Raw genomic sequence first — 72,089 nt, forward strand, 5'->3', positions numbered from 1 at the left:
AGAGACCCATCCTTTCCTTTCCCCTGCCCTCAATGTTATTCATTCAAAAAAAAATTACTTGTAATTTTCAATACACTGACACTACTGCACGCGCACCACTTGTAAAAACTCTGATCCTACGCCGATCGCCGGTTGTATTTACTATACTCATGAATACGCAACAAAAAAGATGGCAATTTTGCTGCACATGAAGAAATTTGCAAGAGGTGTGTGTAAGCAAGTCACCATGGCAAGTCTCAATTTTTTTTCGAACGGTTGAAGCGGACACCAGTACCGAACCGAATTACCGCTACAGGTAAAAAAAAATCGAACGAGGACGGCACGGCCGGTTGACCTAGGATGCACGCAAATATGTACTGTGCCAGTGCTACCATGGGTAAATAGAAGTTGTCCCACAATGTGGTGTGCATGGGCATAGGGGCATCGCATAGCGATGGATCACCAGCAGGATGATTGAAGCAGCATTAACGCGCCAGGACGCAGCACACACACTGGGCGGAGCAGAGCAGCAGAGGCAGAGGCAGACGCAGGGGCAGGCACTCACCTTCTTCGCGTCAGCTGCGGCGGCGGCGTCCGTGCGGTCGTGGTCCGCCGAGCTTGAGGACGACGACGACGAGGAGGTGGAGGTGGTAGCCTTGTCGCGCTCGGACACCGGCGTCGTCTCCTCGGTCGTCGTCGTCACGTCCGCCTCGGACTCGGCGGCGTACTCGGACTCGCCTGAGTCGGACGAGGAGCAGCTGCTGACGAGCGGCGAAGGGAAGCCGCACGAGTCCCGGTCGTCGAAGTAGGCTGCCTCGTCGTCGTCGCCCTCGTCGCGGCGCCTCCAGAAGCCTTCCTTGATCCGGCGCGAGAAGCTCCTGGAGAGGCTGGAGATCCTGGCGAGCGCGCCGGGGCCGGAGCTGGGGACGGAGGAGAAGAGCGAGAGCGAGATCGAGGACGGCGACCGCGAGGGGCTCCGCCGGAGGAGCTGGGCCGCGGACTCGGCCCGCGGGGCCGGCTGCTGCAGCACGGCGTCGGCGTCGGGAACGAGGGGCAGGCGGCGCGGGTAGGAGCGGAAGCCGTCGCTGCTGGAGTCGCATCTGAGCTCCAGGAAGTCCCGCAGCGTCACCGGCCGCCGCGGCGCCTGCACGCCTCTCGCCACCATCGGTACGGGCACGGCCGTCCAGGCGTCGTGGATGGCGCGTCGGCGAGCGACGACTGGACGGACGCTGGTGCTTTATATGCTGCTGCCTATGGATGCCAAGGCGAGGAGGAAGTGGCCGGCGGCATGTGGGGGCTGTGTGCTGGCGCGCGCGGCAGGCCAGTGAGGGCTCTCTGGACGTGGGCGCGCGTTTAAATGAGGAGGGAGAGTGGAGTGGCGAGTGGGGGGTGGGGGGTGGGGGTGCTCGGGCAGCTATGGACCCTGGGGCCTTGCCTGCCGCGTTGGGGTCGCTCGGCCTCGAGTCGGTTTAAGTAGACGGTCGGAGTGGATGCGAGGTCGTTTTTCGTCTGCCAAAGTGCCAACGCATCGGGTCGTGACCACTCATGTGCATACATGTACTATGTGGAATGTAGTAGTTCAATCAGTAGTAGGCACCGGTCGAGGAGCAGCAGTCAGTTCAGGGTGAACCAGAACCAACCAACTGAACCAGGGTGGAGCATGCATGCCGCATTGAAGGATGATCCGGCTCCCTGTTCGCTTGAAGTTAGCCTGAGATATTATTTTTCTCTCATAACAAATTAGCTTCAGTCGACTTATCAGCTGTATTTTCCAACCAGACACACCTCCCGTCCGTTTTGCAGCAGTGCAGTACCAGTTCGGTAGTCTAGTCCACCACTCGCCTGCTCGATCACCAACATTGCTCAGTCAGAGTCATCCAGTGTTTAATTAGGTGAATAACAGCGAGCTCGAGCCCTGCAAGATACGTGCACACGTTGCGATCGAATGATTCGGTCACCTGTAACCTGTTATTAAAGTAGTGATTAAATAAAATTAATAAATATGCTAATTAAGTAAGGAATTAGTGCTGATGCCCCCCTCTTATTTTCCATCAAGCCGCGCCACCGTAGTAGCTAGCAGGCTCGTCGTCGTAGTCGAGCGTACATTACGGATCGGAGCGTACGTACGTATACGCTATAATCCTACCTACCATGTGTCTGGTGGCTGGGGTGCTCGTCGATCGGAGTCGGATGCGCTGCTTGCTGATGGCGATGGCCGAGGTGCTAGCTAATACTGTACAGTAGAGTACTCCGGCGATGTGCACTGTGCACTCGTAGCAATGGCGATGGCCGAGACAGCCATGGCCTCCATTCGCTCGGCTAAAATTGACTTAAAAAAATAAGTTAAAATTAATTTATTGTGAGAGAAAAATAATATTTTATTAAAAAAAACTTAAATAAGTTGCTTTTAAGGTAAGCGGACAGGACCAATTGACCTCGCAGTGAAGAAGCGAACCTTCGGCGCGGTTTCCGATCCGGGGACTCACGCACGCATGCGTTCATCTCGTCGCCGCGTGAGCGTGAGGGCCAGTTTAGTTCCTCAAAATTTTGCCAAATTTTTCAAGATTCTCTGTCACATCGAATCTTTGAACGCATGCATGAAGCATTAAATATAAATAAAAAATAAAATTAATTACACAGTTTAGACGAAATCCACGAGACGAATCTTTTAAGCCTAATTAAACTATAATTGGACACTAATTATCAAATAACAACGAAAATCGCTACAGTGTATTTTGCCAAATTTTTTAGCATCTAAACAAGGTCTGAGATTCGAAAGTTTTCGAATGCAAGCGCCCAGGTGTCGGAATCGCTGTCAATTACTATGAACTACGGGTACGGATGCACACGTGTACGGGGTTTTGAATATGCTGCTCTCTGCATGCACGGAGGACTGCTAGTGCGTCGAAGCACGCGCTCCGTCCAGCTGTGCCATTAATCGTTAAGATACCCCTTGCCTCCTGTCTGCGTCTGCTTGCAGGCTGCAGCGCGCATCGCTCGTCTGGATCGTCTTGTCAGCCGTCGTCGTCGCCTCCTGACGTGGTATACTAGTATGGGCCTTTTTTTAGATGCTATCCAAATTCCAAGTTTTTTCACTCTTTTTTCATCACATCAATTTTTAACCGCTTAAATAGAGTATTAAATGTAGATAAAAAAATAACTAATTACACAGTTTAGTTGAAAATCACGAGATGAATCTTTTGAGCCTAGTTGATCTACGATTGAACAATATTTGTCAAATAAGACGAAAGTGATACTATTCATCGGATTCACTTTTTTTCACAATCTAAACGAGGCCATGGTATGGAAAACACTGGATCTCGTCAGGGATTAGTTTATTTTTGCACACTACTCCTACTCAGTAGGAGTACGGTACGTACTCAGTATGAGTAGGACAGCTTGCCAGCTCGGGTTGACAACAAATTACCCGGATTCTTCTGCCTTTATTAATCCATCGTCGTCCATGGACGAATTCATTCAAGATTTCGATTTCTAGCGGATGTAATTTGATCTTGAGTTTTGAATGGGCATCACGTATGCGGCAACGTGGATTAAGATCTGCATGCAACCAACAGCACAGCAGCAGGCCGCACCCGGGAGGACAGAGCAATCAACGCCGAGCCACAGCCAACTTGCAATCCAATAGGCCGGCCCAACCTGCTGGCGGCCTGTAGTGTACGCTCCCTCCTCGCCGCCTCGCCGGCGCCACAGGCGGGCCTGCTGCCGCGTGCCGCGTGCCGCCTGCCGGGCAGGAGGTGTGACCGTACCTGCCACAGTAACCACGGCCTGTAGCAGCCAGCTGGCCGCTCCGTTACCCCGTCTGCGTGCTAGGTTCAAAAAAAAAAAGGTGCTAGTTCTAAAGAAACACTTTTTAGATATCTCAAGTGTCTGATTTTTTTCCGTCATTGTCTGACTATAGAAAAAATATGAATCATCTCTTATAAGTTACGCTTTTAATTATACTAGTTGATTAGTAAAATTATTGCCTGCAAATTCCTACAAATTCAAGCATATGAAATGTAAAACCCCCCTAAAAATAGGTCAGACACACATTTAGTACATGAACTTAACAATAAGGTAGATTTAGGCACATCACCTCTCTAGCTGCTCATCCTAGTATGGCAAAAGTGGCTGCATATATGGGTCATGAGATTGACACATGGTCGAAAGAAAAAAAAATCGCACTACCCACATTGTGTTTTCTTGCTTGTGCTCTCGCCTCGTCGACGTAGATTTTTTTAACACTTTTTAAACTAATTTTAAATCTAACACTGTTTAATAGTGTCGCCTAGTGTATTTGTTGATTGAATCGATATTGTTAGTATAGTAAGTTAGTAAAATAAATAAAGTTAGTATAATTAGTAAAGTATAGTTAGTATAGTTAGTAAAGTTAGTTAGTTTAGTTAAAATAGGCAATATATTAAGTTAGTATAGATAGTAAAGTTAGTTAGTTTAGTTAGTACAATTGTGAGTCTAGTTATATATTGTATTTAGTATAATTAGTTATTGTAGTTAGCCTTGTATAGATGTTAATATTAGATTAGTTAGTATAGTTATAGTTAGAATATGTATTAATATTACTATGGACATTATGTACGACGATTTCGACGATTTGATGAAGTTTCTTGAATTGCTTTTGTAGATGGATTGTTGTGTTAGAGTTTTTTACGGAGAAAGTGTTAGGGGAGAAGATTGTATGTTTGAGGATACGGAAGAAGAATTGGAATGGTTTGATGAACCTCCTAGCTTTTGTGTCCGTTTGAATGCAAACTTTGGTGGTGATTTCACACTGAAGGGGAGATTTGATACTAGAAAGACTAGGACACACTATGTCCTCATGCCCTTGCGCGACCCTGCTCACTGATCCCGCTACACTAGGGTGCTCCAAGGTACCAATGTGCCCATGGCTGAGGTGGTGGTGGAGAATGTGTACAGGATGCAGAGTGTCCTGGACGGGCCGTCCATTGACGGTGTTGTTGGCAATGAGCAAGAATTGGGGGTCGAAGGGGAAGTAGCTCAGGGTAACATGGATTTGGGCGGTTAGTTGACGCAGGAGTAGTTTCATTCAAGTCAAGTAGGCTATATAAGCAATGATTTCGATGTGAACGAATTCGAACTAGAAGAGGAGGAGCAGGAGGAGGAGGACATGATCGGTGATGTAGTTAGCAGTGGTTCGGACGATTCTAATGATGATCAGGGAGATAGACATGCTATGCCCACACCGGTTGATGCCATGCTAGTACCTGTTCATGGTATGCCATTACCAGTACCAACTGAGGTTTTGCATGCTATCTAGGCTTAGGGTAGACTAGTCATAGATTTACCAGCAGATGATACCCCCTATGATTCATGGGGCAGAATTAGCGAAGTACAGCAGTATGTTCCACCACCACCTTACACAGCAACTGAGCTTGAGCAACTAAGGTCGATGAACGTACCTTTCAGGGCATTCCAAACTATAGAGATATCAGCATGACGAATATGGCAGTTTATGACACCGGTCTCCAGATATGTAGGAAATCATTGTATGACCATGAGAAAGAAACCCTTAGGAAGGGGATGATATTCAATACAATGTCAGAGATGAAACTCTTCCTTCAGGACTATGCTGTGTATCACCATAGGTTGTACAACGTCACTCATTCGAACCAGGAGTTAAGGTACCACGTGATATGCAAAAATGGTTGTATGTGGAGGTTAAATGCATGAAAGAGACAGAGTGATGGCAAGTGGAGGATAAGTAAAGTTGTTGAACCCCACACTTTCCTAACAAATAGGGGGAAGAAAAATCATCAGCAGCTCACTACATGTTACCTTGCCTGTCATATATTAGAGCCCATTGATGACAATAATGACATTTTGGTGGCTTCTTTACAACGGTCCATATCTGAATTCGTTAAGTACGATGTGAAGTACAGAAATGCTTGGCGTGCTAAGCAAATTGTCCTAGCGATTCGTTGGGGTAGTTGGGAGAAAGCATACAATAGGGTGCCACGCATCTTATGTGCAATCATTACTACAACCCTGGCTTGAAATGGTTTATGGACATCGGAGGGATGTGTTTTTGGGACCCGTTAAGGCATGTCCTCTATCGTGTGTTCTGGTCGTTCTCGCAAATGGAACATGCATTCCAGTTTTATCGGCCTATCGTACTTGTTGATGGCACTTTCCTAACAGGAAAGTACAGGGGCACCTTGATGATGGCGGCTGCTGTTGATCCTGAGGACCAGATAGTACCCATAGTATTTGCTTTGGCAGAGGGAAAGAACAATGAATCGTGGTCATGGTTCATGCGGCTTCTACGTGTATATGTGCTTGGCCTATCTCGCACTATATGTTTGATCTCGGATCATCACCCAAGGCTTCTTAATGTTGCGGCTGAGCATATAGATGGGTTCCCGCCTCTAGTGCATAGATGGTGCATGAGACACTTTGCGACAAATTTCTAGCGACGTCAGAGTAAGCAGGAGGTATGTGACAGGGTAAAGGCTCTATGTTGTGTACGTAGAGAACACCAGTTTAAGGAGACAAAGAGAGAACTAGACAAGATGATAAATGAAGCGGAAAAGGCCTGGTTAGAGGCATAGATGGAACAGAAGGCTCAGTGGGTGTTAGCATATGACAAGGGGGTTTCAGGTATGGCATCATGACCACTAACTCCTCAGAGTCCTTCAACCGTGTATTCACCGGAGTTCGATCGTTGCCTGTATCTGGAATTATTGAGTTCTCCTTTCATAAGTGCAATGAATATTTTGTCAAGAGGTGAGAACTTGCGCAGAAGAATATAGCTGGGCAGGGGCGTTTTGGAAAGGCCGGAACAGAACATTTGAAGGAGGCCGAGGAATTGGCTAAGCAGCACACCGTCGAGCCGTATGGACCCCGCCGCCATATCTTTAGTGTACGGGGTAAGGGTGGCACAAACTTGGGTGGCGAATGTTATGGTGGACGAAACTACCGAGTTGATCTTGAAAAGGTAGAGTGCAGTTGCAACGTCCCTCAGATCATGCATGCCTCTTGCTCTCATATGATCATGGCCTGTAGGGTTCACGGGTACAACTATGAGGATCTACCATATATGTCATCCTTGTATCTCCGTTCGAACACCGTTAGTATTTGGGAGATGAGCTTCGAGCCATAACTTGACCCGACACAGTGGCCACCTTATAATGGTCATGACTACATGCCGCATCCGGATCTAATGAAGGTAGGGAAGGATAGGAAGAAGAAGAAGCGACTCAAGGGGGACATAGACGCTATGAGAGGGTATGGTGAAGATATGTACGGAGGGGGAGACTTCAATGAGACCCGTGATAGGAATCTTTGCTCTATTTGCAAAGACCCTGGTCATAAGGCTAGTAGGCATAGAAGACTAGGGCAGTAGGTCCATACATTGAAGTTGCTTATTTTCCTAGTGAAGTTGTTTAATATGTCTGTTAATGTTACTTTGAATATATACATGTGCTTTCATATTATGTTCGTATTACATAAAAAGTAGTTCAAATTTTGCAGTGCTACATAATGTTAATTTTAATATTGTTAATTTGAATACTATAACCCTTTGTTTATCAATTTGTAACAAGATAGCCCCTCCCACGTAGCACCAGTTGTGCCCACTTCTTGAGGTGGAGTACGACGACCCGCACCGAGCACACTTCTTGACTGACACCGACATAGAGGTGCCCTTGCCCCACACCGACGTTGGCTACACTCCCACTGTGTTGCCTACAAATCCGAAGAGACAGAGACGTCCGAGGGATCCTTACACTCCTAAGACTTAGTTGGTGATGTCGAACTTATGTCGAACGGATATTGTCATCCAAAACTTGTAGACTCATAAACCAATGAAAATGTTATGTGGCAACTTGTCAACTTGCGCACAGACTCCATTTATTTGCTATATATTCGTTTCAATACGTCACGGCAGCACTTGTAGTTGTTTACAGCACCGACAGCAGCTCCCGTTCAATTAGAATTGAGGCTGGTCGGCTGCTGTCTGCGTCCAAGTCATGTCACGCCATGGGCCTTGGCGCATCACTGCCGCGTCGTGAGCTATGGCGCGGCAGAACCTAGGCTTAGGGTTGCGTGCCAAACAAGAACATCGATCTACCAAACGTGTCACGCCGTGGGCCTTGTTATTTTACATTGATCTGATGCTAATAACATAAATTACACGATACTATTTTTAAATAGATGGGAAACATGCCAGATATATATGCCAGCCAACCGTATTCGAAATAATTTCACTCGATTTTGTTTGTTTTAGAAATTCTCAACGCATTCGCTATTATTAAAAAAACTTGGATGCATCGGCGAGCGATAAATGGATGGGTCGAAGGGTGACAAACGGATGTGATCACTTAAGATCGACCATGGGTAATCCGAGTACATAATACATGGGTATAATACATCAATAGATCAAAAAGAAAACAAGACAAAACAATGAAAGTTCTAGTACATAGCTACATTGATCATTAATAAAGCATGGAACTAACAGACGGCGCAATAAAAAACCCTCAGTCAGAAACATACTGAGTAAGCAACTCATCGTCTGAGTACCAATCCTCTACCACAACCCTGTTGCTGTGGCTAGGGTCACCTGCATTGCCCTGATCTACCTTTCGCCTGTAGTAAGCGGCCTTCGCTTCATCTGCGACCTCTGCGGTCTGAGTGAAGAACACGTCGTCATCCTCCTCCGCCTACAAGCCCATCTCTGCTAGAGCGATGAGCTCGCTCAGTCTGTTAGTGTCATCCTCAGCCTCCTTCGCCTGCAAGCCCACCTCTGCTAGAGCGATGAGCTCGCTGAGTCTGCCAGTGTCATCCTCAGCCTCCTCCGTCTATAAGCCCGCCTCTGCTATAGCGATGAGCTCGCTTAGTCTAGCAATGTCGTTCTCATCCTCGTTCCCCCTCATCAGACAACACAATCGATGATTGAACGGTGCGACCAGCTCATGTTCTGTGCTCATCTAACTTCTTTTCCTCATTCCTTGCATGAGCCACCTCCCCATCATAGTCCTCGCTGTATCCAATCCCTTCATGTATAAAATTCAATCAGTTAGCAACGCGATTATATTACATTTAAAATTAGGCAACGAAAAAATGGCTTTCAAGCACTCACTGGCATATAATGCAACAATATGCTCGTTCAAGACCTGCATCTGTACTCTTGTCTCCTCCCTTGCCTCCTTGCTTACTCTCTCCTCCTCCAACACCCTCTATCTCTCCAATCCCCATTTGTCAAGCCCAACATCGATCGGGTTATGAATACCACGCTGTCTAGCAAACTCACACATCTTGTCTTTGTGATGTTTAACAAATAGGTTGACTTAGTCAGGTCCATATCCCCTCTTTCGTGCAATTACTTGCCCCCCCTTCAGTTCATCCAAGAACTTAGCTTGACCATCATAACATTTCCACCTGCATTTCCTAGTGCTCTGTTTAAACAAAAAATTATATCATATATGTCTTAGCAAAAGAAAATAAAATACGATTTCATGTTTACCACAAAAATAACCAACCTCATCATAGTCAACCATATGACCGCAATAATGGCCTATTCCAAGTTCTAAAGGGACTAGGCCATAGTTGAATTTAACACCACATTCGCACATAACAAGAGGTGTTTTATAAATTACCCTTTCTTTCTTCTTTTCCTTAACCTTTGGCGGTTCTTCCAGCCATTGGTTCTTAGGACCATACAACCACTCTTTGAAACGACACTTCGCCATTGAAAACACCTAAATAAGGTGACATTAGTACATGAACACATATAGCTCAACATTTCAATACATACACTTTGCACTTACTTCATGGTTGTTTGGACACACAAACTCTAACTTATTCTCAGGGTTTATCACAGCTCAATCTCCGCAATCGCACAGAGAAGGTTCTTCGAGTCGTCTAACTGCGGCTAAGTGCTTCTCCTTAGCCGTCATTGGAGGGGGTAAGGGGGAGGTGGAACCCACCGCTCAAAGTGCTCTCGTGGATGTCGCCCTCTCCACCAATCGTCGAAAAGAAGGCACTTGGGGTCAAACTTGTCTGCATCGTCGATCCATTGAAAGAAAAGACACCTCTCATGAGCCTACACAACAAAATTCCAACAAAATATTAGTAACCTAGTAATACAAATGAAGAAAAAACATACAGAAATAATTACTTACATTAAAATGACTGCATGTGTAGAAGCAACGACCCGCTGTATCCGGATGTCTCGATTGAAACACGTCGGCCGGACGACCACAGTCACAGTTAAGGACAGGGAGGTCAGGAGGGACGGAGACATCTTTGCTAGCCTCGTCGGGGTACAATTCTCTAGGACGACCCTATTTTCACCACAACTGCTCCCGAAATATGTCTTCCATCTAATAAAACGGTTCAAATTAAACATCAATCAAAACAACGTAAATTAATATAAAATATAATCATCTGCATTGCAACTCAAATAATATAACCAACACTTATAGCAACAAAAATATTCATGGTAAACATACTTCTAACTAAATAATTAACCTTAACATCGACAAAATCAAACTAATATCTTCCTTCAAACCATAGCCCATAGTTCCCAAACATAATTTTCCTCCTAACCTTAACTCTCATTCATAATATTTCAATCCACCATTCAAACGAAAAAAGTGTGTCATTACCTTAAACGAGGTCGAGGAGGGAGGGAGACGACCAGGGAATGGAAGGGAAGGGGGGAAGGGAGGCGGCAACAGAGGGCCAAGCGCCGACAACACTTGGGAGTGGTGGGCAGGCAGGCGGGGCGGCGGGCAGGCACGGTGGGCGCGAAGGTGCAGCGGACAGGCGGCCAGGCGTGGCAGGCAGGCGGGACTGGGCCGTGGGCCTTTATCTGGCTATGCCGTGCCACCAATCAGGACGAGTCACTGCCGCACCAAGATCGGTGGCACGGCAGACCCTGCCACGTCACCGGTTAGCGTCCCGGTCGTCGCCACGTCAACCCTCTCGCCGCGCCACCATGCATGACATGGCATAAGCGTTTCGCCGCGCCAGAGAAATAGGCGCGGCCAAAAGTGTTAGTTTTGAAAAAAAATTAAACAATGTTAGATTTAAAATTAGTTTACAAAAGGTGTTCAAAATAAAAAAAATCTCGACGCAAGAGCGACTATGGTTTTAACACGCTCCACAATAGCCATCTTGTGCAAGATCTATACGGGTCATTGGTAATCCTCTCTTTCAAACTTGTTCCAGGTTAAGCAACTTCTCCTCCTACCATTAGCATTTAGCCCTAGGTAGATTTACATTTGCTAGATCAAAACGAATTTGTAAGTACCAATATAATTTGGTACTAACTGAAGACTGTCTTAATTTACTAATTTCTTTATTTGTTAGGCCACTAGTGAATTAGTAACAATCTTGCCAACTACTAAAGATTGTTAATCTTGACATAACTCAAGACACACTAAGCTAAAGCTTGTATTGTAATTGATTGTTTAAAAATTGAACTTGACAGAGAGACACAAGAGACTAAGCTATAATTTGCACCATAATAATTGTTTTCTCCACCAGCTCATCGTCATCGTCCAAGTGCAAGAATATGGCTTGGTGGTGCTGTGTAGCTGTCATCATCGCTCGTGCCCCCGAGCCAAAATCCTCTAACTTGTTTTGGGGATTAAATAAATAGAAAGAAATGAATACCCAATCTTCTAAATTCGTATTCGCTAAACAGATGCCGCGACGAGGGTCGCCGCCGGTCAAGCCGTTGCGTCCGCGTGAGCTCAGCAGCCTGGCAGCCGTGTTATCCGCGCGAGCACGTACAAACGGTCTGAATCAAGACACGGCCGCCGCGACAACTCATCCGCGACTAATGGACGCCCCAGGTGGCCTATCGGCCTTCTGTTGGCCGATAGGATCTCTCGGCTCCCGGAGAGCCGACATGACCATACAGCTGTCGGCTATCCAGTTGCCGATCGAGTTCTGCTGGCCTCTCACTTCACGATAGGTCTACTCGTGCGTCGGCGTGTGGCAGCACGAACGTGTCGAGATCATCGCCAACGAGCAGAGCAACAGGCGTGTCTGATGGCCGAGCGCACATGTCGGCTATTGAATTGCCGATGGATACCAATTGCAATGTTCCCCTGATAAATACATCAACCGCGTCGGCGGGTGTGTGTGTGTGTAGGGTGGGGGAGACTGGGAGCTTAGTCCTACAATTTCTGCACCCGTCATATGTGTACACAAATTTATGTATTTTGTAAAAAAATATTTTCTCTCTAAAGTAGTAAATCAGATCGCATGGGGCTCATCCCATGGATATTTTTATACAGTGCTGCACATAGCTGGCAAAGCCGTTACTCCGTCTGCATGCTAGGTTAAAAAAAAGTGCTAGTTCTGAGAAAACACTTCTGGCATATCTCAAATGTCTGAATTTTTTTTTTTTTTGCTGTTGTTCAAGCAGCATATAATTTTTTTAGCGTTTCAAAAAAATATGAATGGTCTCTTATAAGTTACCCTTTTAATTATACTAGTTGATTTGTAAGATTATTGCCTGAAAATTCCTACAAATTCAAGCACATGAAATATAAAAACTCCCTAAAATAGGTCAGATGCACAATTACTACATGAACTTGATGGTAAGGTACATTTAGGCACATCATCTCTCTAGTTGCTAATCCCAGTATGGCAAGTGGGTGCATATACGGGTCATGAGGATGACACATGGTCAGAAAGGAAAAAAAAAAAACTCACACTACCCACATTGTGTTTTCTTGCTTGTGCTCAAGGGCGACTACGGTTTTAACACGCTACCATAATAGCCATCTTGTGCAGATCTATACGGGTCACTGGTCATCGCCTCTTACAAACTTGTTCCAGGTTAAGGAACTTCTCCTCCTATCGTTAGCATTTAGCCCCAGGTAGAATTACCTTTGCTAGATCAAAAAGAATTTGTAAGTACCTTGCTGATTTCTTTATTTGCATTGTTGGGCCACTAGTGAATTAACAATCTTGCCAACTACTTAACATTGTTAATATGGACATAAACTCAAGACACACTAAGCTATAGTTTGTATTGTAATTGATTGTTTAAAAATTGAACTAGATAGAAACACAAGAGACAAAGCTATAATTTGCATTATAATTATTGTTTCCTCCACCAACTCATCGCCATCGTCCAAATGCAACAATATCGCTGTGCAGTTGTCATCATCGCTCGTGCCCCCAGCCAAAATCCTCTCATTTGTTTTAGGATTAAATAAATAGAAAAAAATGAATACCCAATCATCTAAATTCAGATTCGCTAATATGGAAGGGGGGGGGGGGGGGGGGGGGGGGGGGGGGGGGCTTAGCCCTACATTTTCTGCACCCATCATATGTGTACAAAAAATTATGTAATTTGTAAAAAAAGTATTTTCTCTCTTGAGTAGTTAATCGGATCGCATGGGCTCATCCCATGGATATTTTCCTTAGCAGTCACTGTTGCGCCGTCGCGCGGAGTACGATGTGCTCCAGGCCTGCGCCAAAGTTGTATTCCTCCCCCCTTGAGCGCAACAACTTGTAGCAGCTAACTACGAGCCAAATCGAAGCACACATCTACGGAGCTCCGCTTAACGCCAGATGACATAAGTTTCTTACACGATAGGGCACGTTATGAACGACAACAAATAAATTGAATGATGGAGGAGAGAGAGGATATACCTTGTTGGTACCTCCTCCCAGACCTGCAAGGAGTTCCAAGCTAGTACCACGTATCGTTGCATAAAAAAAGTACCACGTGTCGTTAACTCGACCATCGTAGCACTAACTCGAGGGTCGTAGGAAGGTCCCTGGAGTCGTCATCCATGATGTCCACTAGAATAGTTAAACCGTAGGATCAAGTTGTAGAAATACACGCCATGAACCATCCATCAAGAATCACATAACTCAGAAACCATACATCACAATTAATTAAAATAGAAATCAAGTAGTCTCAAATCTTGTAAAAAATTATTAATGTTTATAATATTATTGTATCATTAGATCGTCATATATTTTCATAGTAAACATATAAATGGTTATAAATATGCTATTTTTTTTAAATTCAGTCAAACTTAAAAAGTAGTTGACTTCTCGATACGTGAGATGGACACTTAGTCTGGGATGGAGGGAGTACTTTTAAACGTGCTCACGTGTTACAACGAAACATATAATTTGTTGCATACACCTAGACAATTTTGTAGTTTAGAGATTTATTCAACAATCGTGATAGGTTTCAACGTTTTGGAATATAATTTCATACCTTTACTTGACATGTTTTGGAATCGGGCCTTGTGCCATTGTTGCTGTACGCGAGTTATTTTAACTCGTATGACAACAGATCGTGAGTACGCCTCACGTACAAGACATGAATGACGTGAGAGTGCGGTAGGAAGTGAAAAAACATGCAAAACAACATATATAGAGTATAGATAAGAATGTAAATTCGAAATTAAACTAGTTGTTCTGCACTCGTATTTGAGAACGTTTCGGATTCGTATTTATATATCCAACTCAAGATATGGATATCCCACCAAAAATATCTGGATTATTCCCACCCCGGGCGGTGTCAGTGTGGGTGTGCCTGCCACAGTAACGGGCCTCTGCTCCTGCTCACATTCTGACGGTGGACCGAAGCGTACCGAGCAGCGGCGGGGCTAGAAATGCGACCTGCTTTTGTGCAGCGAGTAGCGACGCGGAATCGGCAGAGCCGTCCAAAGTGGCGGAAGAAACCGGCTCCGTCCTCGCCCCGACACGTAGTTCCCGCTTGGCAGGCCTTGACACGACATCAGCAGAGAACCTAAATACGAGGGCGGGCGAGCGGTGGCCGCGCCACGCACGCTAGCACCGACGACGACTCCCGAATCGCTAGCTGTTCCCGCGTACTGCTAGAGCGCTAGCTAGTCATTGCTCATTGGTGGCGCGCCATGCATGATGGCATACGGTTGCAGGCGATAAACTAGCCGAGCCGGATGCCGTTTCAGGCATGGCAATATGGAGGCATTCCGTTCCCTACGCCTCGAGTACACCGCCACGCCCTGCTCCGGTTGAAATCTGCCTGCCGCCCACAGGCCACGGCTATCGGCCAGCAGTCACACAACGTACAGAGTACAGTCGTACACAAACGGAGTGTGGCGAGACGTGAGAGGCTTTCTGCTACACTGTACTGTACGGTTGCGTTTGGAGAGTGCCACATGAAAACACAGTGCATGCTGGCCGATGATGGCGATGAACCTTTGGTACAGATTTGAGCACGTTACATGTTGGCCGATGCGATGGGGGGCAGATCTTGCAATGCAACGTACCAGTGCACTGGTACTCCTATAGTAGTAGCGATAGGATTGAGGAGTTACTCCTATGTTAGCTGCACTGCACGGCTGTATATACATCTGGGACACGCCTCGTCCATGCTCTCTGTCCTGCCCTGCCCTGCTTGGAGCCTCTGATCTCCAGCGAAGTGTGCAGAGCCCGGGTACGGGACACGAGTGCGGACCGGTACTGGAGTTACAGATGCATGTGTTCAGCGATCTGGTGGCAGAGTATCAGCAGCATCAACTCCGCCGTAACTTGGCCACGGCTACCTAGCTGATCCTGATCCACAAGTGCATCTGTTCTGTGCATGCAGAGCAGCAAAGGACATCATCTGTACGTTGACGCTCACGTCCACGTCAGGATGCAATGCATGCATGGTTGAGTTCACGAGTGATCCCACAGGCTCACCACGCCGTCCTCCTCCGGCGACAAGATGCCGACGAGCCCCGGTGGGCTCATCATCAGCCCCTCGGCCATGCTCGCCAGCAGCCGGGGCACCTGGAACACGTCGTCCTCGTCCACGATACGCCTGCCGCCCGCTCGGTGCTCCGGCACCGGACGACGACGCGCTCTCAGCAGCAGCTACGCCCGCCTGGGGCGAGTGGGAACGGGCGATCACCGCGGCGGCAGCGGCGGCTGCCGCGCGGATGTCGTCGGGGGAGCACGACGCCGGCGCGGGCCGCGACAGGGCCGCGCCGGGGAAGTTGAGCGCCTCGGCTCCCCGCAGCGCCAATGCGGCCGCGTCGTACGCGGCGGCCGCCATCTCCGGCGCCGGGTACGTGCCCAGCCAGATCCTATTGGACTTGCGCGGCTCCCGGATCTCCGACACCCACTTGCCCCCGCGGTACCGGATGCCGCGGTACACCGGGTGCCGCGTGTCCGCGCGCACGCGCCTCCCGAGCAGTTGCTGTGCTGTGCCCGCCTCCTGCACCTGCTCCTGCTCCCGCTCCATCTGCGCCGGACACACTGTTCTTCGCCGGCGACACCAGGGCTTTCCGGCAGCAAAAAACGTGCAGGAAATGCAAGTGAGCAATGCCAGTTCCGGTTGCTACGGCTACGACCACGGCCATTGCGATGCCAGGAGCGCGAGGGTTTAAAAACGACGGAGTAGGTGGTGGAAAAACTTGGGACGACGCGTCTGATTTGCTTGCATCGCTAAGGATTAGCTGGGGAGCACAGGGAGCGACAAAAAACTATACTTTTGAAGCCTTTCCGGCAGGGGTCGAATGGGAGGCCGCCACGTTAGGTGCTCACCGGTGGTTAAGAATGTCTTAGTGCGCGGAAGCCTTTTCACTAACGTTGTTAAGAATATCCAGGTCGCGAGCATATATCCGCCGCCTGGTGTTGTTTCGGCTGACTGGCCTGATGGGTCAGAGGATCACTATTACGTTGACTCCTTCTTCCTGGGACCGAATCGTGATTCTCCACCACACGGGCGGATTACTGGGACCAAGAAATACATTATTATCCTTCAGAGGCACAAATAAAACGTGTCCAAATGGATCCGCAGTGAGATATTTATTTGCACATACGAAGATTTTGTTCAGTGACTGATATAGTGGTGTAGCATGAGGTTATGCACGCAAAGAGCTAACAGATTTTACAGGGAGCGAATCCACAGCATACCGAGAGGGATAGCTATGGAACATGTTATGCACAGGTACATCATTGCTTCTATTTTCATGTGAGAATAAACAGAAGAAACTAAGCCGCCAGCACATATAAGTAGTCTTCGATTATGGACATAGCTGATGAACGGTACCCGGAGCCAAAAGATTGTAGTGATTCAGGTAGTGGTAGAGGAGGTAGAGGTCCCTCCTCTTCTCAAACCCTGGCTGTTTCGGCATCACCTGTATTAGAGTAAGAGTAAAAGTACTGTTAATGTCTCCATCAAAATAGTGAAGAATTGAGTAATCCACCGACCACAAGGCTTGGAATTTTAGTAGGACTAGAGAAAGACAAGCACTCAGGAAGCAAAGCTGGAGGTGGTAACTCTATTTTGTGCCAGTGCTCGAAAGATATTGCCTACAAAACAAGTAAGCAATTTCCACGCCAACACGACCGCCTTATACGATGGTGTAAGACAATAACTCTGTTGTTGACACCATTCTTTACCAAAGGAACCTTCCTGCTAGAGTTTTCAGGTCTGGGACTTTATAGGCCAACAAAAGGTAACTCCACAAAACAAATCTGACCCGTAACCATTAACCTCGGACGGTGGTTTGTTAAGTATGCCTATTATCCGTTTGCACGTGCGCCCTAGTCGGTGCTCCAACCAAATCTTCAGCAAAAATCAATGGGTACCTGAAAATAGGCATTATAGAAGTCCCCACCAAATCCAGCACACCAGGACATCCCAAACTCTGCCTCGTTGTGTCCATCTGCAGTTGAAGAACCGGTAATCGTGTCTTTGTAAATTGTTTGCTTGTAACTTATGCAACACATTGTGGGAACTTCAGCAACAGAATATTTAAAATAGAATACCTTTGATGAAAATTACTTGAAAGAATCAAGTAAATTCATCCTTTTGCAACCACTACTCATGATCCTGAATTTGAATGCTAAAATCAGTCAATTTTACTTACAGTAGCAAGCAGGATCCAATATTACAGGATCCCCATTGCTATCAGAGCTTATGTTTCCGCTCCAGAGATCACCATGAAGCAAGCAGGGCTCAATAACAGCTCCATCAAAAAGTGGGCGGATATTCATGATCAATCGCTGACCTGTGCATAGGAATTTATGCAAAAAGGAATAGAAAAAAATCAGTTACTACACTATTAGCAAAACTTAGCTAAGAACAATGGCAGACCGTGAGAGAAATGATAAATACCAACTTAATCGTCTTTTTCCAACTGTACCTTTTTCGAGTATGGCGGAATCTCCGTATCGTCTCGATGCCAACTCCAACTGGTAACCCAATCTATGCTTGGAGTAAAACTCAATCCAGTCATCAGTCCAAGTGTTAATTTGTGGAGTGCTGCAATAACAAAACAGGTGGATTAGGGAGACTGACAGAGGAGTTCTCAACTTCCGATACACCTGAATTAAGACCATGTTTCATCAAACGATACTACCTTCCAATAGTATTCTCAACATGAAAACCATATCCCTTATCAGATTTAGCAGCCTTATGCATTTCGGCAAGCTTCCTTCCCAAAACTGACTGACAAAAAGAGTTATGTTAATTATAAAGGAAAGAGAGGTGAATCAAAGTTCAAAAGTATTTGGTATATAGTTACCTGATCTCCCCTTGAAGGACCAAATTCAATAAACTCCATGATAATGAAAGAACCACCGGTAGGTAATGACCCAACCTATACTAGTGACAGGCATAAAAAGGATTAAAGTTGAAGACAACAAGTGATGCAGAGAACTACTGAAACAAGTGAACTAACATCCCTACCATCAGCAGACATTGGTACTACTAGATGATTAGCAGTCTCTACATCAGTGGGACGAAAGGAAATATGTATGCTAATTAACTCGCAGCATAAATGGCCAGTACTGAAGATTTCAGTCACTATACGAGTACTCCCATCATGTATGGGCATCACAGTACCGGTCATGTAACAGTATCACAACAGCAATGTCATTGCATTCCACGTTTGCAGTTGTACATATTCCAGCATCTGCTGCCACTTCTCTCACCTTGTATGGCAAAGGAACACGGATTGACTTTGTGTCATACATTGCCTTCAAACCAAGAGCTTCCCCTTCAAACATTTCTGGACCAATGCGGCTGGAACATAAAAAGTAGTTAATTCCATCATTGTCAAAACAAAACCGAAAGCATCATTACCTATTGGTATTCACAATCTCATGGCAACAATTATAAGTTCAGAAGATAGATTTTCTTTGAGCGCACCTATTAGTCTTCACAAAGAAGGGCCCCGCGTCAGTATCATAGCGCTGAGCAGAGTTAATGCAGCCACCACCAATGGACCTGATCCCTTTTATCTGCGTGGCCTTCCCTTCTGTAAGAATCCATTCCCTGATTGGGTCATCGCCCAACGCCGCCACTGCGAGACGCACGACAAACCCAATTACAGGCAAACAATTAAGGTAATCGAAAACTGCAAACTCCATAGTACGACACATGCATTCTGAATCTAAGGTGACACGAATTGGGGCTGGAATCTGTCGTGCATAAAAGCTACGCAGCCAACGGTACTAAACGGCCAAACCCAATGTCTCTCAGCACTCGACCGCCAGCAGCAAATTCACCATTCTAGTTCAACCACAATTCTCGTTGATTCTACTAGAAGTCTAGAATCAATCGAGACAGCACAGCACAGAAACTGAATCGGCGCAGCACATCACAGCGGAGAAATTAAATCGGCGCGAATACCAGGGAGGTTAATCAGTGGTGGGCGAGTGGGGAGGCAAGCTTACTGATGGTGGCTCGGGAGCTTGCTCTTCGGCGGGAGGCCAGGCAGCGGCGACGAGGGAGGAGCGAGGAGGCGGCGGCGGAAGTGGAGGGCGAGCAGGAGGAGAGCAGCGCCAGCGCCACGTTTGCGTCCATCGCGCTCGCCGGAGTCGAGCCGAGACAGGTGTGGATGTGGCTTGTGTTGTCGGGATGCTGATGGGGCCTACTGGCCTAGCCGCATCCGTCAGGCAGCAAGCCTACTCGGGCCGAACGGGTTTTTAGGTTGGGCTCTTTTCATATTGGGCCTCAACTTTATTATAAGCTCAACTTACGAAGCTGAACGGAATTGGTCTAAACTTCACCGGCTCCGGCGTCCTTCTCTTCTTCCGCCGCCGCCGCAGCATCAGCGGCGGCGTCGGCTTCAGGATCGTCAGCGGGCGCATCAGTGGCATCTGCATCTTGATGCTCTTCCTCTTCCACTAAATCCTTGCCAGTGGGCACCCTGACGTCCTTGTAGCTGCAGACGTAGGGCGCGTCGCGGCCGTGGTACGTGCCGGTCCACGCCCCGTCGGCGATGTAGCTGGCGTACCACACGGAGGCCGGGAGGCGTACAGGTACATGGGCTTCTCCGGCCACGGCTCCCCCTCCCGCCGCTCCTCGCGGCGGACGAGCTCGCCGTCGACGCGCCACTCGATGGCGGCCGCGTCCCAGGCGATGGCGTAGTGGTGGAATCCGTCGGAGGAGTCGAAGGGGAGCGCGTGGATCTTCTCCCGCCCACCGTCTCCGCCAACGTGGTAGTTGGTCTGGACGGCGCGCTTGTCGTGGCCGAGGAACTCGGAGTCGATCTCGTCCTGATCTTTGGAGCCCTCCAGGGAGGACAGGTAGATGTTGTAGTTGAGGCCCGACGTGTCCTCCGCCGGCGCGCGGATCGTGGTGGCCACGGCGCTGCCGGGGCGGAACCGGCGTTTGGAGCGCCAGCGCGCGCCGCCGCGGGCGTCGTAGGTGACGTGGATCTCGCCCGCGTGGCGCTCCTCGAGGCACGCCTCCGGGCAGTAGTCCACGGCGATCTCCTGCAGCGGCTCAGTGCCGACGGGGTGGAGCGGGTGCGGCTCCCAGCTGTAGACCTCAGATTCCGACGCCATGGTGGTGACTAGCGAAGTAGCGAGCGCTGGGCAGAGGTGGTGACTGGCGACTGGTCACAGTGGTCTCGAGCAGGTGGGGCGGAAGCGAAGAAAACGGGAGCTCAGTTTTATTTGGGCCGGGCCCGCGACAGCTGCCGGGTTAACAGCGCGGGGCACGTGGGCCTCCAACGCTTTGCTGTCCCTGGCGTTGGTTCTTCTGTGATCCTGCGCCCTGTTCATGACCTATCGCATCACTACATGACTGCGAGCGATGGTGATTGCCTGAGCGCGTCATTTGTTAATATCTCACACATAATTGATTAGCCATCAAGCGTTCAGGATGAACGCCATGTACAAACGGCCGTATATACAAACCTAAATATAATATTCGAATAAATATAAACGGTGTTACACGACATTGTTCTTGAAACAAAAGTTTAACAAGGAATATATGACTCAAAATCACATGGAACATAAACGATCATTTTATTATTCTCTAGCCATATATGCAACACACGAGAGCATTCACCTTAATCATAATAAGTTTATGTTTCACAATACATGTTTTACAATATATTATACAATTAAGAATATAATCTCTCAATAGTTCGATCAGGAGAACGTGCTTTGCATGGACACCATGCTGCATTTGGTCACCAATCAAAGATGATCCAGAAGATTTTCAAGTCCAAGATGCGGCGTTTGACTTCTTGCAGCTGAAGCATGCATATGGCTCAAGCTGTAGTTAGAAGTATCCTGCATATTTGTTGTTGGTTAATTATTAAAGTTAAAGTACTATTGATTATCCTAAAAAAATATGTATCGACGCGTGATGCATCTGAAGTGTATTAACAACTACTAATTTGCCGGTGATAACACCTTTAGATTAAAATCAATTTCAGCAAAGAAGACTTATTGCAATCAATTTCTCATATTTTTTATCTGAAGATATTCGTCTCAGTCATGCATGTTTCTGTCTACCATAAAAATATATATATTTGCATAGCGTTACTTGCTCCTAACTGGATTTTGATAGAAAAAATGGAGGCCTCAACAAAAAAAAAATAAAAGCTAGAGAAGCAACCTGAATACTACCAGGAAGATGAGTCAATTTCAGATTGTTGGCATTCATATGTTCGGAGAGCACTGCCAACGACGACTAACAAATGATGTACCAAAGACTATGAAAACTATTAAAGTAGTCCGAAACAAACAAATTAATTCACAGATATACACGTATGGAGTGGATTGTGTAAGCTAAAGTTCTGAATAGATATGCTGACTCTAGAAGTTTGGATGGCAGATGGCTCTATTTTTTTAGAATCATGTTCGTATGGACAGAGGAGTAGTGCATTCTCGAACATATACATTGTTCATGAAGCTAAGCAATTACACAAGTACACAGGAAACTTTACCTTGTCTGTGGGCCTGGCGGTGTAGATGACTTTCTGGAGGTGGGCAGCAGCAAACTGGTTACTGGATCTGCAGGTAAAGAAAGCAAATTTGAAACGTTCCCCCTAGTGAAATTTGAAGGCAATGGATACTAATCTGAAATAAATGGATATTAATCCGAAGGCACATGACAAATAGCCTGTAATTTTTCCTTGTCTTTGAAAGCCTTTTGGTGATGATATTTTTTTTTGACGCAAAAACGGGGGGGGGGGGTTTCCCCACGGTGAAAAACTTTTATAAACAAAGAAGCAACAAAAGTTTGGAGAGATACTTACATGGGGGAGAAGACTACTGTACAAACAAAGAAACTCTACTGAAGGCAAAGAAGATTACAAGGCATCTAGCCAGTGACCAACTAAAAATCTATCTGCATCCCCTATACGGTGTGCTTGAAGGGTAGCCTCCTCGTTGAAGTTTCGAAGCCATCTGTTGAAACAAGCCATCTTGGTGATGATATATTGATATCAGCATTGCACTTTTACTATTTCAGATAAAAAAAAGGGCAATTGGTGATATTGAAACAATCACAGCATAAGCAGAAAATGCACATATCTAAAAACATGGGCGTGTGCCTCTTTGTTGTAGGATTAAGCATATTAGGTAAGGTTAGTCAATACAGAATGCTTTGCTTTCCTGAGAAGAAATTTACAGGTCCACAAAGGATTATTTGCAGCAAAGCAAAGGTAATTTAAACTACTACACAAAAAAATGACTAAATCGGGTCCAGATGGTAGAATTCATGCATGCTATGTTTGAGAAATCAAAGCTGGTTTTCATATGCCAGAACAGATAGGCTCATATGTACAACTCCAGTGTTACTGGAATCGAGCAATGAACAAACTGAATGAACTTGGTCTGTCCAAGGACACCAAATGGGGCAACCATGTTTGAAATGCAAGGAATAAAGAACCATGTTTCAAAATGTAGCCTCTCTGATGTAGCCAACCATTTATATACATAATAGATTTTTTTCCAATGGAAGCTGGGCAGTTGTATAGACTATAATTCTTAGCTTACATGGAAACTTGACACAACGATAATTTAAAGAGGTGATACTAACTCATCTGAATTGAAAAATGGATATGATACATCTCTGCTGCAAAGCAATAAACCACTATTTTGTAAACGTTGGATTTCTCTAGGATGTAATCCCCAATGACTGAATCAGTAAGATGGTTCCCAAATGCATGATAAACCTAAAATCAATTTATGTGTGCAAAACAATCTTAACTGCATTTCATCAAGCATTTTGCAAGATCAACAATTCCTCTGAGCCACCATCATAAACCCACGGTAGAAGTAATACAGTGCCCCCATGTAACCTTGCTGTAGCGAAGTACCCTATCCTCGGAGCTAATCACCCATAGGCACTTGCACAGCTTGGACGGGTCGAGCTGGGATACTGGGAGCGGGGACGATGGGGCTGGGGTGGTGGCCAGCCCAGCGATGAAAGGTCCTAGACCTTGATGATGGAGATCAGGGCGACGGTGTTTCCTTGAAGAAGAACGAGCGCGGTCGACTCGAGCGGCGGACGGCGCTTGACGCTCGGTGTCGCATGGGTACGGAATACTTTTATATGTTTTAGTTGGAGATAGAGATTTTAAATCAATAATATTTTAAAGGGAAAAGCCAACGCCCGGACGGGGGCTAGCGTCCGGACGCCCGTGCCACACGCATGCTTCACGTGGGGTCCCGCGCCGCTCCGTGTCTCATGCCCGCTCCGTGTCCCACGCCCATTCTGTCTCGAACTGCGCCTGCACGGTTCCCGCACCTGCCGCTCGACCCCCTCTACACTCACGCCCATACAAGCGGCCAAGCGGATGGGGTCCACTGCAACATGTGCAACACCAAATCCATTTTTGCAACATCTAGAGGAAACATTTGCAACATACGTCCGAAATAGTTGAAACACTTGCAATATACGTCTGAAATACGAGGGAAACACGTGTGTAGCCATTGTAAAACATATGCAACATCTAGATGAAACACTTGCAACATGTGTGAAAAAATCTAGATGAAACATTTGCAACACAAGTGTGAAACATATGCAGCACCCAAATAAAACGCATGCAACATCCGTCTGAAATAGCTGAAACATTTTGAACAGACGCTTGCAACATACGTATATAGCCATTGCAACGTCCCGATCTACTTTTGCAACATCCACATAAAACACTTGCAACATACATATGAAACACCTGAAACCCTTGAAACATAAGCTTGCAACATGCACTTGCAACATCCGAGGAAGGAAGGGAGCGCGAGGTACAGCCACTTCGGATCTGGCCACTCTGGATCTCGTGGTGTCGCAAGCTGTAGTCGAGTGTCGCGGCGGTGCTAGCGTCGACAGCGGCCACCACCTCCTGGTGGGGAATGGCGGCGTCGGCAGCATCTCGACGCGGCGTAGGACGGGGCACGACGCGCAGGGGCAGGGGGCAAGGCGCCACGAGGCAGAGTGGGTGCGGCGGGGGATGGAGCACGGCGCGGCGGCAGACGTGGCGTGACTCAATGCAGTATGGCGGCTTGGGATGGGCGGATGGCACGGTGAGCCGTGACGAGCGAAGCGAGGAGTTGGGGATTTCTGATGGCTGTCGCAGTGTAGATGGAGTAGACAGAGGAGTGAGCGTAGATGGGCTTGTTGGGTCGGTCGCTGTGCTGGAGCAAGCGCGAAGCAGAGCGTTCGGTTTTTTTAAGATTCTCAGCATTACCGTATTTTTAAATTAATGTATTATAACTTTTTCAAATCTAACTGTTTAAATCAAGCTGGATAGATTATTTTAAAATATTAATTTTAGAAAGGTAAAAATAAAAAAGCTTGTAAATCGCACATGCACGACCAAAAGAGTAAAAAAAAAGGAACTAGACTGGGAGGAGAAATATTAATTTAGAAGTGTTTTAAAAGGTTTTTAAAAAATGCAGCTTGCAGCTCGCCTGGAGCTGGGAGGAGAAATAGCAAAGCAACTGGACCTGTCTGCACGTTCTACTCCAGCCTGCCGTGCCATTGGCAACTGCAGACAGGGAACGTAGTTGCATGTGTGATCGGAATAATGCACGGTACCATTCAGATCACCAGACGTTTGCAGACAGGGAGTATCACAGGGCACCGGTTTCATGTCAGTAAATGAAAGACGGATGGCATTGATTTTCAACTATACTATAAAACGAACCCCACATGGCTCATGGCTCTGCAGGTAATGGTTAAAGTGCAGGGCTATTACAGGACTATCTGTTTACACGAGGGAAAACAAACAATGCTGCCATAGGGACTACCAATCTCCGACAGAAGAGAGACTACACATAGCCCTCCAGCAGCAAACTCCCATTCACCTCCCTGTGCTCCAAGTTTTTCAACGGGAACGATTGGCTGCCACCAAATGCCAGGTTGCTCAGCCCTTCGCTCGCGAGCCAAAAAGGCAGGACCTCCACGACGACCTTCTGCACCAGCTTGTCCTCCTGGAAGTCGTTCAGAAGCGACGCGAAGCTTTCTCCGGCCTCTCTGAAATCCACCAGCACGCTGCAGAGCCCTCGCTGTGCAAGAAGTTGGAGAACAGACTCCAAGTCTATCTGACGAAGGACTGCAACTTCAACTCCTGCTGGCTCCACGGTGACAGGACTATCAGCAAGGACTATCACCTTCGATGCATGCTCTTCGCTGAGAGATGGGATGTGTAGTCGGGAATTTTCACCCTGTGCTACGATGATATAGAGAGGTTGATTTGCACCGGCTTCGCGCGACAAAGGTAAGCTCGACATCTTGGCCAGGTCACTTGAAATTATGACTCCATCATATTCTTTCATCAACTGCGAGTAGTACCCACCTGACTGGTCAGCTCCCTTCCCAATATGGTTTGTGACAATTCCATTCATTGAGAGTGTAGCTCTGTTATTCATATAATAACAAATAAATATCATCACGAACATTGCACATGGTACGCAAATGGTCCATAGAGAACATTTTTATACGCAGACAACAACAATGAACATTACTACTCAAATAGATGAAGCAATGGGCTATCAACAGTCCTCCAGACCACAATTAGTTATAGGATCTATCGTCCAACTCACATTTCAAACTCTAGAAATGAACTGTACACTGTCTATTTAATATTTCCTTCAGAGCAAATGTGAACACTGATTTAGTAAAGTTGGAAGATTAGGAAGATACTTGGAGTTGGATATTTACCTCAAAGTTGCAAAAGCCTTCCCGGTGAGCATACGATGGATGTAAGCCTCGTTTAGTTTGCGGCATAAAGCTTCCTCCACACCCACTCTCACATTTATTCCAGCACCTTGGAGTTTTTCAATCCCTTTGGATGCGACAATAGGATTTGGGTCAGTCATCCCCATAACAACTTCCTTTACTTTTGCATTGATGAGTGCTTCAGTACAAGGAGGGGTTCTCCCATAGTGGTTGCAGGGCTCCAAGCTAACATAAGCCGTTGCATTTTCAGCTAAATTACCTGCATCTCTCAGTGCAAATACCTACACATGATTTTAACACAATACAAGGTTATGATGTTACGTAATGATACTTTGTCAATGTATAAGCTCTTAAGCCAACATAATATTAAATACTTATAGTGTAACAATGCAGGATTAAATATAGAAATGTGATGTAAACTGTTTACAGGAGAGAATCTTCAAGGAGAGTCGACTAGCAAGATTCAGCATCCACTGTCCCTCCCAAACCAAATGATTACACATTCTTCTAGAACCTTTCTCACAAAAAAAAGATGTTGTCACTATCCTCCTCGTACAGAGCTTGACATTTTTGTTCTTTAGAGGTTAATGTAGTGTTGATGGTTGTTTTTATACACCATGATGTTCACAGCTTTAACATAAAGTTTAGTGTTTTACAGCATCATAAAGAAAGGAGATGAGTGCTGGGATACAAGGTACAAGCGACACGCACAAAGTTTGACAAAGATATAAGCAGGACAAGACTAGTCGCTTCCCCTAGAACATTGATAGCTAACCAATGGATGATGGGTTGTTTTACAAGCTTTACTTGTTGCGGTAGACTAAAGTTTCCATTAATCTTCATATACTAGTATAAGCACTTTGTTCTGTGCAAACCAAAAAATAGCGTTTACTTTCCATAATTGCATAGAGTTGAGGTTTAATGAATAACGTGTTTGGTGTCGAATGTCTCGCTAGCTAAAAAGTTATAACAACTCGAATAGTACAGTTTTGCTTACAAAGGACAATGGACATACTCTTGAATGATGATGCCTAACAACATGGCCAGATTCCGTTGCACTTTATGACGATCACCAAACAACCTTTTCCCTTCCCTTTGTGAGAATAAGCATCCAAAGAAAATATTGAAAAGCGAGAATGGAAGACATGCTACCTCAGCATGAGGTTGGCCGGCTTTGGGGTGGAATCCTTCTCCGACGATGCGGCCGTCGCGGACGATGACGCAGCCCACCATAGGGTTGGGGCTGGTGTAGCCGGCCGCCTTGCGCGCCAGCTCCACGCACCGCCGCATGTAGTGGGCGTCCAAGTCCCCCGCCGCCTGCGCCTGGCAGCGCACGGCGCGCCCGCCAAGGGCCCCGGCCCCGGCCGCGAGGCGGGCGTGGGTAGGGGAGGCGAGCGTGGCGGCGCGGACCGGGCGCTGGGTGAGGTGCGGGCGCGAGACGAGCGAGGACGCCATGGGCGTGGGTGGCGAGCGGTGGCGAGGGCGGCCGCGTGTGCGCGCGGAGGGTTTGGTTGGGTTTGGGACGGTTTGGTTGGTTGTAGGTCGGAGGGCGCGCACCTTTCAACCAGCAGCGAGCCCACCCCCACGGCGCCACGCGGCCCCTCCGCCGCCGCTGCCGTCACCTCCCCATGCGAGCCGCGCCTAGCTCCCGTCACCCTCCTCGTAGGCTGCTGCCGGCTTCCGCGGCTCCACCCCTCCGTCCCCAACCGCCGCGCCGGCCTGGGCACGCCTCTCTCTCTCTCTCTCTCCCGGCCCCCGCCTTCGGCCTTCTTGTTCGACACCGTAATTGGTCTGGCTCGCCGCGTGCGCCGCCGGCCGGCCACCGTATCCTATCCCGCCGGTCCACCGTTCGCTCACCCAATGCGGCTGCCGCGTGGGCCGCTGTCGTCACGACCCTGGCCCGTATCGGCCCATTTACATTACATCACTTGTTCGATTCCGGCCCAGACAGACAGTACACGTCACTAAAGCGAGCCCGGACCCAGCAAGTGGCGCAGTGAGGGTGAGTGTCGTGAAAAAATTACAAAATGACGCTCGAAAGATTGACTCATGTGATGATACTCGGGTGGATGATAAGTTGATCTATTGACTCCTTGAATGTGATGATACTTGGGTGGATGATAAGTTAATCTATTGACTCCTTGAATGTGATGATACTCGGGTGGATGACAAGTTGATCTATTTGTGTCTATGAATATAGGTCTAGTATCAAATCTGTAAAAGACCGATGTTTCGAGTGCCATTTTTACAAATTGTCGCCTAGCGGACGTACCTGTCATCTCATCTCAATCCACACAAAATCGAGTGGCGCAGTGAAGTAGCCGAGGAACTCCAGGACTTTTGCTTGGAACGGCTCGGCTGACACCAGGTAGCGGTAGCCGTCCCTCCTCTATCCAGTATCCACCTGCCCCTTCACTTGCTTGGTCTCCCAGTTCATCTCTCTTTCATTATTTCCCCGGTTTCATCTCTCCTGCGAGAGGTAATTGCACTTTCCTGCATACGTTTTGGTTCGGTTTCAGTCATGTTGCAGAGTTTCGTTTTCGTTGGTCCAATCCAATGGAGGATAGTTAGGCTACTTCAGAAGTGATGCTACGCTAGTACTGATGCGATGGACTGATGCTTCGGATGCTTGGGTTCATGGTTGTCTGCACATTGTCGCACCTGCTCTGCTTGCTTTGGTCACCGAAACTTCACCTCATAACCGAAATAAGCGTCACGCGTTGAAGAATGAAGATTAGTGTCTTGTACATATACGATGATATGCTATCGCTATAATTTTCTGAGTTGTTGAATTTGCGCGTCCGCTTCTCGTTGAGGACAGGAAGATGAGCTCGTTAGATGCCACACGAGCTGAGCTTGGCCTCGTTGTTCTGTACCTGAACAAAGCCGAGGCTCGGGACAAGATCTGCAGGGCGATCCAGTACGGCTCCAAGTTCGTAAGCAACGGGCAGCCTGGCACCGCGCAGGATGTCGATAAATCGACCACCCTGGCTCGCAAAGTTTTCCGGCTCCTCAAGGTCAGTCAGATATGATTATCTTCTGTCCGTAACTCCGTATCAGTTCAATTGTTCTCGGTGTACCAGCACGCAGCTGATGCTTGTCTAATTGCTTGCTTGATGTTGCATGTCCAGTGGGTGAATGATCTGCATGCTCTTATCAGCCCGCCGGCTAAAGGGACTCCTCTCGCCCTCGTCCTGCTTGGCAAGGTAAGTCGTTTATTTACGCGCAGTACTGTTCATGAAGAATTCCTTCGTTTTGGAAAGGACAGTTCAAATTAACCTGCGGGTTCTTCTACAATTGCAGTCCAAAAATGCGTTGCTTTCGATGTTCTTGTTCCTGGATCAATTTGTGTGGTTAGGACGAACAGGGATAGTCAAGGTATGTTCAGATGGAAAGACTTGGTTGGTTGCCTTCATCAACTGCATAGTGTATACATTTTTCCTTTTGACAGATTTGTTCTTGCTTCCGTTGGTAGAACAAGGAGGCGACGGACCGCGTTGGCAGGATATCCCTGTACTGCTGGATGGCTTCTTCTGTCTGTGCAGGTCTAGTTGAGGTATATTATATTACCTATTTACATAGTTTCTTCGCATGCTTATGCTTCAAGTTTTCTACACCATGTGAAAGTACTGTTCGCTTGGCTGAAAAGCCATGATTGAAAGTATTGTTCGCTGATTTGTTGTGAGAGAAAAACACCGTAGAAATGGCTGATAAGCCATGTTGATAAGTTCAAGCAAACAGGGCCGTACTGATTGTGTGTCTGCAACTTTTCAGCTTGGAGAGCTTAAAAGGCTATCGAGATCAATGAGGAAGCTTGCAAGAGAGCTGAGGAACACAGATAAATATGGGGTACATATATACTTTCGTTTCTGCCACTGACTGATCATACATGAGGGCATGGAGTGTATATATGCAGTTAAATTTTCCGCCTGTTTAAGTGTTTATCATGTGGCCATTTTGCAGAATGAGCAGTACCCAAAACAAAATGAAGCAGTCAGATGAACGGCTCCTGGCCCTGGTCAAGGCGGCCATGGACGTGGTCGTGGCCATCGGCCTTCTTCAGTTGGCGCCCAAGAAGGTCACTCCAAGGGTGACAGGAGCCTTTGGGTTCATCACCTCGCTCATCTCCTGCTATCAGGTAACTTCTGCCTCTGTGTTGTCGCGGTGCATGTGTTGTTCAGGAATGGAACTGCAACGCTAATGTTTCGTGTGTTGTATCTACAGCAACTTCCTTCCCGCGCTCCTGTGGCCAAAGTCAAAGTTTGAGTAGTGTCGCCGGCCTAGAATAGTACAATAAATGAGTCAACGCTGGAAATTGGTCTCTACTTCAACAATGGATCGTACTACAATTTTATATTCGAGTATAAGAGCCTGTTTTAGTTGCACTTCATTTTACAAAATTTTTCAAGATTTCTCGTCACATCGAATCTTTGACGCATGTATGAAGCATTAAATATAAATAAAAATAAAACTAATTACACAGTTTAGACGAAATTCACGAGACGAATCTTTTAAGCCTAATTAGACTTTGATTGGACACTAATTACCAAATAACAACGAAAGTGCTACAGTACCATTTCGTCAAAAATTTCGCCAACTAAACACTTCCTAAGTCAGGCCATTTTTTTTTAAAGAAGAAGACAAAATAGAACACCACCAGTGATTGCACGTCTGGACTTATCAGTGTATCTTCTCTTTTTGCCTAGCAGTGGACATGTACGTAATGTTTCACATGGTTATGTCTTTATATATGCTCGTATGGGGCTCCTAGTCTTCCAACGTGGATACTAATCCTTACTATGGATATTTCTCGGCTTCTTTTTCTGGGGGAAAAAGGCACGAATTTCTCCAACATGTGGTTTGTGATTGGCTACATAATGGTCAACCATTAACCAAAAAACAAAAACGATTTTAAGAGATAACCTCTCTAATTAATAGGGGTGGACACATCTAGAGACCGCCTACATAAATGACCAGGCGACCTCTAGTTAAATGGCCACCTTTGAAAATTGGTATTGACAGAGATGGCCATTTGAAATCTCTAGTCTGGTTTTGGTAATTGAATGCTAACCATGTGGACTAATGCTTTCATTGAGTATGTTAAGCTAGGGTCTACTTGATGGATTTGAGCAAAGCTTGAAGATGATGAAGATGTTGGTCATGACCACAAAGCAAGTGTTCAACCTAAGGAAGAAGCTGTGGAGCTGAGCAAACCCCAAGGCAAATGTATATTGTTAGGGCTTTGTTTTTGCCGGCCAAGGTGTAATAGAGTGCACGATCGGGTTTATAATAGATAGTCGTACTATAAAGATGGGAGCTCTATGTGCACTACTTAATCACCACCGGATCCACTACAACAAAAATGATTTTGCACAGCGTTCCACTTTTGCACTCCGTGGCGGGCTCCTATTTTTGCCCGCTGCGGTAAATCCCATGATTTACCGCGGCGGGCATTTTTTATTTACCGTGGCGGACGTCCTATGAGACCTGCCTCGGTTAAGGCCGTGGCCCAAAAGGCCCAACGAAGCTCGATAGCCGTCTTAACATATAAATACGTAGTCTTTAGGGTTTCACTCCCAGTCTCCCTTTCTGCCTCAGCCACTCCCTCCCACCGAAAGACCGAACAAGTCCGCACCTCCTTCCCTCTCCTTCCGTCGCACCCTCTCCGTCGTCCCTCGCGCGCACCTCCCTCCCTCTCCTTCCGTCGCACCCCTCCATCCCCGTCGTCCTTCTCTCCTTCCGTCGGCAGGGCGCTGGTGGCGCCCGACTCCGGTGGTGCGCACGGAGGCGCCCAAGGCGGTTCGCGGGGCCACGGCGGGTCGCGCAGGGCCACGGCGGCGCGCGGGACGGTGGCGCGCGGGGCGGCGGCGCAGGTCGCGTGGAGCCACGGCGGCGAGCGGGCGGAGGCGGCGCGGTGCGCGTGGGCTGGCTGCCTCCTTCCCCTTCTTCTCCGGTGTCGAAGCGGATCCACGGCCCAGATCCGGCGACAGCGGGCCGCCTCCACCACCGGCGACGGCGGATCTGGCGGCGCGGGCAAGATCGAGGTAATGGCACCGCCGTATCCTCTACCTCACTCTCTTTCTCCAACTCTCCTAGCTCCTCTCCCTCACTCCCTCTTTCCTTCGTCTCTCTTTCCATACAGGGAGGTGGATCTGGGAGGTAGAGGCCGGTCTTGCCCATCTCCGGCGGCAGCGGGGCCGTGGCTCTCCGATGCGGGGCCGACTGGATCCGGCGTGAAGAGGTGGAGGCAATCGGATCCAGGGACGATGACGGTGACGATGCGAAGATCCCGGCGGCACTAGGGTTGCGGGCTGGGATTGGACTCGCTGGCGGGCTCGGGATATGGGCTCGCCGGTGGGCTTTGGGTTTTTTTTTGTTTTTTTCCTCAGCTTTACCGTGGCGGACGTTCTAAAGTGCCCGCCGCTGCTAATAGGTTTACTGCAGCGGGCACTGGCACCCACCGCGGTGGATTCACGATTTACCGTGACCTTCTCACCGCGGCGGACGCGTTTGCCCGCCGCGGGAAACCAAAATTGCCCGCTGTAGTTAAGCATTCTGTAGTAGTGATCCAAACCCCACATCATCGTCAGTTCTGGCCCTCGGCGGTGAAAGTCATTGGTGATATGAACGGTTATCACCGTTGGTTCACATCACCAACCAACAGTGATGAAGGTTTACATAAATTCAAAATTTGGGCCAAAAAACAACAAAAGAATCTTTTAATCTTGGAAGCCCCCAACAGTCAGCCACACGATAGCGCGTAACAAGTCAGAAGTGGCCCCACCAGTCGTGATGATGGACTATCACCAACGGTTCGTTTACCAACCGGCAGTGAAAAGTCATTTCAACATTGGTTTGTAACACGAACTGACCGTGATGAGCATTGTTGATAGTCACTAAACACCATTTTGACCATGAACATTGCACCTAAAATGAAGGTATAATCAACATCATAGTATGTGATGACCTTTGTTTTTAATTAACCTAGTTCCACTTGTACTTAGAAAATATTTGAATGCAGGAAAATTTGATCACATTTCATCAAAACAAGCACAAGAGGCAAGTGCGACATGGCAGGGCCACTAGGGGCCACTTGGTGGGGTCGGCCGACCTAGCCTACCAGCCGCCACGTCAGTGATCCAACCCAACCCAAGGAAATACAATTTGAGCCAATTCCAACTGCCGGTTTGATAGCGGTTTGATCCAAAGGCTTGGCTGGAGCTGCTTCCAAATGATCGAAGGGCCTACCAACCGGTTTTAGACATGTGATCAATTGCCAAACCGACTTGGAAACCAACAGACTCTCTAAGCCCGTTTGCAAATTTACTCGCTGTCCATTCCGTAGAGATCGCTGGCTAAATATGGACAGGTAGTCTCGCTCGATATCGGAAAATACCGCACTTTCCGCGCCTCCTTTCCGCACGAGATATCTCCCTTCCCATGCACCTTCTGCTATTCCTGCTTCCACGTACATGTGTTTACTGAGGCTGTTGGAGTACACATATCTTTTTTAGAAGATTTTATTTTAGAAGATGGATAAATTATAGACTTGGGAATCTATTTTAACTAACCTCTTGAAGTTGCTCTAAGTAGTCGATCGAGTGTCTGAGTATTAGCCGAGTAGCTGAGTGAACAATATTTTCCTAGGTTAAGTGACCGAGTGGCAATTGGCCAGGTAACTGGCTGAGTGGTCAAGTGTTTGATGAGTTCCGGCTGGTCGAGTGTCCGAGTGCATATAGTACCCTTATTCCATTATGTACATGTATATAATTCCAATTTTTTATGCATAATACAATTGGATCGTCAGCTACTATTATGGGATGGTAGTTGCTATAGTTTCAGTCAATATTCCTTTTTCATAAACTTTATGTTTTATCTTTCCAAACAATATAATATAAAGTCATATATACATATACAATATATATAATCAATTCGTGCAAGTTACATCTATCTCAAAATTGGTCAAATATATAACATTATTAAAAATGATCATGATGTTAAATTAATGCTTTGATCAATTTCTATTAAATAAATCCAAATAAATTGTAATGGTTTTTAGGAATCGAAAACTAAGGTTGACGAGCCGCCATCAAACGCTGCACATGCTGGCCGATTGTCATGACCGCGGAACTTGCTGATAGGCTGCACCCATGCCCCCCCGTCAGAGCAACTCAATCACCGTGAAGGTGGGTACATGCTTGAAAATTCTCATCCTTTTTCTTCTTCTTCTTCGGCTTAGCATATTATTGACTGACACCTATTGGTCATTCCACATCACTAAGGCATTCGGAGCACTATAGCCATCCTCATTTTCTGTAGGCAATGTATAGGACAACAAGGTTGCTCCAGATGTGAGATGTTGTTCATCGGAATACCGGGAGAAGATCATGATTTGACTGAAGTAACAAATATTGTTAGTAATCTTATGTTTTTAAGATGTGGTTTGTATATTTTTTAGCCTTTGATTTTATGCAAGATACGACATCTATTGTAATGACAATTTGGACAGCTTTTTTTCATAGACATGTGTATGTCACACGTGCATGTCCATTAGTCTACAAAAATAAGCTAGCCTTTTTAGATCCATTTTTGTACAGACTAAATTTACTAACAACCTATACGATTTTCTAGTATAAATGGAAATATATACTTTCAAGAATTCCATAGTCTAATTTCATAATTTTTGTACTTCATTTGGACATTCATTTGTATTTTACAAAACTGCACATTCTCTGGAAAAGAATAAACCTAATAAAATACCGGGAAAATGAAAAAGACCATTCTAGCCTAACAGGCCCACGTCCTGGCCTAACAGTGGCCCATATATAGAGATGCAGACGGCGCGGGTCACGCTATGAGCCCGCTGGGCTAGACCACGCCGCGAGCGCGAGCTAGCTCGCAGGACAGCCCGCATATCCAAAACGGGTTTACGCGGCTGATAGACAAAGCCCAACGGCGCCGTTCTAGCCCATCACGAGTGATGCAGCAAAGGGCGCCGCCACCACCACCGTGGGCGACTGAGCCGCCGCCGTTGCAATCTCCACGCGCGGTTCATCCTCCGCCACCGCCATTGCCACGGGCGACTCCGCCACCGCCGCCACAGCTTCCACGGGCGGCTCATCCCCTTGCCACGGCCATCGCAACGGGCGGCTTCCCACAGCCCAGATCCCATGGCCCTAGCCCCATCGCCGGCCATGGCAGGGCAGCCGTGGTTCCTGCTTCCTCCTCCTGACGGTTCCTGCCACCCGTCCCACCTCACCATCGTCGCCGCCGCCGCCAAGGCCTCAGTCGTGGTTGTGCGTGTTCCCTTCCATGCAAGGCAGCAAACAAACGAGATTGCAGCCGCCGCGAGAACGCCGCATGCGTAAGCGGCTGAAAACGGGCCACCGCAGAAGCCTGCCGCAGAACGGCGCATGATGTTGTAAGGTAGCCATTGTGCTTTTCATGACAGGATATCATTTATATATTTTGCCCTATTGCATCGGTCTTGATTCTAAGGCTACTGCATTGTTAATGAAAAGTCTTTGTTTGTCTTTACTCTTTGTTATATAGTTTTCTCTACTCAAATATATTCTGCAAAGATCATTGACTGAGTGGTGAAGCATAATTTCTCTAATTGGGTCTACTTAAGTTCCTTCAATGTTCAAACGCTTTCAGACCGGGCCCCATGTTCTGACAAAGGGTATCACCGAGGGTTACAAGTTCCTAGCTGCTGGGATGAACGCCATGGATCTGAGGCGTGGTACCTCAATGGCTTCTGATGTTGCGGTCGTAAACCTAAAACACATGGAAAGAATGATCAGTGACTCAGAGGAAATAGCCCAGGTAACTATTGGACCGCAGCAAATCAAGAAACTATAGAGATTTTTTACATGTCTGCTATGTTATCCCTAAGACATTTGTGCTGATTTGTTTATATCACTCAAAGGTGGCTACTGTATCAGATTACTGGCGAAGGGGAATTAGTGAGCTAATTGCAAAGTCTATGGAGAAGGTTGGTAATGAGGGGGTTATCACCATTGTTGTGAGTACTCTAAACAACTTAGCTTGCATATCTAATGCATTATACCAATCTTATCGTCTCCGTTTATCTTTTAATCAGACCTGAAGGTGTCGAGTGAAGTAAGACTGTCACAGATTTCGATTTGTTTCCTGTACCGACAGTTTTGCTAATATATTTATGTTTTGGGGCTCCAAATTTTATTTTACACACTCCCATATTGCAGTCTTATACCCACCTTAGGTTGTTAATGTGTTCAATTTGTACATATTTGCATTTTCTGTACACCGCAAGGGATTGTTATCATCGGGTTTTTGTTTTTATAATTAGCTATGCTGGGAGAAGCTTTCAGTACCACATTTTCTCATCTGGGAATTTGTTTCTAGTAATTTATATTTTGTTTATGATCCATGAATTGCCTGATATGATGGCAATACTCTCCATAATGACCTTGAAGTTGTGGAAGGCATGAAGTTAGACAAATGTTACATCTCTCCATACTTTATTGCCATCCAAAAGTGTAAGTATTTCCTTTGCTTTCTTGTTGCTTTGTTGCACTATCTTTAATTTATTTTGATTATATCTTTATCCAATTCGTTATAGGAACTAAATGATCCCTTGATCAAAGTGGTGGAGTTAGCTAAGAAGGTATTTGTTTGCTCGTTTAGTCTCACAGGCTTATGGCTGAAAATGGTTTCTTGTGACTTCAATTGTAATCTAATGCACAATCATCTATTTTTCTGCTTCGACAGAATAGAAAACCTCTGCTTATTGTTGTGGAAGATGTAGAAAGTGAAGCATTGTATACCTGGATTACTGACAAGCTTTGTGGACGTGTTAAGGTTGGCTTAGCTCTCTTTATGCTTTCTTGCTCGGATTTTTGTACAGATTTATTTAATCAAAAATCAAAAGCAGGTCTGTGCGATCAAAGCTCCTGAATTTGGGGGGAGCAGGAAAGCCAATTTACAGGACCTTGATGTCCTTACTGGGGGAGAAGTAAGTCATAGTGCTATTTCTTTGCCTGTGTCACACTTATGAGATGAACAAAGTCCTCATTCACTTTTATTGTTTTTTTACATCTCCTTGAACTAGGTTATAACTGAGGAACTTGGGTTGAACCTTGATAACTTCGAGCCTCAGACGCTTGGCACCCGCAAGAAGGTACATATTGTGTATTTTGGTGACTATAGACTGTAAATTCAATACGACTAAACTGTCAGAAAGTATTAAATAAATACCTGTTTGTAATGTAGTTAGGTGATTACATGATTGAATATTGCGAGCTATTGATACCTCCAGAAGGCTATCTTGTGTGTTCTGTTTCATGCCTTATGAAACTATTTATTTTCTTACATCCAGTCAAGTGTTTGAATGCAGGTTACAAATCTAAGGATATTACCATCATTCTTGCTGGAGCTGGGGATAAGAAGGCAATTGAAGACATGGTGGATAAGGTTGGTTCTATCCATTTAGTTTCTATGAGGCAATTTGAACATTATGTTATTTGTTCGTTGCTATAAAATGCTTCTTTTTAAACAGCTGAGATGATTTGATATTAATATTAAGATGATCAATTTATTACCTTGGGTTCTTACATAATGTGTAAATTAACTGGCATGTATGTATTATTCAGTTGGTATTTTAGTTTGTTATTACTGTGTTGATAACAGAAGCGGCATGACATTTTAGTATATTGATTTTCCTGGCTTGCTAGAGTGAACATTTTTTTTTCAATTTTCCTTTAGATTGATGGCGCAAGTGAGCTTGGTGAGAAGGATGGAGTGACTGACGCACAAAATTCAACCAAAGCTGTGGAGGGTACTATCGATACAGGACCCACAGGATACCCCGCAAGGGAGAGAGAAGATCTAGTTCAACTAGGATTCTTCCCATATAAATTTTAGTAGTAGAACTATCAAGTAATCCTACTAGAAAATCTCATTGTAAACCGACTAGGACTCTGGCCTCCTGACTATATGAAGGAGGGCAATGCTCCTATCAAAAGAGAGAACAGAGCAGATCATAATCAATCCAACGCAAAGGCTAAGGCCGACTGGACGTAAGGTTATTACTCGATCTACGATCGAGGGCCTGAACCAGGATAAATCGACTGTCTCTTGCGTAAACCATCGAGTTCGGCATACGCCGAAGCCCGAACATACTGCCCCGGGTACCCCCGTGGCAGGCTATCGGTGGTAAAACATCGACAGCTGGCGCGCCAGGTAGGGGCTTTCGACGACTTTGCTTCCGAGAGCTCGATGGACCTCGACAACATAATTTTCCCGACGGGATCAACTTTCATCTTCGGCTCATGGATCTACGAGGCAGACAACAACGGCAAGCTTCAAAGCCATCTCCTCGAAGATCCAGATCATCTAAAAGAAGTTCCTATTTCAACAACTGCAATGGATCAGCTCACCAGAAGATTCGCGCAGCTCATAGTATCCGAGTCAAATTGGATTTCACGACCACTCGTATCCGATTCGAATTCAAGCTCCAAGGCGAAGTTTTATCCGAGTGCTTTCAAGAAACCGAGTTCTTTTTTGGCAAGATTCCAGAGCACAACCCAAAACAACTCGGATTACCCCCAGAATTCTCTCGAGAAGTCGAGTTCTTTTCCATTTGGGCTCGACAACATGACAAAATCCTATCAGGGACAGGTCGAAAGACTTTTCAATCCAAGATTCGGGATACCACTGACAGGAGCTCAGGAGGGTCTCGTGCTAACGATAACATCGCAGGACTGTATCATCCACTGGCCAGATTCCGTTCCTGAGGGTAGCGGAACCCAACTAGTCGGCACAACAACAACAGCTATTTTACCTTACCAAGAAGGAGACTCGATCTACGACACCGAAGCATCCACTAAAGTTATCAGCGACTCCGACAGCATGAAAACTAACGCCAATAACAGAACGACTCATGCACGAGAAGTGCTCATGGTTCGACGACCGCGGTCACCATTAAATCCCCCAGAAGCACCCGATGTCAGATCATCAGATGAATCAGAATCCAACATATCACCCTTTGCCCAGGGCTACGACGGAGAAACAGATAGTCAGAAACAAGCTAGAGAAAGAAAAAACAAGTTGAAGCAAGGGCGCCAACACCGTGCTAGGCAGCGCAGAGAAGCTTGGATCAGATACGAGTCAGAATTGGCTGAGTACGACAAAAGAAAATCGCAACGAGAAGTCGAAGGAAGACGCACGGCGAATACGCCTTACGATAAGATTCGAGAAGCATTAGAAGAACTCGAAGCAACTTCGCATCCTGATGAGAAGTATGAACAGCTCCAGGACTTGCTCCGATCGACAATCCCGAGAACGCATGAAGAGAAAGCTCGATCAAGACTACCCGCCAGATCAACAACCCACCGGCAAGAAGATCAAAATCAAAGGAAATCCGCTTTCGAAAGACTTGGGCCGGGTGGAAGCCATGACAGAGGAAGTAGGAAGGAACATAATCAAGGCCACCGATTTGAACAACTAAGGAAGACTAGGAGCAGGGTACCTACCCAGACAACCTCGCAAGATTGTTCCCATCAGAACAACAGTTGGCCAGAGGAAGGCGCCGAATCTGAATTCAAAGAAACCAAGGCACACGACAGGTTCCCCTGCTTCGCGAACAGGCTCGCATTGGTGCGATTACCTCACAAATTCAAACCGTCTAATCACTCCAAGTATGATGGCAAAACTTAACCAAAGCAATGGCTCAGAATATATTCACAATCAATTGAACTAGCCGGAGGAGACAACGATATCAAAACCCTTTTCTTCCCCATGGCACTGGAGGCCATGCCTCTCCAATGGTTCGATAAACTAAATCCAGGATCTATCAGAAATTGGGAGGATTTGCAAAGAGCTTTTTGTGAGAATTTCATAGGAATCATTACACACCCAATCACTCATGCAGAACTAAAAGGACTCAAGCAAAAGGGAGGTGAAAGTCTTAGAAACTACTATCGACGATTCGGCGAACTACAAGCTCAAGTGCATGACATAACCGAACAAGAAGTAATTGAAGCTTTCTCTCACAGAATCATGGCTAGATGGCAATTTCAAGACTTCTGCAAAGAAAATCCGAGAAACAATGAAGAATTCAGACGTACAGTAGAAAAGATGATTACTGCAGAAGAAAAAACACGAGAGAGGTTCCCGGACAGAAGCAACCAAGACAACCCAGACAAGCAAAATCACCGAAATAGCAGACATCAAGAAAGAAAACGTAGACCAGACAATACTGTGGCAATGGCCGACAAATCAAAGAAGTTTTCCAAACCCAGAAGATATGATGACATTGAAAACATACGTTGCCCATTGCACCCTAGTGGGAGGCACACCATCGGAAATTGCTACACTTTCAATGATCGATACACAAGAAAAGATAGTAAGGAAAACACCAAAGAGGACAATCAGAAAAGAGAAGAAGACAACCACGAGGACAAAGGATTCCAAAAACCCAGAGGAACGGTAGCAGTGATTTTCTCAGGGGCTCCGGATTGCAGAAGCAAACATCAAGAAAAACTAGCACTGCGGACCATTATGACAGCAGAACCGGCTACACCAAGATACCTCAATTGGTCGCAGTATCCTATCTAATTTACCAGAGAAGACCAATGGACTAGCGTGGGAAACGCAGGCCATTATCCACTGGTTCTAGATCCGACTATTGCTGGTATGACCGTCATCAAAGTACTAATCGATGGAGGAGCTGGACTTAACATCATCTTTTCAGAAACTCTAAGGAAAATGAGACTACAACTCGCCGGGATGATTACGCCAACAAGCACACCTTTTTACGGAATAGTACCCGGCAAAGCAGCCATGCCACTCGGACAAATTACTTTACCTGTTACCTTTGGAACTCCTTCAAACTACCGAACAGAGTTTATCAAATTTGAAGTCGCCGACTTCGATTCATCATATCATGCAATCCTCGGACGTCCAGCACTGGCCAAATTCATGGCAATACCACATTATCCGTACTTACTGCTTAAGATGCCAGGACCCAACGGTATCCTTTCTCTTCGAAGCGATTTAAAGCGCGCTTTTGACTGCGACGTTCAGGCGATCCAAATTGCAGCTAAAGCGCAAGCCGACAATGGAAGAAAAGAAATAGCCACAATCGCTGCAGAAACAAGCCAAGAAGAATTAAAAATACCGGCTAAAAAGCCCAGCATCATCGCACCACCAAAAGAAGCCGACGTCAAGCAAATCGACTTAGGCACAGGCGATACCTCCAAGACAGCAACTATCAGTGCTCACCTCTCGGCAAAATAGGAACTCGCGCTCACCAACTTTCTTCGGGACAACAAAGATATCTTCGCTTGGAAGCCAGCCGACATGCCAGGAGTTCCAAGGGAGTTGGCTGAGCACAGAATTGATGTTAACAAAAGCTCCAAACCTATAAAACAACAGCTACGACGATTCTCACCCGACAAGAAGGCAGCAATTAAAAAGGAAATAACAAAACTGATGGCAGCCGGATTCATCAAGGAGATCCTTCATCCAGATTGGCTAGCAAACCCGGTCCTTGTACAGAAGAAAAACACGGACGAGTGGCGTATGTGCGTCGATTACACAGATCTCAACAAACATTGCCCAAAAGATCCGTTTGGGCTACCACGCATTGACCAGATAGTTGACTCGACAGCAGGATCTACGCTATTATCTTTTCTCGATTGCTATTCAGGATATCACCAGATCGCACTAAAAGAAGAAGACCAAAGCAAGACATCTTTCATCACCCCGTTTGGTGCCTACTGCTACAAGACCATGTCGTTTGGACTAAAGAACGTTGGCGCCACGTACCAAAGAGCTATCCAGACTTGCCTTGGGAATCAAATCGGTGAAAATATGGAGGCATACGTGGACGATGTGGTGGTGAAAACAAAGAACCCAGACACTCTAATTGAAGATTTAAAGCAAACCTTCGAAAACTTGAAGAAATGGAGATGAAAATTGAACCCAAATAAATGTGTATTTGGAGTTCTCTCAGGACAACTACTCGGATTTTTGGTCAGTCAGCGCGGGATCGAAGCCAGCACCAAGCAAATTCGAGCTATAACAGAAATGGGCCCACCTAGAAGTGTCAAAGATGTGCAGAAACTAACAGGATGCATGGCGGCCCTCAACCATTTCATATCAAGACTCGGCGAAAAGGGGTTACCTTTCTTTAAACTACTAAAGAAGACAGACAAGTTCGAGTGGACAATAGAGGCCGATGAAGCTTTCAAAAAACTTACAGAATACCTCACTTCATCGCCTATCCCGACACCTCCAAAGAAAGATGAAGATATGATGCTATATATTGCAGCAACTCCTACCGTAATCAGCACAGCAATAGTCATAGAAAGAGAAGAACAAGGGCGCGTGTATAAAGTGCAACGTCCCGTATACTACATCAGCGAAGTACTGTCAGAATCCAAAATCCGGTACCCGCATGTACAAAAACTACTCTACGCTCTACTCATAACCTCACGGAAGCTTCACCACTATTTCAAAAGCCACAAGATTACCGTGGTGATAGATTTTCCACTCGGAGACATCCTACACAATAAAGATGCCACGGGGCGCATATCCAAGTGGGCAGTTGAAATTGGAGCTCTTGACATCAATTTCACCCCACGGAAAGCCATCAAATCTCAAGCTCTCGCTGATTTTGTGGCCGAATGGACAGAGATTCAACAGCCTTTATCAGATACAATCCTTGACCACTGGAAGATGTACTTTGACGGATCACTCAAACTAGGCGGGGCCGGTGCAGGCGTTCTCCTCATTTCTCCAGAAGGAAAACAACTCAAGTACGTCCTTCAGATATTATGGCAAGCTATAAATAACGAAGCAGAATATGCAGCCCTCATCCACGGGCTATGAGTGGCGATTACCCTCGGAATAAAAAGATTACTCGTATACGGCGATTCAGCAGTGGTCATCAACCAAGTCAACAAAGATTGGGATTGCACCAAAGAAAACATGGGTGCTTATTGTGCTGAAATACGGAAACTTGAAAAACATTTCCAAGGATTAGAAATTTTACACGTCCTACGTGATTCCAACATTGCAGCAGATGTCCTTACCAAGCTCGGATCAGACAGAGCAAAAGTTACACCCGGCATATTCATAGAAGAGCTATCAGTTCCCTCTATCAAACAACCCGGGGAAACAACACATGAAATTCAGGCTAAAGGCGTTCAGATCTTGATAATCAACACTTCATGGACTCAAGTTTTCATTAACTATATCAAAGAAAATAAACTGCCAGCAGATAAAGCAGAGGCCACACAAGTTGTTCGCAGAAGCAAAAACTACGTTCTAGTAGGGGATAAACTCTACAGAAGAGCAGCATCATCAGGAGTACTACTAAAATATGTCTCATTTGAAGAAGGCAAAGAAATCCTAGATGAAATACACTCAGGTTGCTGTGGAAATCATGCCGCTTCAAGGACACTGGTTGGCAAAGCATTTCGCACCGGATTCTACTGGCCGACCGCTTTGAAAGACGTAGAAGAGCTTGTCAAAAAATGCAAAGGTTACCAAATGTTTGCAAGACAAGCCCACGTACCAGCTCACAATCTTATCTGCATCCCATCCGCTTGGCCTTTTTCCTGCTGGGGGCTAGATCAAGTAGGACCCCTAAAAAAAGCAAAAGGCGGCTTCGAGTACATCTTCGTAGCAATCGACAAATTCACCAAGTGAATTGAATACAAACCACTCGCGAAGTACAGCGCAACCAAAGCAGTCGAGTTCATCCAAGACATTATGCACCGCTTCGGCATGCCCAATCGAATCATCACAGATCTAGGCTCCCCTTTCACAGCTACAGAATTCAAGGGCTGGGCACAAGACTGTGGTTTCAGTATAGACTATGCGTCTGTTGCACATCCAGAGGCCAACGGACAAGTAGAAAGGGCTAATGGACTCATACTAGCCGGATTAAAGCCAAGATTATACGAAGAACTAGTGGACTATGGGTCCAAATGGATTGAAGAATTACTAAAAGTAGTATGGGGACTACGAACTCAAATAAGCAGAGCAACAGGCTACTCACCTTTCTTCCTAGTTTACGGGTCAGAGGCCGTACTGCCCGCCGACTTGATCTGGACATCCCCAAAGATAGAGCAATACGATGAAGGAGAAGCGGAACACACAAGAAGATTAGAACTCGACAGCTCAGAAGAAATCAGAGTAAACGCTACCCTCCAATTAGCCAGATACCTACAAGGTTTAAGATGGCATTACAACAAGAGTACCCAACCTCAATCACTACAAGTCGGAGACTTAGTACTAAGAAGGATACAGAAGACTGACGGACGACATAAGCTACTCAGTCCATGGGAAGGTCCCTTCATTGTCACAAAAGTCACCGGACCAGGCACATACAAGTTAATAACCGAAGATGGAAAAGAAGTCAGCAATACATGGCACATCAGCCAGCTAAGAAGATTCTACGCGTAGAAACAACTCAAGAAAAAACAGATATGCAAGCCACAAGGGACCAACGTTCACAATCGACGAAAAGCAATACTCTTCAACAACATATGTAGTAGTTTATACTCATGATCAATAAAGATGGCATTCATCCACAGCATGTCTTGTCATGACCTTCAACGAGTTGTTTTCACGAAACAAAAAGCAAAATGGCTGAAAACATGCCTGAGCATCCCGGCCGAGAGCAAAATAGCTGAAAAAAACGCTTGAGCCCGCCGATGAGGGTAGCTAAAAGCTAACACCCGAAACAAAAAAGCAAAATAGCTGAAAACATGCCTGAGCATCCCGGCTGAGAGCAAAATAGCTAAAAAAACGCTTGAGCCCGTCGATGAGGGTAGCTAAAAGCTAACACCCAAAACAAAAAAGCAAAATGGCTGAAAACATGCCTGAGCATCCCGGCCAAGAGCAAAATAGCTGAAAAAACGCTTGAGCCCGCCGATGAGGGTAGCCAAAAGCTAACACCCGAAACAAAAAAGCAAAATGGCTGAAAACATGCCTGAGCATCCCGGCCGAGAGCAAAATAGCTGAAAAAACGCTTGAGCCCGCCGATGAGGGTAGCTAAAAGCTAACACCCGAAACAAAAAAGCAAAATGGCTAAAAACATGCCTGAGCATCCCGGTCGAGAGCAAAATAGCTGAAAAAACGCTTGAGCTCGCCGATGAGGGTAGCTAAAAGCTAACACCCGAAACAAAAGGCAAAATGGCTGAGTCGACCAAAATTTAACTTCAAAAGACCCTCCAGCACTTCGTTCCGAAAAGCAAGAGGCTCGGGGGCTACATCCAGATAGGAATACTTTTTGCTCGGAAAAGCACAAGCGCCACTCAAGAAAGCACTCGGATGCCGAAGTTTGCCAAGGCAACATTCCATACCGAATCGTTTTACATAGCGCAGGCGAAAGGTTGTTAACGCAAAGATCTACATCTAATAAGTCATAGCACGGACAAAGCACTCGACGGATCACAAAGGAGGAAGAAAAGAAAAGTACTCGACAAATCGAGGGGTCTCATCAGAATAACGCACAAAGTTGTTTTGCGGAGCAGAGACGGAAACAGGACAAAGTACTCAGCAAGTCAAGTAACTTCAACCGCACCCATGCAAAGAATACATCAACAAAAATAAAGAATCTTCATTTAAAAAGGAGTGTAATATTACAAGGGGATGCTCAATCGAGTCAGGCGTTGTCATCAGAAAGGGAAATGTCAATATTTAGACTGTCTACAACCCTACTGGCTAGACCTTCGACCTCAGACTCCATCCTCTCAACGGCGTCAAGATATTCTTGGCTTTCAGCTTCTTCTGCTATCTTGGAGAGAGGCGCCTCTAGAGCAAGGACCCGGACCTGGGCCAGCACATTCTTGGTACATACTTGGGCACACCTCTTCGCGAACTCTTGGAAACGAGTCGAAATCCGGGGAATGAACTGCGCCCAAGATTGCATGTCATCCGCTGGAGTCCGGAGGACATCGGCTACTGAACGAAAAGATTTCCACAAAACATTCCAATTCTCAGTAGCCGTCGCCAGCTTCCCAGACAAGCCTTCAATAGTTTTTTGGGCCTGCACAAGATCTCTGTCAGCTCCGCGCCTAATCAGCTTAGCAAGGGCGAGTTCTTCCTCAGCATGAGTAATTACCTCCTCAGCTCTATTATGACTAGAACGGACAAGGGCCTTCATTTCATCAATACTCTCCGAGAGCTTCTGCTTCTTAACTCGGAGAGCTAGACAGGACACCCAAGAACAAGTCAGCGGAAAAAGAAGTCAAAATACAAGAAGAAACAGGTAGAACCCGCGGCACCTTTGCATTCATTCTTCGCAGACTCCACTGCAGCATCCCTCTATTTCTCCGTCTCCACTACCCGGGCGCGAAGGGCTTTCTCCTCCTTTTGGTGCATTTGACGCTCCGTCTCCAACTCAGCCCGGAGGAGGTCAAGATCGGCTTTCAGAGCGTCCACCTCCGAAGACAACTTCCTCTCATTTTCAGATGAGAAAAAGAAGCCAGAATGATCACGAGAGAAAGACTGAGCAAAAAGAGGCAAAGAGAAACAAGGTGTAAGGATAGAAGAAAAACAAGCATGCAAAAGAGGAGTGACAGTAAAACCTACCTGGAGCTTTTCACCAAAAGAAGTCGCGAGGGCCGACAAGCTCCCCCAGGCTGCGGTCAGCTCCGATAACCGATGAGTGGCATCGAACTGTTGCACCACGTCACCGGAAAAGGAGGGGCCGCCGGAAGCAAGAGAAGGGGAAGGAGAGGCCGGCTGGGGCGAAGAAGGAACGACCAAAGCAACCTCTAGGGAAGCCGGAGCCAAACCCTCAGAAGGACCCGGCGCGACGGCCACAGTTACCTCCGGAGCGACCAAGTTCGCAACTCCGCCAGGTAGCTCTAAAGCCCCCGCGGCGACTTCATCAACAGAATGTTGTGAGTCTCGAGGTTCGGAACTCGTTGGCATGGCGGGAGGCAGAGAAGAAGTCGATGAAGAAATTAGAGAAGATGAAACACTAAAAAGTGATAAAAGGAAGCACCAATAAAAATCAGAGGAAGGAAGATAAAAGCCAAAAAGATAAAGCTAGAATCTACTCACCCGACTACTTTTTTCTTCGCAAAGCCAAGAGAAAGCCTCGCAGGGGGAACCACGACGGCGAAGACGTCCCCGCCACCCAGCGACGGGAGCGGGACAGCCGACAACGAAGCCACGGAAGAAGCCGGGGCTGGAGCCGTGGGAGAACTACGCACCGGAGGAGCGTTACAGCTCGGGACAGAGGCAACCAAAGAACTCGACACCGGAGCTTCAGAAGAAGTCGGCGCGGGAGCCTCGGAAGAACTCACACCCGACCTCCGATTACTTAAAAAAGTTCAAGACTAAAATTCAAAACAAAGAGGAGAAATTCAATGCAACAAGAATATGAAAAACAACTCACCGCCGCATGATGAGAGGGACTTCATCATCCTCTTCTTCCTCAGCCAACGAAACCAGAGCACCTGCTGAAAAGGAGATGAAAAGTACTCGGTTCAAGAGAGAAACATGAAAATAAAAGAACAAAGAGTATTAAATGTGCTCACCTAAGAGCATGCTAGCAACAACTGGAGTACCTGAGGGAGTACTTGGTTTGCGAGGCTTCTTGGAGACAGGCAGGCCAGATGAAGACCCGTCCATTCGCCCCCTCTTTGGGACACTGCGAGGACCGCGAGGGACTAGACGAGGAACATATTCTTCATATACATCAACAAATCTGAAAGAAACCCCAGGAAGGGCTGTAAAAGTTTGAGACTTACTAATTGCAGAAGTACCAGCTAGACGATCCCCAGTCTCCGCCACGGCAGGGAGAACATCAAGGGGGGTCGGATCGACAAAGTTCCGCCCAAGCTCCTGCGAAAAAAGATAAAACATCGAGACAAGAAAAAGCTAAGCAAGAACGGATGCAGCAAGAATACATAAAGAACTCAAACAAAAAGATAGACAACTCACAGCTGAGGGCGGGTTGATGGCCGAGAACTCAGAGACGGCAGGAGGAATGATGCTCACTCCTTTCAGCATCTTCTGGAGGTGCTCGAGTACCTCCTCACCGGTCAGCTCAAGAGCTGGGACCATGCGTGAAGGATCCTCGGCCCCAGAATACTCAAAGCCGAGATGCTCCCGCTCTTTCAAAGGCTGAACCCGACGATGAAGGAAGCTTGAAACAATACCAAAGCCGGTCAAACCCTGCTGTTTCAGCATGCTAATCCTATCAAGGAGTGGCTGGATCGCTTGAATCTCAGCAGGTGACTCAAGCTTCTTGTCCCATTGGTCATTCACCACAGGACCAGATCCGGAGTGAACGACAAGAGAAGGGATCAAATTGGCAGCGTAGAACCACTCGGCACGCCAATCTTTGACAGAATCAACCAGGTCATAATCAAAAAACTTAATTTTGAGACCCTGGCGAAACTGAATCCCGCAACCGCCGAGGGCGCTGGTTTCTTCACGGCAGGGTTGAGGTTTCAGACGAAAGAAAAAGCGAAAAAGAGATAGAGAAGGAGGGATCCCAAGGAAGGCTTCACAAAGGTGAACAAAAACAGAAAGATGGAGAACGGCATTGGGGGTTAGATGGTTCAGACTAACCCCGAAATAACCAAGAAACTGATGAAGGAAGGCGGAAGCAGGAAGATAAAGTCCAGCGCGGACAAAGGAAACAAAAAGGACAATCTCACCAGGACCCGGAGCCGGAACCCGATGCTCGCCCGGAACTCTCCATTCAGCGATGACTTTGCTTTGGATCAAGCCGTCGCTAACGAGCTCGCGCAGCTGGTCTTCGCTTGTTGTTGGAGCCGGCCAAACCTTCTGAGCTGCCCTCATGGCCACGAACTCCTGGTTTTCAATCAAAGACAGGGATGACTCCTCGTCCACGAAGGTCGCCTGAGACTTGCTTGTGGTTTTCTTCTTTCTCATGAACTGGCGGAAGCAAAAAAGGCACTAAGGAAGATGAAGCTAGAATGATGGTGCTCGGGTGATGGCGACAATGACGGCAGCGGATTTCTGAGAGCTAGGGTTTAAAGGCAAGAGCTGGGCGACAAGGGAAAGGAAGATAAAAGGTCTTTAAATAGATTTTTCAGTGATACAAACAGCCCACAAAGCCCGTTAAAACACAATGTGGGAACACAACGGTCCATTTACCGACGCAGCTAAAACGACGGAGGGCACGAATCCTCACAACGGTACAAACCAACGGGCAGATTTCAGACTTATCCGTCCAACGCCACGGCAGGGTTATCAGATTGATACAAGAACAACCCGTCAAACCAAGAAGAAAGAAAGAAGAAAGAAAGGGCTACGTTACGAGGAACAAAAGAACCCGGTTATGTAAGAAAGAACTCGGTAGTCTTACGAACGACAGGGATCACAACAGAAAAGTCAAAGACAACTCAGAAGACAAGATTCGTTACATTACAAACGACTTCAAAAATAGAAGATTACAAATCTTACAAGACCCAACGAACTCGGCACCATGAAAAGCAAAGTAGCAAAGAGGAACACGGACACGACTAGCCTCTGGAACGACTACATGTCCCAAATTGCTACTCGGAAGGACAAACCACCATCAGTTACACTGTTTTCTTCAAAGGACGGACGCAGTGCATCCAAGGCGGAAATCGACAGCACGGCAGGGCAACATGGAGCATAGAAGGCCGATAGGCATCTGTCTACCCAAGACCGATGTGATGCTGGATATGGTGTTGATCTGCACCGGACGGTCTCAAGACAGACGACGAGGATCAACCCAGAACTGCCAGATGAAGGAACGAAGCCCACATCACAAGACTTCCTCCAACTACCACCACGTACATCCTAGCACAATGCTGTCGCGGGATTAGCCTACCTCTAATCCCTATCACAAGACTTCCTCCAGCTACGACAAGACACACAGGAACTACAAAACATGCCCGGGGGCTGCTCTACTTCACAAACTACCATGTTCATGACCACCAAGGTTTCAACAGAATATCCAATGAATGAAAATAAGCACTCCGGGACAGTATTTATAGACCAAAGGATCAGCGCACATGAACTAGGAGTACCAACGAAATAGGCCTAACAAAGAACACAGTGAAAAGACAGGACTCAATAATAGATGACTCACGCGAGAGGAAGCAGTACTCGAAGACGGGCATATTCGAAAGAATATACCAGCACAGTACAACCCATGAACAAAAGGCATTTACACTTAACCACCACCATACAACTACATCTGGCAACAGCAGACCATCAAAGAATACGCCAGGACCTCACATCCGATTTCTTCCTGAACAAAACAACACGGACATACGCTCGGAGGCTCGACCAGCACCATAGCCTAATCAACACTAAACTAGGGAACCCGGTTTTCATTTCAACTAATTCCGGAGGCTCGGAACCAAAGACAAAGGACCAAGAATACAAGAAACTCAAGACTACAACGACGACGATACATCAAGACTCTTCATCCGACTTCTTTTCTAAAGAGAAGAACTCGGAGAAAGCGCGGAGCTGTGGGATAAACCCAAAAGCACGAGGCTAGTACACTCAGTGAGTGCAATTTCACCAAAAAGGAACCCGGACATAAGCTCGGAGGCTGCATGCCGCAAAACTACTCGAATGATGGTTTAATCCAAAACTAAAAGGCCACTTCGGAAGGATGCCGCAAAACTACTCGGACGATGGTTTAATCCAAGTCTTGGGGACTACTTCAGAACACAAACTTTCAAACAACATAAAGGATCAAGACCCTCCAACTTTTTGTTTCAAATAGCAAGAGGCTAGGGGGCTACACTCAATGAGTGCCCTTTTTCTTTGAAAAAGCGCACGTCACCAAAAGACTTCCTCAACACAGACCATTTCAAGACATTACGACAAAAAGAACCCGGAACGAGCCATATTCGAGTTCTTTTTGATAAAACTTCAACGAACAATCAGAACAACTTCAAGACAAGATCCTCCAGCTCCTTGTTCCAAATAGCAAGAGGCTCGGGGGCTACAACCAGATGGATGTATTTTTTCTTCAGAAAAGCACTCACCACTCAAAGATCCTAAGAAGCGCTACAAGGTTTCACTCCAAAAAGCACTCGGATGACATCTTATTCCTACTCAACAAGACTTGAAGGGACAGAGCGAGACTTTCAGAGCTCAACCATGAAGTGCTCGGGGGCTTGTCGATACAGGACCCACAGGATACCCCGCAAGGGAGAGAGAAGATCTAGTTCAACTAGGATTCTTCCCATGTAAATTTTAGTAGTAGAACTATCAAGTAATCCTACTAGGAAATCTTATTGTAAACCGACTAGGACTCTGGCCTCCTGACTATATGAAGGAGGGCAATGCTCCTGTCAAAAGAGAGAACAGAGCAGATCATAATCAATCCAACGCAAAGGCTAAGGCCGACTGGACGTAAGGTTATTACTCGATCTACGATCGAGGGCCTGAACCAGGATAAATTGGTTGTCTCTTGCGTAAACCATCGAGTTCGGCATACGCCGAAGCCCGAACATACTGCCCCGGGTACCCCCGTGGCAGGCTATCGGTGGTAAAACATCGACAGGTACTGTGCCAAGTACCATGCTTTGTGCTCTGGTTTAAGCATGTATCAGTATATCGAACTGGCAATAGTATGCACTAATATGTCAAAGTTCTTTCACTCTCAGTTCTGCTTGCCGTCTATGTATTTTGTTCTTTTTGTTTGACTCATGTTTCTTGATAGATTTATACTTTTTCTATCTTTTATTTCTATGAATTGACTTCTAACACACCCTGGTTGTGTAAGTTAGCCATTGTGTTTTTCATGATAGGATGATTTATTTATTTTGCATATTTCATCGGTCTTGATTCTAGGACTACTGCATTGTTAAGGAAAAGTCTTGTAATCTTGTTATATGGTTTCCTCCATTCAAGTACATTTTGCAAAGATCATTGACTGAGTGGTGAAGTATAATTTCTCTAATTGGTTTCACTTATGTTTGAATGCTTTCAGATACGGCATGTGCCACTTCTCTGACAAAGGCTATATTCACCACCAAGTGTTGCAAATCATTAGCTGCTAGAATGAATGCCATGGATCTGAGACACGGTATGACACCGAGCTCTCTCTGCTGCCCCATGTCGCGAGGCACAAAGGCTATATTCACCACCAAAGGTTACAAGTCCTTTGCCGCGGGAACAAATGCCATGGATCTAAGACCTGGTATCTCACTGAACTCTTTGTTGCCCCATGCTCGTGGTTACCAGACAACAAGTTAGAATCCACATCCACACTTGGTAACTTTTGAGAGTGCAAGCTACTATTTTCTAAGAGTGCCAGAACTTGTAGTACATGTTCCTGATTTGACACGTGATCTCTATAAGTTGGTTAAATATAATGCAGACAGACCTATTCTTCTAACTAAATCGGGGAAATTGCTTTCTAGATCACTTGTGGAGGGTGTGGTTACTCTTCATGAACACAGCCTTTGCCTTAAACACAAGTTAGATTTGGGTAGCTTGTTCGTTTCTTCACTAGGGACTTTCAAGCTTCCAAACATCGAAACCATTCCACTCACCGAAAAAAGTCGTTCCGATGATCTATCTAATGCGAGTAGCATGTTAGAGGACATGATGATATTGGCCCATGGGGATAGAGTTGTGCAATATCTTCCAACTAACTATTCTGGTTTGATCAGTGATCTGAAGAACCCAAATACAACAACTAAATTTATCAGATACCATCCAACTCATCTATTGTTGCAGGTAGATGAGCTAGATGGTATCTGATAAATTTAGTTGTTGTATTTAAGTTCTTCAGATCACTGATCAAACCAGAATAGTCAGTTGGAAGATATTGCACAACTCTATCCCCATGGGCCAATATCATCGTGTCCTCTAACATGCTACTCACATTAGATAGATCATCGGAATGACTTTTTTCAGTGAGTGGAATGGTTTCGATGTTTGCAAGCTTGAAAGTCCCTAATGAAGAAACGAACAAGCTACCCAAATCTAACTTGTGTTTAAGGCAAAGGTTGTATTCATGAAGAGTAACCACACCCTCCACAAGTGATCTAGAAAGCAATTTCCCCGATTCAGTCAGAAAATAGGTCTGTCTGCATTATATTTAACCAACTTATAGAGATCACGTGTCAAATCAGGAACATGTACTACAAGTTCTGGCCCTCTCAGAAAATAGTAGCTTGCACTCTCAAAAGTTACCAAGTGTGGATATGGATTCTGACTCGTTGTGTGGTAACCATGAGCATGGGGCAGCAGAGAGTTCAGTGAGACACCAGGTCTCAGATCCATGCCATTTGTTCCCGCAGCAAAGGACTTGCAACCTTTGGTGATGAATATAGCCTTTGTGCCTTGCGGCATGGTGCAACAGAGAGAGCTTGGTGTCATACCGTGTCTCAGATCCATGGCATTCATTCCAGCAGCTAATGATTTGCAACACTTGGTGGTGAATATAGCCTTTGTCAGAGAAGTGGCACATGCAGTATCTGACAGCATTCAAACATTTAGGAAACGTAAGTGAAACCAATTAGAGAAATTATACTTCACCACTCAGTCAATGGTCTTTGCAAAATGTACTTGAATGGAGGAAACCATATAACAAGATTGCAAGACTTTTCCTTAACAATACAGTAGCCCTAGAATCAAGACCGATGCAATATGCAAAATAAATAAATCATCCTATCATGGAAAGCACAATGGCTAACTTACACAACCAGGGTGTGTTAGAAGTCAGTTCATAGAAATAAAAGATAGAAAAAGTGTAAATCTGTCGAGAAACATGAGTCAAACAAAAAGAACAAAATACAGAGACGGCAAGCAGAACTGAGAGTGAAAGAATTTTGACATATTAGTGCATGCTATTGCTAGTTCGATATACTGATACATGCTTAAACCAGAGCACAAAGCATGGTACCTGGCACAGTACTCTCCACAGCTTTGGTTGAATTTTGTGCGTCAGACACTCCATCCTTCTCACCCAACTCACTTGCGCCATCAATCTAAAGGAAAATTGAAAAAAAAAATGTTCACTCTAGCAAGCCAGGAAAATCAATGCACTGAAATGTCATGCCGCTTCTGTTATCAACACAGTAATAACAAACTAAAATACCAACTGAATAATACATACATGCCAGTTAATTTACACATTATGTAAGAACCCAAGGTAATAAATTGATCATCTTAATATTAATATCAAAATCATCTCAGCTGTTTAAAAAGAAGCATTTTATAGCAACGGACAAATAACATAACGTTCAAATTGCCTCATAGAAACTAAATGGATAGAACCAACCTTATCCGCCTTGTCTTCAATTGCCTTCTTATCCCCATCTCCAGCAAGAATGATGGTAATATCCTTAGATATTGTAACCTGCATTCAAACACTTGACTGAATGTAAGAAAATAAAAAGTTTCATAAGGCATGAAACAGAACACACAAGATAGCCTTCTGGAGGTATTAATAGATCACAATATTCAATCATGTAATCAACCTAACTACATTACAAACAGGTATTTATTTAATACTTTCTAACAGTTTAGTCGTATTCAATTTACAGTCTACAGTCACCAAAATACACAATATGTACCTTCTTGCGGGTGCCAAGCGTCTGAGGCTCAAAGCTATCAAGGTTCAACCCAAGTTCCTCAGTTATAACCTAGTTCAAGGAGATGCAAAAAAACAATAAAAGTGAATGAGGACTTAGAACATCTCATAAGTGTGACACAGGCAAAGAAATAGCTCTATGACTTACTTCTCCCCCAGTAAGGACATCAAGGTCCTGTAAATTGGCTTTCCTGCTCCCCCCAAATTCAGGAGCTTTGACCGCTCAGACCTGCTTTTGATTTTTGATTAAATAAATCTGTACAAAAATCCGAGCAAGAAAGCATAAAGAGAGCTAAGCCAACCTTAACACGTCCACAAAGCTTGTCAATAATCCAGGTATACAATGCTTCACTTTCTACATCTTCCGCAACAATAAGCAGAGGTTTTCTATTCTGTCGAAGCAGAAAAATAGATGATTGTGCATTAGATTACAATTGAAGCCACAAGAAACCATTTTCAGCCATAAGCCTGTGAGACTAAATGAGCAAACAAATACCTTCTTAGCTAACTCCACCACTTTGATCAAGGGATCATTTAGTTCCTATAACAAATTGGATAAAGATATAATCAAAATAAATTAAAGATAGTGCAACAAAGCAACAAGAAAGCAAAGGAAATACTTACACATTTCTGGTACTTTTGGATGGCAATAAAGTATGGAGAGATGTAACATTTGTCTAACTTCATGCCTTCCACAACTTCAAGGTCATTATGGAGAGTATTGCCATCCTATCAGGTAATTCATGGATCATAAACAAAATATAAATTACTAGAAACAAATTCCCAGATGAGAAAATATGGCACTGAAAGCTTCTCCCAGCATAGCTAATTATAAAAATAAAAACCTGATGATAACAATCCCTTGTGTACAGAAAATGCAAATATGTACAAATTGAACACATTAACAACCTAAGGTGGGTATAAGACTGCAATATGGGAGTGTGTAAATTCAAATTTGGAGCCCCAAAACATAAATATATTAGCAGAACTGTCAGTATGGGGAACAAATCGAAAACTGTGACAGTCTTACTTCACCCGACACCTTCAAGTCTGATTAAAAGATAAACGGAGACGATAAGATTGGTATAATGCATTAGATATGCAAGCTAAGTTGTTTAGAGTACTCAAAACAATGGTGATAACCCCCTCATTACCAACCTTCTCCATAGACTTTGCAATTAGCTCACTAATTCCCCTTCGCCAGTAATCTGATACAGGAGCCACTTTTGAGTGATATAAACAAATCAGCACAAATGTCTTAGGGATAACATAACAGACATGCAAAAAATATCTATAGTTTCTTGATTTGTTGAGGTCCAATAGTTACCTAGGCTATTTCCTCTGAGTCACTGATCATTCTTTCCAGGTGTTTTAGGTTTACGACCGCAACATCAGAAGTCACTGAGGTACCACGCCTCAGATCCATGGCGTTCATCCCAGCAGCTAGGAACTTGCAACCCTCGGTGATACCCTTTGTCAGAACATGGGGTTCGGTCTGAAAGCGTTTGAACATTGAAGGAACTTAAGTAGACCCAATTAGAGAAATTATACTTCACCACTCAGTCAATGGTCTTTGCAGAATATATTTGAGTGGAGAAAACCATATAACAAAGACTTTTCATTAACAATGCAGTAGCCCTAGAATCAAGACCGATGCAATAGGGCAAAATATATAAATAATATCCTGTCATGAAAAGCACAATGGCTAACTTACAACATCAACATGTGCTAAAAGTCAGTTCTTAGAAATAAAAGATATAAAAATATAAATCTATCAAAAATATGAGTCTAGAAAAAAAAAATACATAGACAGCAAACAGAACAGGAACTGAATGAACTTTGATATATTAGTGGATACTATTGCCAGTTCAAATATATATAGACAGCAAGTTGAAATGCTGAGAAGAGAGGTCAATAGAAAATCCTAATCAGTCATAAGCACTCTCTCTTGTTCCATCCATCCATGGGAGTGAAAGGGACAATAGAGCAATATGATGAACAATTTTCGGTATTCCTAACAAATACTGAAGAAGTTGATTTACTTAACTGCGATGGCCATATAAGCCCCTTTCGTTATAGAGCCTGGGAGATGCTTTCAGTCTTTCGTTATATTTCTGCCAAACACACATCAGTTCTTTGGTTTTGCTTTATCGAATTTTCTCAACAACACTACATACCTCACGTGGCCTTAACTGATATTGATGCAAGCATTTTTTCCTAGACTGATGCATTTTAACTCGGTCTGCATTATGCAATGCTTGCTGGCAATCATTGGTATGTGTTCTTTAAAAATTAAATGGAAACTTCAGTGACATCAGGGTATCAAAGATGGCAACCAAAACTAAGAAATGTGGCATCAGTCATTAAATTGGACGATTGATGCAGTACCAGTCATGCAGCATGGAAACTCAGAAACAGAACAAAAGGGAAAAGCACACTTCATCAGGAACAATGGACCTCGACGAGCTTACCAGAGGCGCCTGCGAAGTGGAGGCGGCGGAGAGGCGGGCGCCGAGGCATTGTCAATCCTCGCGCCCGCAGCGGTGGCGGGGCAAAACGGAACGGCGCTGGAGCAGGAGAGGAGGAGCCGGCGTGTCCTCGCTCCTCGCGTCCATGGCGGCGGCAGCGAACGGAAGGGCGAGGGAGCAGGCGAGGAGGATGCTACTGCTGTGGCCGACCTGGACGCGGTGCTCGGGGCGGGGCTGGGGCTAGCTGCAGCCGCGCCGTGGACGGGGCACCGGGGCCGGGGCATGCCGGCTCAAGGCAAGCCGGGAGCGGCCGAGCGGCGAGCGGCAGCACGCTGGCCGCCGGGCGCAGCCGGCCTGGCGCTAAGCCGCGGTTGTTGCTGCCTACTGGCGGCGACGCTCGTCCGCCGGCTGCGACACGACCCTGTCGGAACACCACCCCGCCTGCGCTCTCCGGCCGCCGCGACGTCGCCCCACAGTAGCATCGTGCCGCCTCCGGCCACCTCACCCGCGGGTGGCGGCGGCGCACAACCGCAACACTTCACCGTCCCCCCCCCCCCCCCCCCCCCCACCCCCCACCCCGACGCCGCCTGCCTCTACCACTCTCCCTCCATGGAGTGTCCTTCGACGTACGCCGGCGCCGCCTGCCGCCGCCGCTCTCCCTCGGTGGAATGACCTCGAACTACGTCGGCACCGCCTTCTGCTACCGTCTGCACTGTCCCGCAGGCTGTGCCTGCTGGCTGCTTGCCGACCGGCCACGCGCTGGGACCTAGGAGCGGGCAGCTAGGAGAGGGAGCAGCCGAGCGGGGAGTTGCCGCGGCGAGCAGGTAGCGGGGCAGGTTGCGGACTGCGGAGCGATGCGGTGAGCAGGGGCCAGGGGCGCGGGGTGGGTGGAACACAGTGATTGGGGAGTCAACGTTGGTGGGGATCGAGGGATATGGTTGACCGTTGCGGGGGGCTAGGTGCGTGCGGGCTGAAGGGAGTTGGACAGAATTGGAGCCTAGCGGGGTGAAGGAGTCCTGTGAACGATTCTTGTTTGAGATCTTCTTGTTTCGTCTTGTCAGGCCGGTCTCAGACAGGTGTAAGTGAAGAGTTTTGTTACGTTGTTTTCAAAGACGGTCTTGTCACGTAGAATAGAATGAAACAGGGAAGAAACGCACATTTTTAATGATAAGTTTTATTCTAGAGTTTCATAGACATTTAATTTCATGACTTATAGAGATTTGTTATTCGTGTCAAAAGAGTTTTATCCCATGAAACTTACTTCTTCTCTCTTATTAAAAACCTTGTCACATCATAAAAAACACTTATGTGACAGCTCATTAAATACAAATAAAACTCTAATGAAATTCTCACTAAGACTGGCCTTAGTGGTAGAGAAAAGTACATTTATTATCGGAGGAAGGGAGTACCATTTAAGACGGAGGAATATTAACTAAACAGAATAGTAGCTAAACGAGACAAAGTCCTATTCACACCGGGCAAACCATGCATACAAAATACTTGGCCATTTCAAATTGGTTTATCGGTTGGTCTTGTGATGTTAGAGCATCTCCGGTGGTTAAAAAGAAAGCAATTAGCTGAGTGTTCCAGGTGGCTAAAAAAACGTTTAGAGTGTATTTGTTAGGTTTCTCCTATAATTTTATAATCCTTGATCCTAAAATATATCCTCTCAGTCCTAAATTATAACTTATTACTTTAATTTTTTGGAGAGTCAAAGCATCTATAGTTTGACCAAAATTATAGAGAGGATTACAAAGATTTATGACATCAAATAGGTATGCTATGAAAATATAATTGATTGAGAATCTAATAATACTTATTTGATATCATAAATATTATTATTTTATTATATAAATTTTATCGAACTTGAGATGTTTGACCCTCAAAAAAGTTGAAATAACTTATAATCTGGGATGGAGGAAGTACAAGATAATTTTATATCAGGAATCCTAGACTGTTTTTAAATTATTCTAATTACTTTTATATTTTATTTCTCTCATGTATATTTGCATCACGATCTCTATCCTACTTTTATTTTCCTCCACGTCCTTCCACCTTTAGATTTGGTGATGGATTTGTGTGCACATGCACGAGATTAGGTCGAGTAGTTTCCTGTGTGCGAAAAAATTGCAGGACCCAGCATCTCCAAATTCCCATAATAATAATAAAAATAATACATTAAAGATTAACTGCTGGACCAGTAGAGTCAGGTCACAAATGCAAAAGAAAATACACTACTACTGTGTGTTTTGGTTGCTGCCAAGGTTCGGAAATGCTAGACGCAGCCAAAACTATACACCCCATTTCATTTCAGAAATCAGAACTGAACTTTTCATTGTACCGACAACTCAAAACGCCCAACCGTTGGTCATGGCCTGAAAGTAATAGAGGTGGGACCTGTGCCTGATCATGCGAAGCTCCCCATTGGCTCCACACTGCTGCAGCGTTAATCCCGTAAGCACGGCGAAGTTCTCAATCTGGCAAAGTTCCTCTGTGGATCCCTTGTCTACTGTTTGGAAGAACTTGGCCACACAAAACTTGCCGGACCCAAGATGTACCAGGAATGACTTCATCAAGATCCAACCCTCCTGTGCCTGCACATCCTTCCAGTCCTCGTGTAACAACTGCGGTCCACTTTGTTTGGTGGCAGCCCTGAGATCAGATGAGCAGAGCACGGCGTCTCGCGAGGAGAACCCTAGCCACAGACCGTACTCCGGGAAGTAGTCGGCGCGGCCACGGAAGGGCAGCTCCCAGTCGCCGGACTTTCTCCACGAGCAACGCGCTGTATCGAAGGAATAGGTGCCAAAACCAGGCGTGGATATCCAGATATCAGTGTCATTCACCACAGTGTATGCGGAGATGGCAGTGGGGGTGTAGCCAGGCGCAAGCACGTAGGGTGGCGGCTGGAGGCAATACCAGCGCCAGTCCCGGGAGGTGGACAGGTCCTTGGGGACCTCATACCTGAGGGCTTCGAAGCCGCCTGGGAGTGGCATGTGTTAGATTGATCTCTTGACCAGTAGGCCCAACGGCCTATTGGGCCTTGGTCTCGCGCCCTGATCGGGGGCGCCCAACCCTACATGGTTGGTGGGCCCCCGTCGCACTGCGCTATATAGAGAGGTGGGGGCCGGCGGCTCAAGGTACGAGGTTCACCGTGAGCCGCAAACCCACCGACAAAACCCTAGTCCGATCTCGAAGAGGACGCGCAGCCAGCGACGGGAAGCCGCCACCGTCATCATCGTCTCCACTGCGTCGCCTCTCTTCACCGACCGTCGCTGCCCGTGCGCAGCCTACATCGACGAACCTGATGGAAGCTACTGGATCCTCCACCCCTGCGGTCTCAGGTTCGGTACCCTTCCCTTTCTCTCCCTGTCTCTCTGTAGACCGTTCTACATGTCCTAGGATCTACTGTTTTACATGTTGTACCAAATAGAACAGTCAAAGTCTAGATCGATGATCCTACAGTCATAACATTGGTACCAGAGCCACGGTTTAGGTATAGATATGGCTAGGGTTTTGATCTAGAACGGATAAATCGGTTTGAAAAGCAAAAGATGAAGAGATCCAGTGCGGATCTAGAACGTAGAAGGGGCTTCGGCCGACAGTGGGTTCGGATGAACCCTAACCCTAACTGGGTTAAAGGAAAATTGAGGGCTCGTTTTCATGACAAAATCGAACCCTAAAAGCCGAAATCGTTTCGGGAAAAGCAAAACAGAGGCCATCCCAAACCCCAACCCTAACCCTAATCGTCAAATCGGGTCAAAACCGAACAAATCAAAAGAATCAAAAGAAAGGGGAGAAAGGTAAGAGGGTGGCCTACCTCGCCGTTGCGCGGCACTACAGTCACGCCGGCGCGCGGGGAAGAAAAGGGCCGGCCGGGGGTGATCTACTCGCCGGAACGGCCACTAGGGCGCCGCGGCCAGGCCGCTCGACGGCGGCGCGCTCACCCGCTGGGGAGCGCGCACGCCGGCGAGGGGGCCGGAGACGGCGCCGGGGCTTGCTGATCTCTCTCGCCGTCGGAGCTCCTCGCTCGGTGTCTGCTGCGGCGAGACTGAGTGGAGAGGAGAGAGCAGTGAGGGGCGGAGAGAGAGAGCGAAGCCGAATGGAGCTAGGGTTCACGGGCGCCGCGGCGGTCGCCGTTTTTGATCCTCCGATGCGCGCGCACAGCCGTCGGATGGAGAGGAACGGCTGAGATGGAGTGGGCCAAGTCGCAGCCCAGGCGGGCGCGCGGACGCGCGGGACATTGCCGGCCCAGGCCCAGGTTGCGGCCTGGGTGTGGCCTGTGCGCGCGAAAAGAAGATGGGCCGCGGCTGGCTGGGCCGATTTCGCTGGCGCGCGCGCGCGCATGGGCAGGCCGTGGGCCGCGCGTGTGCTGGCTGGGCCGAAATGGTAAAATGAATAGAAAAGTCACAGTTTTTGTTTTTTCTTATTTTCCAGAAGACAGTTTGATCAATTTGAATTGATTTTTTTATGATAATTTCTGTACAAAATTTATCCAACGATATTTTTTGTTCAGTAAATGGTAAATTTGCTTCTGGAAAATAGGAAGAGATTATTAAATGTTAAAGTTTCCGCTGCGTATTTAAAGATGTAATTTTCATTATTAAATTCGAACCAACGGGAGAATTTAATTTTGAAAATGGATATGTTTTAAATTGATTATAATGTTGTTGTTATTCTGACCAACGTTGATTAATGACAATATTATAATGTTTTTTGTTATACATTAATTCTATTTCTGCCCAACGGTGATGTAGAATTAGTGTAGAAAATAATTGTATGTTTTAATTTTGACCAACGTTAAACTAAGGCATGCAATTATTGTCGTTATTTCTGTTCTCACCCTATTTGAATTATGTTTTCAGGAGGATACAACTTGATGAGTTGTATCAAAGAAATCCCCACTCTAAAAGGTGATAACTATATTGAGTGGAAGAAAAAGATAGACCTGGCCTTTATCCTCGCTGAGGTGGACTGGGTTGTCACCACACCGTGCCCTAAAGAACCTGTGGCACCGGTGAGGGAGACAGATGAGACTGATGCTGCATGGCAGAACAGAGAGCGGGATTTTGCTCCCGTAAAGATGTCCTATGACCTTGAGCATAGGAAATGGGTCACTGCCAACAAGAAGTGTCTGGCAGTGATAAAGAACACAATTGAGCCTGCTATTGTGGGCTCAATTCCAGACTGTGACACGGTCACAGAGTACCTAGACAGAATAAAGAGTCAGTTCACTGGCTCTTCAAAGACATATGCAACCCAGCTGATCAAGCAGCTGGTCACAGAAAGGTACTCTGGTGGCGGCAGTGGCATTAGAGAGCACATACTGAGAATGAGCAATCTGGCATCTAAGCTCAAACCAATGGATTTGGCACTCAAGGATGAGTTTCTTATTCATTTGATTTTTGCTTCTTTGCCCAAAGAATTTGACACATTTGTTGTTAACTACAACATACAGCCTGAAAAATGGGATTTGGAAAAGCTCATAGCCATGTGTGTGCAGGAGGAGGAAAGAATAAAAGTTTCACAAGGTGGTTCTGTGAACTACCTAAAAGATAAGAAAAAGAACTATAATAACAGTTCTTCCTCCAAATCATCTGGAAAAGGTCCCATGCAACAGTCTCAGAACCAGCAATTCCCAGTGGCTAAAGACCAGTGTCTCCACTGCAAGAAGACAGGACATTATAAAAAGAATTGTCCTGATTTCTTAAAGATGATTATGAAGAATAAAGGTGAGAACATTATTACGTTCGTAAATGAATCCTTGTATGTAAAGTTTTCAAAATCTACTTGGTGGATTGATTCAGGTGCAACTATTCATGTTGCTAATTCATTACAGGGATTCCGTTCGATGAGAACTTTGCAAAGAAGCGAAAGTTTCATTAAAGTCGCAAATGGAGAACAAGCAGATGTTGAGGCCGTTGGTGATCTTCCATTAGAGCTTGCTGATGGCTTCATAATTATTCTTAGAGATGTTCTTTATGTACCTTCTTTGCAAAGAAATTTGATTAGTGTTTCAAAGTTGGACCATAATGGTTATGATTGCCACTTTGGAAATGGCAAATGTCAGATATTGTTTAATAATAAATGTATTGGTCTTGCCTTCCGACAAGACGAGCTTTATTTGTTATCACTTCGTGAAAATGTTAATTCCGTATGTGATGTGAATGAAAATGTATCCTCATCGAACAATGGAAACAGAAAACGAAAGAGAGCTCAAGATGCGTTGTCGAAATTATGGCACTGTCGTTTAGGCCATATTTCGAGGGGGAGAATAGAAAGACTAGTTAAGAATGATATTCTTCCTCCATTAGAGCTCTCAGAGTTAGAACAATGTAGAGATTGCATAAAAGGAAAGTATGTAAAGAAAATTAAGAAAGATGCCAAACGAAGCACAGGAATTCTACAGATTATTCACACAGACATATGTGGTCCTTTTCCTGTGAAAAGTGTGGATGGTTATGATTCATTCATAACATTCACAGACGATTACTCTCGGTTTGGCTACATTTATCCAATTAAAGAAAGAACAGAAGCGTTGGATAAATTTAAAATATTTAAAGTAGAAGTTGAAAATCAGCATGATTTAAAGATTAAGATAGTCAGGTCTGACCGTGGAGGAGAGTACTACGGTCGACATACCCCATATGGACAAGTTCCTGGACCTTTTGCAAGGTTCTTACAGGAGAATGGTATAGTCGCCCAGTATTCAACACCGGGCGAACCTCAGCAGAATGGAGTAGCTGAAAGGCGTAACCGTACCCTGATGGATATGGTGCGTAGTATGATAAGTTACTCCACTTTACCCACGAGTCTGTGGATGGAGGCGTTAAAAACCGCCATTCATATTCTCAATAGAGTACCAAGTAAGTCGGTGCCCAAAACACCGTATGAGTTATGGACAGGAAGAGTACCCTCGCTTAACCACTTGCGTGTGTGGGGGAGCCCTGCTGAGGCTAAAGTTTTTAACCCAAACATTGGGAAGCTAGATCCCAAAACAGTGAGTTGTCATTTCATTGGCTACCCAGAAAAGTCAAAAGGTTTTCGTTTCTACTGTCCTAACAGACATACAAAGTTTGTGGAAACGAGACACGCTGTCTTCCTAGAGGATGAAATGATAAGGGGAAGCATGGTAGCTCGAGAAATTGACCTTGAAGAGAAGCGGGTGTTTGCACCCACTCCGATCATTCATGAGCCATTTTTCTCACTACCTGCTGTTGCTGCACCAACAGGACAAGACACTGTGGTGCCAGCACCTGTTGTTATCCCGCCTGTGGCAACAATGAATGATGATGAGGAACCTGTGGCTCAGGATCCTATAGAACCTATTGCCACACATGAGGGGGAGCAACAACAGCCTCAAACAGAAAATGTGCCAATTGAGGAGGCCCCTAGAAGGTCTCAAAGAGTTAGAAAATCAGCTATTCCTGCTGATTATGAAGTGTACAACACTGAAGAATTTCAAATGGAGGATGATCCCACCTCATTTGAAGAAGCCATGAAAAGTGACCATTCATCAAAGTGGCTTGAGGCCATGGAAGATGAGATGAGATCAATGAATGCAAATAAAGTTTGGGATTTGGAGATAATTCCTAAAGGAGCCAAAACAGTAGGCTGTAAATGGGTCTACAAAACAAAACTTGACTCTCAAGGGAATATAGAGAGATATAAAGCCCGACTTGTGGCAAAAGGCTTTACACAAAGAGAAGGGATTGATTACAATGAGACCTTTTCTCCAGTCTCATGTAAGGATTCCTTCAGAATCATAATGGCATTAGCGGCACATTACGATTTAGAATTACACCAGATGGATGTAAAGACGGCATTTCTCAACGGAGACTTAGAGGAAAATGTTTACATGGCACAACCGAAAGGTTTTGTCATAGAAGGAAAAGAACGTTTGGGATGCCGCCTAAAGAAATCTATTTATGGATTAAAACAAGCTTCAAGACAGTGGTACTTGAAGTTTGATCAGACTATAAAGAATTTTGGGTTTAAAGATAATGTTGAGGACAATTGTGTCTACGCAAAGTTTAAGAATGGGAAGTTTATCTTCCTTGTCCTGTATGTGGATGATATCTTACTTGCTAGTAGTGATGTCAGTCTACTACTGGAAACAAAGAAGTTTTTGTCCTCAAAGTTTGATATGAAAGATCTTGGTGAAGCTTCGTTCGTTCTAGGGATCGAGATTCACCGAGATAGAAGTAAAGGGGTATTAGGACTGTCACAAAAGGCATACATAGAAAAAGTCTTAAAGAAATTTAGTATGCACAAATGTAGTCCCTCACCTGCTCCTATAGTCAAGGGCGACAGATATGGGGATTTTCAATGCCCCAGGAACCAATATGAGATCGATCAAATGAAAGTGGTTCCATATGCTTCAGCTGTCGGAAGCTTGCAATATGCTCAAGTGTGTACGCGCCCTGACTTGGCATTTGTTACCGGGTTACTTGGCAGATTCCAGAGCAATCCTGGAATAGAACATTGGAAATTGGTAAAGAAAGTCTTGCGTTATTTGCAAGGAACGAAAGGCCTCATGATGACGTATAGAAGATCTGATTCACTCCATATAGTGGGATATTCAGATTCTGATTATGCGGGAGATAATAGAAAATCCACGTCTGGATATGTGTTTACTCTCGCAGGGGGAGCTATTTCATGGAAAAGCTCAAAGCAAACCGTCACTACATCGTCCACAATGTATGCCGAGTTTGTAGCATGTTATGAGGCAACGGGGCAGGTGAACTGGCTAAAGAAGTTCATACCCGGTTTGAAGGTGGTTGACGACATCAATAGACCACTGAAATTATACTGCGATAATAATCCAGCAGTACAGTATGCTCACAACAATAGGTCAAGTGGTGCTGCCAAACACATTGACATAAAGTATTATGTTGTGAAGGATAAAGTCCGGGATCAGATGATAAGTCTTGAGCATATAAGTACCGAAAAGATGCTCGCGGATCCGCTTACAAAAGGCTTACCACCCAACGTGTTCAGAGAACATGTAGCCGGCATGGGTTTAAGGGAAAGCCTATAATTTCTGGACTATAAAGGGCCCAAAAGTTAAAGTAACTATTTCAGATCAGAGACGTGCATTGTAGCTGTCAAATCTATCGGCGATTGACCGAGACGATGAAACATGCTCTATGCATCATCTGTGAAGAAATGAGTAAGGTTTAAAGGATTGAAGTTTAAAGTTTAAAGATAAAAGTAATAGTGAGATCAAGGGGGAGAATGTTAGATTGATCTCTTGACCAGTAGGCCCAACGGCCTATTGGGCCTTGGTCTCGCGCCCTGATCGGGGGCGCCCAACCCTACATGGTTGGTGGGCCCCCGTCGCACTGCGCTATATAGAGAGGTGGGGGCCGGCGGCTCAAGGTACGAGGTTCACCGTGAGCCGCAAACCCACCGACAAAACCCTAGTCCGATCTCGAAGAGGACGCGCAGCCAGCGACGGGAAGCCGCCACCGTCATCATCGTCTCCACTGCGTCGCCTCTCTTCACCGACCGTCGCTGCCCGTGCGCAGCCTACATCGACGAACCTGATGGAAGCTACTGGATCCTCCACCCCTGCGGTCTCAGGTTCGGTACCCTTCCCTTTCTCTCCCTGTCTCTCTGTAGACCGTTCTACATGTCCTAGGATCTACTGTTTTACATGTTGTACCAAATAGAACAGTCAAAGTCTAGATCGATGATCCTACAGTCATAACAGCATGTTGTCCAGGACGTACAGGGCGTCGCCAGCCGCTACTGAGATGGTGTTGCACATCTTGGGCTCGTTAAGGCAGACCTGTTTGTGGATGGCATGCTGGTCGAGGTCGTACAGGAAGGTGAAGCCTTTCTGGTCTGCGCCAGCAATGAGGCTCTTATTCTTGCCTCGGCCAAACAACGAGAAGAAATCCAGTCTACCATTGCCATAGTTGCTGCGTGGAGGGGTGAAAGAGATGAAGGGGTTGGGCAGATGAGCTTCCTCCGGTTTCATACTATTATTATTACCGGAGGAGAAGAGGCTACACGCGTTGATGCGACGCAGAGGATATGTTGCCCGGTTGAAATTGTTCACAAGCAGATACACATACCGCCTCCAGTTCCCCATCTTGGATTCGATTGATCCAAAACCCCTCCTCCTGTGAATATGGACAACTGAATTATTCCCGGAAAATTCAGTGAATTTGAACACAATATATGAAGTGCGTATCTCCATATTGATCATTAACCATACAAGACTTGCTCACATTGATCATCAATATTCAGTTTAACAAAAAATATATATAAAGTGCCTATCTCGTACCAGCGCCAGTCCCGGGAGGTCGGCAAGTCCCCTAACAGAACATACATGAACAGAGAGACCAGGGGACATCATATGCACCAATAATCTTTTAGGAAAGAGAAAAAAAATCGAAGTTTGTATATTCTTAATACATGTATGTATACTACCAGCTTGCTGCTGCAGTAACCCTTCCTGTAGGTACTGTTCAGTCATTATCATCATGAAAGGAAACCAGAGTAGTAGCAGCGAGCAGGTCAAATACTTCGAACAGGGGCGGATCAGATCAGATCCCATAGGGGCGGATTCAGTAAAAGGACATGGGTGTACACATGTACACCGAATAATTTTTGCAAAAACTTCGAAATTAGAAGGGTTGTCAAATAGCTAAAATTGTGACGGAAAGTAATTACATAGGATTAGAATTTACAAATTAGAGATATATAGATAAAAAATTCAGAGATAGATAGATAAAAAATTCAGAGATAGATAGATAAAAAATTCACAATTTAGATCATGGCCTAACGTATCAGAATTCAGATCATGTATTACCTGTATGCGTATGCGGCAATTCAGGCAGAGGGCGGAGTGGCCGACGCCCACGGCATCGACGCCAATCTGCAAGTCTGCTAGGAGAGGGTTTGAGGGCGAGTCTAGACGGCGCGACGTTTTGGTGCTCAGACTTCAATACACACTCCTTTTCCCATGGGCTTAGACGTGTGGGCCAAAAGAATATATACAATATAGTAATACATATATACTAATATACATGAACTTTTTTCGGCCCCCAACGGCTTGGGCCCTTGGCCGTCGCTCCGGCCGCCTAGGCTCAGAGCCGAGCCTGGGCTCACCCATCGTCCACAAAGGAGGCTTGCATCGGAGAAACATGCCATGCTCCTTCGACTCGAAAAAAAGAGAAGCGCTCGTCGGAAAAAAGACATGAAGAGACGAGATGCGGACAGCGCGAGATGTGGGGCGGCGGCGGCACGAGTCGCATGATATGGCCATATCTCCAGCACACGCGTTCGATGACTAGCTTGCTCTTTCTTCTACATGCGCATGTGTGCGAGCGATTCGCCCGTCAGTGAGCAAGGGGACGCGCGCGGGGACACGTCATGGCGCTAATTCGTGCTGTGCTGCCGGAGTTGATTTGCCCGGGCTTTTCGCTGATGCGTCGCAGACTTGTGGTGTGTCGCTGGCGCCGATTCACAGGACTACGCAGTATGTGCGACTGATTCACACCGTGACCATGAAATTGATGGAATGGCAGCCAAGGGAAACGAAAACATAAATAAATGGCAATGAAGGGAAGATCATTTTTCAATGGCAATGAAGGGATGGTTATAATTTTTAGTGGCAACCAAGGAATTTTCTCATGAAACAACCGGGTGCTCTATAGCAATTCCGGAAAATAATTATTTTATTAGCCTTCAAAAAGCTATTAAGCAAAGGTTGCCAACTAGAGTTTTTGACATTTTAGGCATTTTCTCCACATTTTTTTCAAACATATGAATTCCTAGTCTTTGAAGACACTCTGGACCAATACAGGGTGAATCATGGCCAAAATGATACCTGGGCATACATTTGGAACAACACTGCTTATAGCTCCAGCAAATTCTACAGGCATTATTTTGCTTCTGTCACACCGCCGGCTCCTCTTCTTTGGATCTGGAAGTCGAAGTGTATGAAAGATAACTTTTTTTGCTTGGTTACTTCTCATGGATTGGCTTAATCCCAGGAATGTCCAAAGAAGACGCAGCAAGCATCCTGATGAAGGTTATGACTGTGTTATGTGCCATGAAGACACCTCTGCTTTGAATGTTCCTCCAGCATGACCAGATGGTTCAAACTAAACATACAGTGGAATGTTCGAGACAACCTTTTTCAAATGCATAACATACAGTGGAATGAACAGAGATCAACCTTTGTTGGCCCTTGCTATATGGACATAGTGATTATAGCAGTCTGGAGTATATGGAAAGAAAGGGATGCCTTTGGCCCTGCTCGGCTGATGGTTTTTGTGGCTGGTGCTAATGCTGATTTGTTGTGAGAAAAATGGCTGGCTGATTCTGACTGATAAGTTCAAGCGAACAGAGTTTATCTTCAACGGCAAAGCACCTTCATTTTCGGCATGGAAAACAATCTTCACAGATGAAGTAAATTTCACCTGCATAGGCTTCCCTCCAACTTTCACCCTGTAATAATTAAGTGGCTCAACTCCCTGTAATTGTTTGCTTTGTCATTTGTTGAGGCGGCTGCGTCCGTCATTTCCTTTTGTTTAACGGCTGTGACCCTTCTAGTAGGTAAGGTGCTAAGTTGGTTCTGTTATGTTAGCACCCTGCTAACCCTCTGCTTTGTATTGTTTGTTCCTTCCTTCCTTTCAATAAAAAAAATTCCGGGGAGCAAGCTCCACAGTATTTCCTTCAAAAAAATACTATATACTCATAAATAACATTATTATTTGTTATTTAAAACAAATGTTGTACTAGCCATTGATAGTGTCTTATTGTCGGTGCGAAAAGTGACCAACACGTAAATATTTATAGTTTTGCCATACATTATGATCGGATGTAGCCTTGCACTCAATGACACATGGTTTATACTGGTTCATGCCATAGTTATTGGGACCGGACTGGAGATCGAACCGGCGAGGCCGTCGGTTCACTGGTTCACTGGTCCAACCGTTTCGAACCGATTGAACCGCCGGTTCAATTGTTTTGGACCGGACACAAATAGTTTGAACCGGTATATATATATATATATATATATATATATATATATATATATATATATATATATATATATATATATATATATATATATATATATATATATATATATATAGGGAGAGGCTATTCAGTAGCCGGCTACAAAATAAGTTATTCTGTAGCCACCTCCATTTACTATAATTTTATATACTAATTTACCATAATATAAATACATATTTACGATAGTTGGGTTACTATAACACATGGGGATATTTACCATAACGTTATATTAAACCACTTAGTAAGGAGTTACTATAATCTCGTAAAATAACATAGTAATTATTGTAACTCAAAGTGGCTACAGAATAAGTTATTCTGTAGCCAGCTACAGGATATTAGTTCTATATATATATATATATATATATATATATATATATATATATATATATGCTATAATTAATAATTGACGGATGATAAATAACATAAATTTAATTGCACAACTATAAGGTCCATACATATGTATATATAGAATGACATGCTCATAATTCAAAACATGCCTGATAACTGATAGCATAACTTTCGTCTTCATATATAGTTCATAATTCATACATCATAGAAATACAGAAAATATAGAATCACGGCTCACAGTCACGGAGTCATAGGAACACAACCTCGCAGGTTCTTTAATACAAAATATCAAGCGCGTGATAACTGATAACATACTGACGTGCTAAGAGTTTCTAACACACAACGGTTTAAAATACTATTTATATCGAAATACTTGTTGTATACGGTGTCTTCTGTCATGGGCCATCAGCTCAATTATCAAATGTTTCTCGGCCGAAAAACAGCCCACCACTGAGGCCCCGTTTAGAAGCCAAAATTTTTTGGTTTTTGGTACTGTAGCCCGTTTGTTTGTATTTGGTAATTAGTGTCTAATTATAGACTAATTAGGTTCGAAAGTTTTGTCTCGTGATTTCTCACTCAACTGTGCAATTAGTTTTTTTTCGTCTATATTTAGTACTCCATGCATGTGCCGCAAGATTCGATGTGACGGGTACTGCGCAAAAATTTTTAGGAACTAAACAGGGTCTGAGTGCGCCAACAACCAAAAACCTGCTAGTTTTCCTCTCTTTTCCCCTGTTCTTTATGGTCCAAGGCAGCCCATTAGCCACACGTGTTTGTCTCATTTGTTTTATTTTCATTCATTCTTCCCTAATTTAGTTTTCTATCTTGTTGTTTTGGTTGTTGTACTCTTTTTTATTTGTTTCTCTAATTCTCAATTCTTTAGGTTTATGCTTGTTAAATATAAATAAATCTATAACTAAACTATACATGATTCAATGAGTATGAAATTTTTACTACAATTTAATCATACAATAATTAGTCCACCATAAAATTTCATCATAATTGGACCATAGAAAACTGCAGCTATGAATTATTTTAATTATTTACAGAAAAGCATAGATCTAAAGGCACAACAAAAACTTTGTACTAAAGCATACCATATTATATGTTCACTATGTAGATCTACTCATGTGGAGTCCAAAAAAATTAGATTTTCTATTTTATGATTTTTCTAGGATTTACTATGATTTTTCAAAGATTCATCTGAAATAAATAAAAAAGAAAAATACAAAACCGTCTTCAAAACTGCTTATAACAG

At 45.5% G+C, this 72,089-nt stretch overlaps 3 protein-coding genes, 1 long non-coding RNA gene and 4 pseudogenes across 4 annotated transcripts in view; 2 read left to right on the forward strand and 6 right to left on the reverse strand.

The window, feature by feature from the left end:
- The window catches only part of LOC136509266 (lisH domain-containing protein C1711.05-like), a 6,012-nt gene extending 4,670 nt beyond the window's left edge, over positions 1–1,342 (reverse strand). The window contains exon 1 of the mRNA XM_066504083.1: positions 545–1,342. Within this exon, the coding sequence (XP_066360180.1) occupies positions 545–1,144 (600 nt within the window). The 5' untranslated portion in view covers positions 1,145–1,342. The remainder of the gene's footprint in view (positions 1–544) is intronic.
- A 14,152-nt stretch (positions 1,343–15,494) lies between these two features.
- On the reverse strand, positions 15,495–16,688 carry LOC136450481 (ethylene-responsive transcription factor ERF027-like; annotated as a pseudogene).
- A 59-nt stretch (positions 16,689–16,747) lies between these two features.
- On the reverse strand, positions 16,748–19,986 carry LOC136450466 (protein-ribulosamine 3-kinase, chloroplastic-like). Its single transcript, XM_066450914.1, is given in 10 exon segments — positions 16,748–17,036; positions 17,039–17,111; positions 17,566–17,642; positions 17,847–17,987; positions 18,123–18,241; positions 18,339–18,427; positions 18,504–18,578; positions 18,913–19,003; positions 19,130–19,283; positions 19,657–19,986. Coding segments are annotated over 10 exon segments (1,020 nt in total). The 5' UTR covers positions 19,787–19,986; the 3' UTR covers positions 16,748–16,965.
- Positions 19,749–21,059, reverse strand: LOC136450473 (xyloglucan endotransglucosylase/hydrolase protein 31-like; annotated as a pseudogene).
- A 4,266-nt stretch (positions 21,060–25,325) lies between these two features.
- LOC136450458 (riboflavin biosynthesis protein PYRD, chloroplastic) lies at positions 25,326–27,992 on the reverse strand. The gene is made up of 3 exons (XM_066450902.1): positions 27,557–27,992; positions 26,387–26,685; positions 25,326–26,083 (listed from the first exon to the last, which is right to left on the reverse strand). Exons 1-3 carry the CDS (start codon positions 27,857–27,859, stop codon positions 25,495–25,497), a joined length of 1,191 nt encoding a protein of 396 aa, XP_066306999.1. The 5' UTR covers positions 27,860–27,992; the 3' UTR covers positions 25,326–25,494.
- Positions 27,993–28,746: 754 nt separating this feature from the next.
- On the forward strand, positions 28,747–31,204 carry LOC136509276 (peroxisomal membrane protein 11-1-like; annotated as a pseudogene).
- Positions 31,205–36,102: 4,898 nt separating this feature from the next.
- LOC136509287 (uncharacterized) lies at positions 36,103–36,924 on the forward strand. The gene is made up of 3 exons (XR_010772304.1): positions 36,103–36,229; positions 36,349–36,428; positions 36,862–36,924. It is a non-coding gene; the product is annotated as an uncharacterized lncRNA (long non-coding RNA).
- A 16,226-nt stretch (positions 36,925–53,150) lies between these two features.
- Positions 53,151–58,329, reverse strand: LOC136509293 (chaperonin CPN60-1, mitochondrial-like; annotated as a pseudogene).
- Positions 58,330–72,089: the final 13,760 nt, after the last annotated feature.

The sequence above is a fragment of the Miscanthus floridulus genome, chromosome 1 (assembly GCF_019320115.1).
Source record: "Miscanthus floridulus cultivar M001 chromosome 1, ASM1932011v1, whole genome shotgun sequence".
NCBI lineage: Eukaryota > Viridiplantae > Streptophyta > Magnoliopsida > Poales > Poaceae > Miscanthus > Miscanthus floridulus.

Excerpts from the sequence above, each read along its gene's own strand:
- LOC136450458 (XM_066450902.1), bottom strand. The coding sequence starts at position 27,859 with ATGGCGTCCTCGCTCGTCTCGCGCCCGCACCTCACCCAGCGCCCGGTC. Across the intron at positions 26,686-27,556 it reads CCGGCCAACCTCATGCTGAG|GTATTTGCACTGAGAGATGC; the intron begins GTAGCATGTCTT and ends AATCATGTGTAG. Across the intron at positions 26,084-26,386 it reads AAGGCTTTTGCAACTTTGAG|AGCTACACTCTCAATGAATG; the intron begins GTAAATATCCAA and ends TATGAATAACAG.